At 39.3% G+C, this 72,089-nt stretch overlaps 4 pseudogenes; 3 read left to right on the top strand and 1 right to left on the bottom strand.

Moving 5' to 3' along the window:
• The first annotated feature begins 14,278 nt into the window (after nucleotides 1-14,278).
• Nucleotides 14,279-15,225, top strand: LOC117703800 (vomeronasal type-1 receptor 3-like; annotated as a pseudogene).
• A 31,030-nt stretch (nucleotides 15,226-46,255) lies between these two features.
• On the top strand, nucleotides 46,256-47,254 carry LOC117698018 (vomeronasal type-1 receptor 4-like; annotated as a pseudogene).
• Nucleotides 47,255-52,174: 4,920 nt separating this feature from the next.
• On the top strand, nucleotides 52,175-52,672 carry LOC117695984 (coiled-coil domain-containing protein 12 pseudogene; annotated as a pseudogene).
• A 14,281-nt stretch (nucleotides 52,673-66,953) lies between these two features.
• On the bottom strand, nucleotides 66,954-68,466 carry LOC117697226 (GTP-binding protein Rit1 pseudogene; annotated as a pseudogene).
• Nucleotides 68,467-72,089: the final 3,623 nt, after the last annotated feature.

The following is a 72,089-nucleotide window of genomic DNA, read 5'->3' as shown; positions in this document are numbered from 1 at the left end:
GCAGTTTGAGTTAGGAGGTGTTCTTTTGATTTTGGTGTAAACAGTGTATTAGACAGCCATGCATTGTTCTTTGTTATGTATACTGCGTACAAATAAGTACCTGTATTGCAGCTAAAACTCATTATACATTGTAAGGCAGTGTCAATCTTTATAAATACACAAGGAGAACAGCATGTGTACTACCTGAGTTAAAGACAAGTCTTAGAGAGCTGAAAACACTAAATGCACATTACTTTTGCAGATTGAGTTAAGACGTGTTCTTTGATTTTGGTATAAACACTGTATTAACCAGCCATGCATTGTTTCTTTGGTGGACAGTGGGAAGTACATCCTGGTGGTTGACAGTGGGTATGATATCCCTGTGGTGGAATGTGTGGAGGACACTGGGGAGGACGTCACTGTGGTGGAGAGTAAGGAGGACATCGCTGAGTGGACAGTGGGAAGGATTTCTGTGTTTAGGACACTGCAGAGGACTTACATGGCATGGACAGTGGGGAGGACTTCCTTGTGGTGGACAGTTGGGAGGGCTTCACAGTTGTGGACAGTGAAGAGGACATCTTTGTGGTGTACAGTGGAAAGTGCATCCCTGTGGTTGACAGTGGGGAGGACGTCCCAGTGGTGGACAGTTGGGAGGACTTGCCTGGGGTAAACTGTGGGGAGGATATCCCTGTGGTGGACAGTGAGGTGCGTGTCTCTTAGGAAAACAGTGTGTAAGACTTCTTTCTTGTGGACAGTGGCGAGGATGTCCCTGTGGTGTGTCCAGTTGGGAGGACTTCCCTCTGGTGAAAATTTAGGAGAAAATCACTGTGGTGGACAGCGAAGAGGAAGTCCCTGTGATGGACATTTGGGAGCATTTCATTGGGGTGGGCAGTGAAGAGGATGTCCCTTTGGTGGACAATAAGGAGGATGTTTCTGTGGTAGACAGTGCAGAGGACATCTCTGTCAGAGACAGTGAGAAGGATATCCAAGTGGTGGACAGTGGGGAAGATGTCTCTGTGATGGACAGTGGAAAGGACGTCCCAGAGGTGGACTATAGTGAGGACATCTCTATGAGAGACAAAAAGGAGGATGAACCCGTAATGAATAGTGGAAAGGATGTCGTTGTGGTGGACAGTGGAGAGGACATCCCTAAGTGGACAGTGGAGAGGATATCCCTGTGGTGGACAGAGATTTGAGTGTCCCTTAGTTAAAAAGTTTGGAGGACTTTTATCTGGTGGACAATGTGGAGGACATCCCTGTTATGGATAGTTGGGAGGACTTCCCTCTGCTGCACAGTGAGAAGGAAATCCCTGTGGTGGACAGTGGGGAGGACGTCCATGTGATGGACATTGGGAGATTTCAGTGTCCAGGCACTGCTGCACAACCAAGCAGGGAAGGATGGAGTGGAGCTGAGTTCTGGGGTCCGAGTCTTTTTTTTTACACACCTGGGGAAAAAGGATGAAAGTCTAGAATGAATGCTGTGGGCGAGGTTGGCAGATGGAAGGTAGTGGACATGTGTGTGGGGTTGGGGGTGTCTATATTATAGCTCTTTCAGAAAACAGCTCTCTTAGACCATGGTCAACAAAACAGTTTGTGCTCTTTATTTGGGGTGAACAAGAACTATATAAACTTTGGAAAGTGGGAAGGGTTTCTTCTTTGAATAAAGTTTCATTGGCTGAGGTTGAAGGTTCTGTGGATACCTCATTTGCATGGAGAGGCTTTCCAGGAATTTGAACTTGTAATTTTCCCAAGGATTATGTGACTTTCCACAGGTAGACTGTGGGGGTTGGGATACCTTGTAATGTAGAGAAGAGGAAGTCCTGTAGGGAAAGGGAGTCCTCCATTTTGCACTGAGGTCAGGGGAGGTATGTGAATAGGATGGCTTCAACCTTAAGTAGCAGTGTTTCCCAACATTTTATCTGCTGCAAATGCAGCATTTAATGTTGCACGTGCAGGTCATATGAACCTGCTTCTCCACCTCATCTATCCTGTCTCTCACCAGGCACCTTCACCACCAGCAACTCCATCTTGTTCCCAGTGACATTAGCACTTTTTCCAGTTTCTTTAAAAGAGAATTTCTATGTTCATCTATTTACCTTCATTAAAAAAAAAATCCACTCATCAGTGTATGGAGATCTTTTTTTTTTTTAAATTCTGTTTCACAGTTTTGTAAATAGAGTGTATTGTTAAAATTGTATTAATTCCCCCAATCTTGGATTTTTCTCAGATGTATAAAACCAGTAACTAGTGACAAAATCATTCAATTATTAAAAGAATACAACAACAGCTTCCTGGGCGTGGTTTGTGTCCAGGAGGAGAGGCTTGAGGAGTGGAGATGCTGGGCTCTTGTGGTCTCATCATGATGGCCACAAAGAAACCTCTCATCAGTATTTTAAATGATAACCCTTAAAGGTTGACAAGTGGCTCAGCACTTTTAAGAGCATTTGTTGTTGTGCATTGGACTTGGTTCAGTACCTAGCACTCACAAGGTAATTCACAATCATCTGTAATTATAGTTACATGGCAACCTGGCTTCCTCTTCTGGCCTCTGCAGGCACAGCACACAAGTGGTAGAGGTAAAAATCAAAAACAAGTTAGGTCTAAAAAAAGAGATCCTGGATTGTGGTGAAATCAAGCTTCCTGGTTTCACAATAAACGTGAGAATCTCCATGACCAGCATCAGTGGAATTGGTTTTGGGTCTGTGTGTTCATGTGCACATTTGGGCATGGGCAGGTGGGGGCCAGTGGTCAATCTTGGTATCTTTCCCATAATCCTGTTTTTAGAAAAGTTAATATATATTGATTTTTAAAAATATTATTTTATTGGACATATTATTTATTTACATTTCAAATGTTATATCCTTTCCCATTTTCCCTCCAGAAGCCCTTTACCATTCCCACCACACCGTCCTGGCATTCCCCTACACTGGGGCATCAAGCCTTCACAGGACCAAGGGCCTTTCCTCCCATTGATGCCCCTTGTGTAAATGTATCACATTACTCCATTGTGTAAATGTATCCATTTCTCTGTTGAGGGACATCTGGGTTGTTTCCAGATTCTGGCTATTATAAATAAGGCTGCTATGAACACAGTAGAGTATGTGTCCTTATTATATAATGGAGCATCTTTTGGGTATATACCCAAGAGTGGTATAGCTTGGTATTTGGGTAGAACTATTTCCAATTTTCTCAGGAACGACCTGAGTGATTTACAAAGTGGTTTACCTAGCTTGCAGTCCCACCAACAATGAAGGAGTGTTCCTCTTTCTCCACATCCTCACCTACATCTGCTGTCCCCTGTGTTTTTGATCATACCCATTCTGACTGGTGTGAGGTGGAATCTCAGGGTTGTTTTGATTTGCATTTCCCTGATGACTAAGAATGTTGAACATTTCTTTTTAAAAGTTTTAGGGTTAAGAAATTGTTTTGAGACTGTTTCAACCTTAAAGAAATATCTCTCTGGAAAGTCTGCACCTGGTACTACATGAGAGCTTGCAACTGCACTAATCTTGATCCTAAGACACTCCTGGCAAACCTGGAGTTCTTACTTTTGATTATGGATAGCCATGGTCAAAAGGGACTGAGATTTGTGTGGGTTTCTGCTTTACTGATCAATATAGGGTAAAATTTTTGTGGTAGCTTGAACCTTCCCCAGCCCCAAATAACCTTGTATTAGTGTTTGAATAAAGTAACTGGAGTGAGCTAGCTGGGTATCAGTCTTCCCCTAAAGGCTGTATTCCTCTGCTTCTTCCTATAAATGAAGGCTTAGCATCTTGGTAAGCTTCTCTATCTACTAAGGCACCTACAACCAACTTCAACCAATAGCTTCAAAGTGCTCACCCCTAGATAGAAATACAAAGCACACCCCTTCCCTCAGGACTCAAGAATTACTTAAGAAGTGGGAACAGAAAGGCTCTTAAGAGCCAAAGGTGATGGATATTTCCAAGGAAGCTAAGTTTTGGACACAATAGAGCACATGCACATATTAATTCACAGCATAACAAGACTAGGACAGGCTCAAGACAGACAAAAGCCCTAGTAGGGAAGGAGAGAGTAAGCAGCAATACTTACCATAACTAGAGTACTGGAATTTGATAGCTATTTGGGAAGATGGAATAGTTTTCATTAATCTATGGCCTCTGTTACACTGACCACACTATAGGACAGGAACTACATACAAGAATAGGTGGACTTAAAAGGTTAAGAGAAACACACACACACATACACACACACGTGAGAGAGAGAGAGAGAGAGAGAAAGAAAGAAAGAAAGAAAGAAAGAGTGTAGGAAGTCGCTGTTAACGGTGGTATAATCTGCCATCCCTAGATGGCGCTGGCCTCGTGCCTTCTCCTGAAGTAAACAATTATCTGCGCAGCTGCAAAGGCAAAAGGCGCGCCAAAGTGACTGGCCAATCCCAAGGCGTAATATTGGGTGGTGAGCGAGCAGCCAATCAGAAGTGAATACGTCACTCTAGGCTGTATTTAAGCTAGGCCCCTTCCGGATCTCAGGGCTTCCGCGCTTTCCACGTGTGTGTTACAGAGTAAAGCCTTGTTTGCAGTAACTACCCAAATTCTGCCTCTCGTGTTTCTCTTCCACGGGCGTGGGGGCACACGGGAGGCACGCATTATATCTGGCGCCAAGAACCCGGGAATTTCAAGGCGTGCGGAAGGCCCCGGAGACTCGAAGAGGGTTAAAAGACTGCAGGTTTTGAGGTACGTCTTTGGAAGATATGCCTGGGGTAGAAACATTCGTTGCGGGTAGATATTCACCCATTGCCACCGCAACAATAGCTAGCCTCTTGTTTGTGTTGCTTTCAGCTATTAGGGCAAGTCAAGAGGTTTCAAGACTGGTCTGCTCCAGGCTATCAGAACCAGGGCGTGTTAGCCGGCAACAGGCAAAAAGGCCTGGTCATAGAATAGAGTGTTCAAAGGGAACAAGGACTGCTGCAGAGTCCATTAAGCTTGAGAAACCTCCACGGGCAGGTGGAGGGAGGTCGGAGGAAAAAAAGATCCTCCTTTATGACAGAATCTTTGGGGAAGCGTCTGCACTCTGCTACCTGTGGCGGCTTGCAACAAGGCAGAGGCAGAACAAGGGAGCGTGGTGCGAAAGGCAGACAGAAGAGAGAGGCAGTCTGCCCTGGGAAGCTGCCTTCCAGTGGCGGGCACATGGGGAGTGCCCCGCGGGCTTAGAGTAGGTAATGCCAGAGATGGAACGGATGATTTTTGAGGATGCCGCGGCTGAATGCCGTGCAGCCATTGTCCCTCGTGGGAACAAGAGGCTACAAAATTGGCTAAGGGCCTGCTGTGGCCCAGGGAGGGGGGCTGTTTGTGCTTATTCCACAGGTGAAAACAATTTAATTTGGGTCCCTACGCGGCTGGTGCAGATTGTGAATGAAGCCAAGTTGCAAGATTACGGTTCTGAGTCTCCTGATACTGAAATTCCATTTGGTGATAAATATACCGCTGTGGGCCATAGTCAGATCTTGAACTGTTCTCTTGCCAGTGCATTCAAATGCTGAAGTACTGCCTAGTTCAAAGCTATAGAGAGTTACTTGGTTGCCCTGGCGTCAGGCACATCTGCCGAAAGCCCAGGTCATAAATGCTACAAGCTTTCCATTAGATTTTACACTTTGTTTTGTGGCAGCAAACTTTATAACATAAAGGTAATCTACTTGGTGTTAATTTGAGAAAAAATAGATTGCTTACATCATTAAAGATTGGTTTTTTGGTTTGCCTATGTTTATAGAGAAAAGATACAACACGTATCTTTTAAGGTTTACAGTTTAAATTTAAGGTTCAAAGCTAAAACCAAAACCACACAATTCGGCATAGCCAAGCCTCAGAGCAGGCAGAGGGAGGTTAAGTGCATTTACATTTGAATTAAGAAATGCAGACTGAACTACAGAAGCCCAGGTGCTAAGCTCCTTTTGTTCTGAGTCTTCAGACCAGATCCTAGAAATGTGCTTACCGAGATTTCTGTGTTTCTTGTTAGAAGAGAGATAAATCTAAGACTCAAAGATTTTACAACAGTCTGTGGGCTAAAGGTTATGATTGTGCTACAGAAATTAAAATTATGCCTGCTTCCCTCCATTAGTATAACTGTACCTGCTGATAAAATATGGTTCAAATTGTTTTAATTCCTTTAACAATTATTAGAGATTAAGGTTGGCTTTTATCCGATATTCTCATGGGACTAAAAAGATTGGTCATTAAATTAATCCAAAATAAAGTTCAAATTTAAGATTTATACAACATAAGTTGTCTACTCCAGCTGCCATTTTAACAAATGCTTATAGAATTTTATAGATATAAAAAATGTTTTGTACCATCCCTTTACATTTCTGGTAAAGGTGAGATTTACAATTAATAAATTTATTCATAATTTTTAAGAGCCCATGAAGCGATATTTGTTAGAAATAATTGCTTCAGAAAATGGTTAATTGTTTTACATTTTATATATATAAATATTGTTGTTGCTTTAATACAAAAAAGTAAGAGGTTAAATCTTTTGGTGTGTATTATTCATTGTGTGATACTTTATTAGTAGATTTCTCTAAAGAAGTTTTTTCTGAAAGCTATTGCTTCAATATAAAGAGCTTTAAAAATTTTTTAGGGTACTTGTTACTTCAAAAAAGATTCAAAGACAGTGTCTTTCAATATTTGAGACAGGTTGGGCTAGAGAAATGGCTCAGCCATTAAAGGCTGGACTTAATTTAAAATATAAAGGCTGAACTCCCAGCAACCACATGGTAGCTCACAACCATTTGTGGTGGGGATCTAACGCCATCTTCTGGCCTGTGAGTGTACATGCAAAAGAAAATAGTTTACTTTTAATCTTGATTTGCTCTTAGTGATTTTTTAAAGTTGTTAAGAGATATTATTTGGCTAAAACCTCATTTTAAGCTTACCATAGGAGGATTTAAACCTCTGTTTAATGTTTTCAAAGGGATGTAAGTCCTAAATTAAATCATATGTGTATTTTCTTGAGTTTACCCTGCTTCAACACAATTAAATTATGTGTTGTAGCCACTGTTTAAAATGTTAAAAAAGGGTGTATCTGCCTTTGTCTTATTGAATGGTATATTTCATAAAATACAAAATGTTTCAGCTACAAGATTTAATATCTCTAGCCATTTGAATAACATTAAAATTAATAAGGTGTTTAAGAATGCATCTACACAACCGGTGTTGGTGTGTGTGGACCCTCCATTTTTCTTTATGTTGTCCAACTTTCAAAATAATTCTGATATCTTAGATTGTAAGAATGTTACGTGCTTTTTAGCACAAGGTTGGAATGGATCACTAGACCTAGCCTTGGTTGTGCATGTACCTACCTTTGTGCCCATCCCAGTACATCGTTATGGAGACTTAAAAGAGACTTTGGTCAATCAGAGAGTTGATTTGCTCCAAGCCCATGTGGAGCAGCTCACGGATGTGGTTCAAATAAGCGGTGTGTCAACAACCCGACATCCAGATATTACGCCTCTGAGATTTGTGAATGATACATTTATTTAAAGCCATGATCTTTCTGCTTATTTAAAAGGAAAGTGGAATGGGAAGTTGGACCAGGTGCAACACCAATTGCAGATCTGGATTTCGAGCCTTGTTGGAACACGAGTGGAACCTGTTACCCCTGGAGATTTTACTTCTTGAATTTCTTCTGCCTTTTCTTTCTTTCTTTCTAAAAGGGAAGGTAGGCCTGTTTGATACAGCCCTATGATGTGGATTCGTGTTCATGGAGGGTTGGTCTGTAAACTCAGAGCCCAACAAAAATGTGACAAGGCCGCTTTAAGCCCAAGCACTTGCAGCTTTGGAGCAAGCATCTCTCCCTGAAATTTGGCTATCTAGGCTAAGAAAGTAGCCGATGACTGAGACCCTCAGTCGATGCACCCCAAGGGTTCAGCCCATTGCACTGGGTCGATGAGAGGTCTAAGTCCAGCCAGCCCTTGCCTGAATAGCTGTGGTACCTGAATAGTAGGTTGACAGCCCTTGCACTCCTGGGAGCTATACTCCATTGCACAGGGATGGGTGTCAATTCCTCTTTACATCCCCTTAGCCCTTGCACCCAGAGGACTTGTTTCCATCGCACCTGGAAGGGTAAGGGAAAATCTTCGGTCTATAAGCTCTTGATCGCTTATTTCCCCAAGATGGAGTTTGCTTGATCGGGTTTGAGTTCGAATCCTGATTGGTACTGTGTTTGATAGGCAAAAGGCTGTTTCATATTAATAATTTAAACAGGGAGAGATGTAGGAAGCCGCTGTTAACGGTAGTATAATCTGCCATCCCAAGATGGCGCTGGCCTCGTGCCTTTCCCAGCAGTAAACAAGTAACTGCGCAGCTGCAAAGGCAGAAAGCCTGCCAAAGTGACTGGCCAATCCCGAGGCGTAATATTGGGTGGTGAGCGAACAGCCAATCAGAAGTGAATACATCACTCTAGGCTGTATTTAAGCTAGGCCCCTTCTGGATCTCAGCCCTTCCACTCCCTTCCGCATCTTTCCGCTTTACCATGACAAGAAGTAAAGTCCTCGTTTGCAGTAACTACCCGAATACTGTCTCTCGTGTTTCTCTTCCACGGGCGTGGGGCGACACGGGAGGTGCGCATTATAAAAGAGAGAGAGAGTGAGAGAGAGAGAGAGAGAGAGAGAGAGAGAGAGAGAGAGAGAGAGAGAGAGAATGATTGAGAATTGAAAACAGGACAAAGGGTAGTGTGGTTAATGAGTCAGGGGTGGAATTGGAGAAGCTGCAGATGGTAAATCTGATCAAATTGCTCTGCATGAAATTCTAAATAATATAAATATTATTTTCAAACAATTTGTATTTATCTGCTCACTAAGCTGTGGGGTCTTTAATCAATTGAATTTTCAGGGTTTGTTGATATAGGATCCCATGATCTCATATTTTAGCTAAGAGCAAGAAGGAAAAGTCAATACATTCATGAAACTAAACACAACATAGTAGCAAAAAATTAATTAACTACAACTTCAAAATTAAGTTCTTATTACCACAAAAAGATGTTTTTAAAGATACAAGTTAAATTCCATCCATTTAGAATAAAAGTCTCTAAAGTTTCAATTGTATACTGTAATTTATTTATGTGTTTGTTTTCTTGCTTACTTGCCACAGCGTCAGACTAAGTAAACCTGCCAGTCCAGAAACTCACAGCGAAGACCAGGCTGGCATATGACATATGGAGATACAGTCATCTCTGCCTTCCAAATGTGCCACCATGCCTGACAAGATTTTTGCTTTTAATTCTTAATTTGAGCCATTAAACCTCAAAGGAAAGGCTATATGAAATGTTAACAATGGTTGTTGCTCCATGAGGAAAGAAGGGGTTACATTGACATAAGTACACATTAGTGGGTACAAAGTTACTTGCCATGTGTGGTATGTATAATTTCATGTTGCAGCAAGTGATTTTCAAGAATATTTAACACAATAATTAGAGAAATAGCTTATCATCATAGGAAGAATTTCAAATAAGAGCCTAGGGGAAACAAACTGTCTTATAGCCATGACTAATCCCTGCATGGTTGGCTAAAGTAAAATTGACCATATGCCATCATCCCACACTATGGAGCAAGAAGAAGTTCAATGCACTCTGTGGGAGTAGGTGACACATGGTCTTCTGTGCAGCAGAGAGTGTGTTCTCTGGAGTCCTATTCAGTGCTCAGCCTGTTTGAATGGCTGTGGTGGCATCCCCCACTACAGAAGAACCAACTTTTAATGACTTTCCAGCTCCCTGAGTGGACTCTCTGGTGTAGTTCAACTTGGGGAAAGGTGTGTCCTCAAAGGCACCTGGCCTAGTCAACTTAATAAGTTCACCAGAAGAGTCATTTTAAAGGTGGAAGACTATTATTCCTGTGGGTGCTCCAAAAGGATGCACTAAAACAAGCCCATCAAGGCCTCAGGTACCGCGGGGGGGGGGGGTGCAGGTCAGTTGGAAAGAGACATGCTGCCATTCTGTGTACAGTTTACTTGTGGGTGTGTGTAGGAAGCCTTCCCAGCACATCTATCTGTGGGATGGAGTCACCTTCAGTGAGGATGCCATGACATCCCAGCCTGAGACAGAGAGAGGTACGAAGACCCTGTCAATGTTCTGGTTTTCTAGCCTCCTTGTGCAGACTGTGATCTTATCAGATACTTTGTTTCATGTCTCCAATCTATTTCCTCATTCTAATTTTCCCTACATCTCTTTATTTTCACTCAGGTTTACAATTTTCTATTCTATATCTTAGCATGTGTTCTAGCATGTATTCTAGATGCACTGGTGTAGGACCCAACTTCTCATCTTTTCTCAAGCATTTGCATTAGCCACCTGCCATCTACATTTGATTTTGGATACTGTTTCTCCTGTCCAGGGCAGTGCACAGTCTCACAGGGGCTTATTCTTTACAAGATACTCATGACATTCAAACTCCTTTCTCCTGTCACTCCTCTCAAAGCATGTCCTCTTTCCAGTGTGGTCAGGAATGTTACAACTAAGTTGTGAGCTGCCACCTTAGCTCTGCAGACTGCCATGGTCTGTGCTTGTCTTGAGAGGCACTGACATCACCATCAAATGGAAGAGTACTGTGCCGGGTACAGCAGCTCTGGTTGAAAGGCCAGTTACTGTCACAGCTATGAATCTGTCATTACCAGCTCTCCTGACTTTTGAAGTTGCTGACTTGTGAGCTGATGTCATTCTCTCAGGGCTGTCTTGCAGGGATGGTCAGCAATCTACAGTTCTAACACATAGGACTGGTTCTGGGGCTCATGTTTTTTATATATCTTGACCATGATATGTCTTTGTGTGGCTCCTCTCTGGTTGTGTCTATTCATGGTTTATTTGGACTATCATTTCTTCTGTAGGTTTGGGAAACACTGACTCTAGTGTTTTTGGTTAACTTGTCAGTGCCTGTAGATTTTCTCTCACAAAGCTCCACCTCACCGTGGGTTGAGTGTATCCCACAGATCTGGACATGCTCCTTTCTTTACATACATCTCAATGTATGCTGTTCTTGATGTCATCCTCCAGCTTACAAATTCCCTCTCGGCTTAGTCTAATCTGCTTCAGTTTTCAGCCGTGGTTCTGACTTGATAGTGTGGCTTTGTCATCTGCCTTTTGCTCCTGAGTTCTAATTACTTTGCCACATTTCTCCTTTGTGTTTTTAATTACCTTCTCAGACTACTGGCCCTTTCACCCACTCTGCCAACTTCTCATCTGGGGCCTGAAATGATGTGCTCACTTTTTTCATCAGTTTGTGTCCTGCATGAGGCTGCAGATCCTCTGTACAACAGGACTCTGGAGTGGTTTTCAGAAATTTCCTTGTACACCAGGACTCTGGAATTGTTTTTGTAAATTTTCTTGATTCCTTTTGTAATTTTCCTTGATGCTACTGATGCACTGTTTTGTTGTTTTGAAGGTGTGATGATAGTGACTGTTTTCTTATACATGTGTGGTGTGTGTTGGGTGTGTTTGAAAGTGTGTCTGTGTGTGTGTGCTCGTGTATGCATGTGTGCATTAGCTTATGTGTTTGCACATTGTTGGGGTGGATTTTTTTCTCTCTGGTTTTAATTCTTATTGTACCCGTCAATTTTGCCTCTTTTATTGTAATCCTGTCTGTCCAGTGTGCTGTCTTCAGCTGAATTTATGTTTCCTATTGCAGTGTGTGGGGTGGGGAGGGAGAACAACAGCAGCAGTTGCAGTGATTGACAGCCAGCCCAGCTTAACCTGAAGTAGAACAATTATGCTTCACCTGTGGCCCCAGTAAGGTCCAGAGACAGTGGAAGCAGAGAGCCTTGTCTCCATGTGTTCTCTTTCTAGGCAAGCCTTTCATCCAGACTACACCCAGTTTAAAGGCAAAGGTCTCATGTTCCTTTGAATCTGCAATCCCAGGCAGTGAAAGGTAGGGAAGGTTACTTCTCAGTCCCTCTATTCATAGGATTTACACAGACTCAGCTTCTGGCTTTGTCTCCACAGTCTAGGCTGATTTGACCATTGCACCTATGATGCATCCAGACTCTAGGCACATCCCTGCAGCTCAGGCAGTCTCCCTTCTGTTTACCTGAATATGGACTACAAATATTGGCTTGTGCTAAGATCTGCACACAGAAGAGGCCAAGACCATTTCCAGCCTTTTAAACTTTTAATGAAAGTATTCTGGGTGGATTAGTTCCCTCCCCATTCATATCTGAGTGACAGTGGGCTTGGGTCTCATGAATGTAACATGGTTTATACAAAGAACCTATCCTGTCTGTCTTGTGGCCAAGAGCTTCAAGATAGTTGGGTCCATCCTGGTCCCTGTTTGGTCACAAAGCCATATCTAGGATCTTGATCTGAAAAGCCAGCCTAGGACTAAGGATGTGTTTAAGGGTATAGATTTCACCCTGCATATGATGAGCATGTAACTGAACCTCGGTATTTAAGGTTGCATTGGAGTGGTGGCTGGCCTTGATTGGCTCCCACACACAGCTTGGCTGAACAATAACAGAGTCACTGAGCTGCCCTATGGCCCCCAGCCAAGACCTAGGTCTATAGTGCTGTTTCTTGTATGCAAAGATGTGTCACTCTGTGACCATATCTTACTGTTTATATAGCTTAGGACACTTCAGGGTCAATGCAAATTTTCATGTCTGTATCTCCCCAACATATACCAGTTTCATTAGTACTATGTGTGAGAATGCCAAAATGATCTTTCATAAAGGTATACCAAATATTACCCTTGCATGTTGTATCACTTGTCAAGACAATTCAATTCCTGTCAGATTTGGTTTCTCTATCATGGCATGAATACTGGTTTGTCCAGAAAATTCTTTGGTTGAGATTTTGTTTTGTACAATTGGATTGTTAGGTATGGTTTTACCTTCTTTATTTCAGGAACCTTTACAAGTTATCGGAAACTCATTGTCCCAAACACTGACATTTGTCGCAGAAAGTAAAGTTAGAGTCAGGGAGCTAAAAGTCTGTAGCTGGATAGCTTAGATAGGTAATTGTTGAAATGACTCTTTTTCTGTAAAGATTTATTTATTTCATTTATATGAGTACACTGTAGCTGTCTTCAGACACACCAGAGGAGGGCATCCAATCTCATTACAGATGGTTGTAAGACACCATGTGGTTGCTGAGAATTGAACTCAGGACCTCAGAAAGAGCAGTCAGTGCTCTTAACCACTGAGCCATCTCTCCAGCTCTGTTGAAATGATTCTTATCCTAACAGAGTTTTGTAATAGAGTCCTAAACAAGGTTAGAACTACTAACACTTACATGCTTGTTCTGTGCTATCGTGTTCTATAGAAATGTCAAATAACTAAGAATATATTTGTTTAGAGAGGAAGTACAAGGGCAAGAGCAAAGCCAACATGCAAATAGAGAGATCAGGCAGTGTTTATCTTTATGGACAGTTACTTCACTCAGGATGATTGTTTGTAGACTCCCCATTCACCTGCAGATTTTATGAATAATATTCATAGGTAGATAGGTAGGTAGGTAGATGGATAGATATAGAGAAATATAGAGATATTCTCATGTTTTTATTATTCATTCACTGGGTTATGGGCCTCTAGTTTGTTCCCAATTTCTGACTATTCCTAAGAGAACAGCAGTGAACATGGATAAGCAACTGTCTCCATGGGAAGAATTAGAGTCCTTTGGGTATACGCCCAAGATGGGTATAGCTGGATCTTGTGGTAGTTCTATTCTCAGCTCCTTAAGGAACTGCCACCCTGATTTCTATAGTGACACTACCAGTTCTCATTTCCACCCTCTTCCTGCATCCTCCTCAGCTTTTGCTGACATTTATTTTATTCATGTTGACCATTCTGACTGGGTTAAGTGGAAATATTAAAGTAGTTTTAATTTCCATTTCCATGGTGACTAGTGATGTTGAACATTTTTTAAAAAGTGTTTCTCAAACATTTGTCTTTTATCATTTAAGAAATCTCTGTTCAATTCTGTACCATTTTTAATGGATTGTGGTTTTGGTGTTCAGCTTTTTAGTTCTGTACAATGCCCATTTAATCATATGATTAAAATGTATCCTGGTTCTAACACTAAAGTGTTGGGGATGGGGCAGGGTTCTATTTGAGTTCCTTAAGCCTGACTTTTCTACCCTCAGCCTTTCAGAAATAATGGAATCTGGTTCCTAGAAGGGTCACCACTAACCCATAGTGCACATTTTGCTACAGTCTCCCTGTGGTTATCTGTCAATTACTACATTCACCCACCTGATCCATTGATTTTAACATCACAACACCATGCATTTACATTCGCTTGGTTTGCCTTATCCTAGCAGAAGAACAATGAAGATTTCATTAAGATAATGTTTCCAAGAGACCTAATTTCTGGATTCTTCCTCCTCTCAGAAGTTTTCATTGGATTCATGGGAAACTTGCTTCTCTTCATACTATACATGTACATCTTATTAACTCAGCCTCATCAGAAGAAGCCCAAAGATATGATCTTCACACATCTAATGCTTGTCAATGTTTTGAGCATCGTGTTCAAGCTGATACCAGATGTCATGAGATCCTTTGCAGTCATGCTCCTTTTCCATGATGTTGCATGTAAGGCAGTTTTGTATGCATACAGTGTTACTAGAGACCTTTACCTGTGTACTATCTTGCTATTGAGTGTATTTAAAGCCATCACTGTCAGTTCGAACCATTCCAAGTGGGCATGGCTTAAATCCAAGCTTGAGTCATGCATTTTTCCATTACTCCTCATCATATGGATCATCAACACATTTCTATATCTTCCAATGGTTGAAAACATAAAGGGAAAAATGAACTTCACTGTTCTGGGTACTAAGTATTCCCAGATATAATGCTAAAGTAGCCAGATTCGCCATCATACCACCGTGTCACTTGTAACTGCACTAATGATTAGAGACATCCTGTTTGTGTTTCTCATGATGTGGTCCAGCCTTTACATGATGAGGACTTCAGATACAATAGGAGACCACGGCATGTCCACAGTTTTATTGTCTCTCTCCATGCATCTTCTGAAAAGAGAGCCACCCACAACATCCTTCTGCTTGTGGGTTTCTTTGTGTTTTTTTATTGCTCAAACACCTTTATCACTTTCTATTCACTTTACAGACCCAAGAGCAGACCAGTATTGGATCTGATTGATGGAATTTTATCCTTAGGCTACCCAACAGTCTGCTCTTATGTTCTGTTGAACAATAGAAAACTTATTTCCAAATTTGTTTCTTCATTTTTAGACTTTAAATGTACCTTTTTTTTAATAAGAGGATGCCATTGCTAGTCTAATACTCCAAACTGACCCCACCTTAGCTGATTCCTTACCACATGAGCAAAACAGCCATAGCATGCCTGAGTATCTAATATTCAGGTAGTAGGAAGTGACTAATAATGCTTTTTATTTTGGTTTTCTAATATTTATTTATTTATTTATTTATTTTTGGTTTTACGAGACAGGGTTTCATTGTGTAGCCCTGGCTGTCCTGGAACTCACTCTGTAGACCAGGCTGGCCTCTAACTCAGAAATCCACCTGCCTCTGCCTCCCAAGTGTTGGGATTAAAGGCGTGTGCCACCACCGCCTGGCATAATGCTTTTTCTTAAGATAGGGCCTTATGTAAGATTTTGTGATTGATTTCTTTTTATTGCACATTGACAAAAATATTTATTTATTTATTTTATATATTTTATTTACATTTCAGATGCCATCTCCTTTCCCCATTTCCCCTCCCTAGAAAACCCCTATCCCATGCCCCCTTTTTCTTTCTGCTTTTATACGATTCTTAAAAATGTTAATCAAAGAATTTTTAAGTTCTGTAATGCTCAATCAGAAGTGTAACCCAATACCCAACTTAGATATATAAACTATCTTTGACTGGTGGAGACACGTGAACATCTACCTCCATGCCCCCCTCTCTTTCTCTCTCTTTTTCTCTCTCATCACCTAGCTTTTTTTCTCCTTCATCTTCTCTCCTTACTCCATCTCTTCCTCTCGGCATTCCTTCCCCCTTAGCTCCTCCTACGTATCACCCTTCCTGTTAAAATAAAACATTTTTCTCAAAATATAATTAGAGCATACTTATTCCTAATTGTACCAGTGAGGTACAAGATAGTCCTAATACCCAGTCCATCATTTTGTTGACTAAGCAGAACCTCTGTTATCTCTCCTAACTAAAACACTTAGTTTTGAACCTGGCTTTTTTCTTGGTTTTAGAATGAATATTAGCTGAAAACCATCCACTCAGATCTTTTCTCTCAAAGTAAATAGCCAGGATTGGCTATGAGACTATAGGTCTTCAACCCCATCAGAAATCCAGAATGACTGAGTTAACTGAAATTATGGGAAGCACTAGACATAGCTTCTAAGACTTAGCCAATTTATAGAGACCGCTGAACACCTGGAAAGCCCCTATACTACTGAACGTTGGAGCATCAGATCTTCAGCCTTCTGGCCCAGAATTATCTGACAGACTTTAGTGATGCAGAATTGTTAAGGGCTGATTACTCTGTCTAGGCAGATATAATCAATCGACTATTCTGCATGTGTGTCCTTTTCTGGACAGTAATTTGTCTGTAGATGGAAAGAGGCAATTCTTGCCTAGTGGTTGTCACTGTACATCTGGAGTAACTCCAAGGATGCTCAATTTCTTCTTAGAATCCACGACAGGAAGCTGTGAGGAGCAGACAGGTCTCTAATCTAAATGAATATTAATATATAAATATTTGTAATGTCAATTCTATAGACTTCTGACGTTTTGAATACCAACTATCCATGTAAGGTAACCTGGACTGTTGTCTCTTAACTCCTCTCAGCTATTTCTAAATAAAATATGGAAAACAACCTAACAATAAACTCAAAGCCATGAATTTGCTATAGTCCCTTAACAAACCATTCCAAATCAGTTTTAAAAAGTTAAAGAAGGACTGGGTCTAAGCCTTGTATTCCTAAATGTGTTATACAGGCACAATGTCCATGAGAGTATCAATATTAGTCTCACTTTTATATCAATAAGAAGCTCGTATCAATGAAAGCCATGAATTTGAAATCAAAGTAAATTTTGTACCGTTTAAGAAATTATAACTTCATCTTGATATTAATTATACAGGTTTCTACCCATAGGTTATGGCTATGCAATAAGTCTTAGCTAATCCTCCCTGTCTCAACAAAACCACTTCTTTTCTCTAGAAAGACAGACCAATATTAATCACCTTTGTCCCCAAGCCCAGGGAATAGGGGCACTGACTCTTCTTTAACTTCTTTAAGCTGATTACGGGCATTGAGATATTAGAAGAGGGGTGGGAGGAAGAGTAAATTGATAAGCCTCTGACGCTGTGTCTTTACTGCACTGTGATTGATTTCTTATCTTTTGTTTATATGTGAGAGTCAGAGTCCCTGGAACTGGAGTTGTGAGCTGCCATGTAGGTTCTGAGAATTGAACCCAGGTTCTATGGAAAAACAGTCAGTGCCCTTAACTGCTGAGCCATCTCTCTAGCCCTTATGTAGAGTTGTTTTAGAGATAGTGTTTTAGCATGAGGCTTTAAAAGCTTTAATATCAAAAGAACAAAGACTAATAACAAAATTTTCATATACTTATGTGTTTAAATTTTATGTTGAGTTTATATGGTATTATACTTAACTTTGTTTGCTTGTTTGATCTCTTCCAAATATAAAGAGTAGAAATTTTACTTCTATATTTGTGATTGATCTTCTTCTATAAAATTGTACTTCCCTGGGAAATTTTATAAATTTGATAAATATGTCCTGAGTGTTCTGGGCACTATATTCATGAGAGAAAATTAATAACTAAACAAAAAAGCTAAAACAAGAACTGAAAGACTGTGCTATATTTATAATGTGGTGTGGTTACTGAGGAGATAGCTCCGAGGGGCAAATGCACTTGGCATACAAGTGTGAGAACTAGAATTTGTATCCTCAGAGCCCATGCAAAGAGGGAATGGTAGCCTGCTTATTTTGAACTCTGAAGATAGAGACTGAGATCCACAGAGGAAGCCATATAGCAAAACTCACCAGATCAGTGGGCTCGGGGCTTGAATGAAAGACCTTTCCTCAATGAATAAATTACACTTGGAAAATGGTCCTTATCATTAACCAAGGACCAATATGTGCATGCGTTTATATATACACATGTACTTATGTGAGTGCATCACACACATGCAAACCTTTGTACATGCCTTCATAATGACAGCCACACCTGTATTCTATGGATGCCTTTGTAATTATAGCTTCAGCCTATAAAATTAATTTGAACTACATGTGTCTCCTCATGAGCCATAATTGTTCAGCAGGCATGCAGGACTCTCAGTTTGCTGTCCTCATTTGTTTCAAATACTTAGTTTGAGAAATTCATTGATCCTTTCCGTTGTGCTTTATCATCCTGAAAAGTCCACTCTGTGTGATCTATAATTCTACTAAATGCTTATGGGATGTCATAGAGCTGATATGTAATTTGAATCACTGCACAGATGTTTTGTTTTTTAACTGTAGCAATAGATTCCATGTTGGCCATAACATTCTGGGTTTTTTATTGTTTTTTTTGGGGGGGGGTTCGAGACAGGGTTTCTGTATGTAGCCCTGGCTATCCTAGAACTCACTCTGTAGACCAGGCTGGCCTAAAAGTCAGAAATTCGCCTGCCTCTGACTCCCAAGTGCTGGGATTAAAGGTATGAGCCACCACTGCCTGGCAACATGCTGTTTTTTAAAGATTTATTTATGTTTTTAATTATATGGATAGGTGTGTGTTGCATGTGAGTATATATATGCATGGGTGAGTGATTGGCCAGCAGCAGCCAGATAAGGACATTGAATCTTTTGGAACAGAGGCTATAGGCATAAGTGAGCCTCCTGTCATGAGTGCTGAGAACTGAACTCAGGCCGTCTGAAAGAGCAGTGTGTATTCTTAACTGATGAGCTATCTCTCCAGCTCTTTATAACATTCTTGGATACAAATTTGTTTGGTTGTTCAGTTTTCCATTCTCTTTCATCTCTCTGTGATATATCAAGATACGTGACACCAGTGACTTTTTTCTTTGAAGAAGTAAAGTTTTCTTCATGAGTCATGAAAATTACACTGTAGCCACCAGGGCATTTTTGTATTTTCATATAAAATATAACCTTCTTTTTCCTATTTCTGTGGTTAATGTCACTTGTTAATTGATGGGATATATATATATATCCCATCAACTCTCTTGAATGATATAGTACTTTCACAATATTCTGATGACCCATGAAGCAGAAGATCATTCCACTTCCTGTTTTATTCCTGACTTTCTGCTATTTATTGTTCTCATGTAGAGGACATTAAGATCTTTGGATAAGTGTACTCCTATGACTTTTATTATGTTATGTATTGTTTGTTTAGCTTCCATCTTACTAATGTCTACCCTGATATTTACTATTTATTTTCACTTACTAATTTGGAAATTGACTGGCCGTAGATGTTTCTAGAACCTAAGGTACATTACCTTCTTTATTTCTTTCCTCCTAACATTTAGTGACATCATTAATAGTTAGAAACTTCACTCTTTTTACTTTTTGAAAATTATTTTATTATTTTTTATCTTGACTGCAAGTCCTCTCCTTGTTTTCTACACATACTTGACCAAATGTTCTTTAAGTTTTCTGAGATCCACATAACTGGAGGAAGGGATGTCTATACAGCCAAAGACCTGACTTTCATCATATCTGATAGCAAATTGAGAACAAAATGTCAAAGGAAGAGATTATAATTTGCCAATGTGTGCCTGCCAGCAGTGAGCTCTTGCTCCATCCTCCAAATCTCCCCCTACCTCCACTCTGCATCACCCTCTCTACTCTTCCCTCCATTTCCCTTCAAAATGGGCACTACTCCCATGGATAACAGCCAAACATGGCATACCAAGTTGCCATGAGACTAAGCACCTCCCCTCATATGAAAGCTGAACAAGGCAACCTCCTGTAAGAGGAAAAAGGTCCCAAAAGCCCACAAAAGTATCAGAGTCTGCCCCTGTTCACAATGTTAGAAATCTCACATGAAGATCAAATTATGCCAGGCAGTTGTGGCGCAGGCCTTTAATTCTAATGCTTGGGAGGCAGAGGCAGGTGGATTTCTGAGTTTGAGGCCAGCCCAGTCTACAGAGTGAGTTCTAGGACAGCCAGGGCTACATAGGGACACCCTGTCTCAAAACACGGAAAAACAACAACAACTTCCCCTCAAAAGATCAAGTTACACAATTGTAATGTATGTGCAACATGCAGGCTCCCTGGTGGTCAATTCAGCTCTGTGAGCTCTTATGAGCCCAGGTTAGTTGACTCTGTGGGTTTTCTTGTGGTGTTTTTGACCACTCTGGCTTCTATAATTCTCCCTATTCCTCTTCAACAAGATTCAACAAGCTCTGCCTAATGTTTAGCAGTGGGTCCTTGCATCTGTTTCCATAACTTGCTGGATGAAACCTCTCTGATAACAATTGAGCTAGGTACCAGTCTATAAGTATACCAAAATATCATTTGGAATAATTTCATTGCCACCACCCATTTTTTCTATAGATCTTTAGGCTATCCAGCCACCAGGTCCTGGCCCTCCATATGAGTGGGCTCCCTTTCATAGCATAGATTTCAAGCTCTACCAGTCATTGGTTGGTCACTCCCACATATTCTGTACCACCTCTACCAAGCACATCTTCTAGGCAGGAAAAATTGTATGTAGAAGGCTTTGTGGCTGGGTTGATAACCCAGTCCCTCCATTGGAAGTCATGCTTGGTTACAGCAGATAGCTAGTTCTTGTACATTTACACAATGGAGTATTACTCAGATATTGAAAATGAATTCATCAAATTCTTAAGCAAATGGATGGAACTGGAAAATATCAATCTGAGTGAGATAACCCAATCACAAAAGAACACACATGGCATGCACTCACTGATAAGTAGATATTAGCCCCAAAATATCACAGTACTCAAGATACAACTCACAAACCACATAAAGCTCATTAAGAAGAAAAACCAAAGTGTGGGTGCTTCAGTCCTTCTTAGCAGGAGTAGCAAAATACTCATGGGAGCAAGTATGGATACAAAGTGTGGGACAGAAACTGAAGGAGAGGCCATCCAGAGACTGCTCCACCTGGGTATCCATCCAATGTGCAGACACCAAAGGCATATGCTGATGTGGATGCCAGGAAGTGTATGCTGACAGGAGCCTGATTTAGTTGTCTCTTTGGACATCTGCCAGATCCTGACATATACAGAGGTGGACACTCATAGCTAACCATTGAAGTGATCACAGGGTTCTCAATGGAGACTTTAGAGAGAAGACTGAAGGAGATGAAGGAGTTTGTGACCCCATGCAGAGAGTAATAATACCAACCAACCAGAGCTCCCAGGGTCTAAACTACCAGTCTTGGAGCACATATGGAAGGATCCATGGCTCCAGCTGTATATGTAGGAGAGGATTGCCTTGTCTGGCATAGGTGAAAGAGGAAGTCCTTGGTCCTGTGAAGGCTGGATGCCCCAGTGTGGGGGAATTCATGAGCAGGGAGGTGGGAGTGGGTTGGTGGATGGGGGAATATCTTCAAAGAAAAAGGAGGAGGGGGAATCAAAAAGGGGGTTTCTGGGTGGAGGGAATGGAGAAAGGTTATAACATCTCAAATGTAAACAAAATATCCAATAAAATTAATTTAAATAAAAAATATAAAACAAAACTAAATTAAATGACAATTACTTTATTGAAAACTGAGATCTACAAACAGCAAAACTAACCAAGAAACCCCAACTTGATATAATTGGATATTTAAAGGGGCACTACAATTGATAATGATGAAATAAAGAAGATCATTAGGATTCCCTTATGGAAAAACTATAGAAATCAGAGGGGATGGAGGACACCAGGAGAACACAGCCCACAAAATCAACCAAGCAGCTCCATTAGGCTCACAGAGACTAAAGGAGAAAGCACAGGGCCTGTCTAGGTCTGCACCAGGTCCTCTGTGTATGTAATATAGCTGTTAGCTTGGTGCTTTTGTGGGACTACTAACAGTGGCAGCAGATGAAGTTCTGATCCTTTACCCTGCTCCTGAGACTCTTCCTTCTATTTGGTTGCCTTGTCCAAGACGGTTGCCTTGTCTTTTTTTGTTTTGTTTTGTTTTTGGTTTTTCAAGACAGGGTTTCTCTGTGTAGCCCTGGGCTGTCCTGGAACTCACTCTGTAGACCAGGCTGGCCTCGAACTCAGAAATCCGCCTGCCTCTGCCTCCCAAGTGCTGGGATTAAAGGCATGCGCCACCACCGCCCAGCTTGCCTTGTCTTATTGTATCTTGTTTTGCCTTGTTTGGCTATCATCTCTTGAAGGCCCACCTTTTTCTCAAAAGGAAATGGATTGGTATAGATCTGTGGAAAGGGGAAGGTAGGAAGAGGGGAGGGAGGGGAAACTGTGGTTTGGACATATTGTATGAGAAAAGAATCAATTTTCAATTAAAATTTTAATACTGGAAAATCTAGAATAAATAGATACATTTGTACACATGTATGACCTATCAAAATCAAATATCTCTGTAAGGAGCAATGAAATTGGAGCAATACTAAAAGGTGCCCTAATAAGGGAAAAATTACATTGAACCTTTGTCTAAGGTCTTCAGCACCAAATTAAGACTGCTGAGGCACCTAGTCTCCTCTACTAAGCAGTTACCAAGTATTTCACTTCTCTGGTCTGGTAAGACAGCCAATATTGAGCTAGTCCAACCACATAGGGTAAGTCAATTTAATAAATCCTTTTCTAATATGTACTCATTCTATTTGTTGTGTTACTCTAGGGATCCTGAATATTACAACTCATCACCATGTCCAAATTCAGACATTTAATGATAAACTGACACCAAACAGTCTCCAAAGTATTCCGTAACATTATGAAGGAGAGGAGCACAGCGGGTCTGTGTCTGGCATATGACTCTGACCTTAGTACCTACATTAAATGGGAACTCAGTAAAGACGTGTATGTAGCAGAAATTTTATTGGACAGAAAAGGGGAGATGTAGTGAAATTTTTGCTAGTTAATTAATTGGATAATAAAGAGGACAAGAAGCTCATCACTAGGTGAGAAGGAGGCCGGTCTTCTGGGTCTGAGAGAGGAAGAGGGACACAGGAGGAATGAAAGGTGCCTTTTGGATGCTGAGGATAGAATGAAAGGAAACAAAATGTAAACTGGGGACTGTTAGATCTGGTGGCAGATTCAGCCAACAGAAAATTTCTAACAGAATAGTTGATAGTTTATGATGATAGATTCTGTGCCTAGTGGTTGCATCATCTGTTGATTCAAAACTAATATTGTCTGGTCTTTTATACTCACAGCAACTCAGGTGGACACCAGGCAGTGGAGTGCAGGACAGAGAAAGTGCACCCTTAGCAACCCGCAGAAACTTGGGAGTGCAGAGTAGTTTGGCAGAAGCTGACCATGGGGACCAAGGAGTGATCTCAGAGCTTTGGAGAGGAAGAGCTTGTGTTTACGGGAGAGGTGTTGGCTAGGAGAAACACGTGATCTCAGTTTTAGGCTGGGAACAGACAGAGACCTCCAGTGCCTAGCCAGCAATATTGCTTTTTAATGATTACATGCTACACGTATATACTACTTTCTCTGATGAAGGAGTTACTTGTTAAAATATGTTTAGGAGCGGTAGTGCATGCCTTTAATGCCAGCACTCAGGAGACAAAGGCAACAGGATATCTCTGAGTTTGAGGTCAGCCTGTCTACAGAGTAAGTTCCAGGACAGCAGGTCTATGCAGAAAAACCTGTCTCAAAAACAGAAGGGGGGAGGAGGAAGAGTAGGAGGAGGATGGGGGAGGAGAAAAGAAGAGAAAACAAGAGAAGACAAGAGAAGAGAAGGAAGAAAGAAAAGGATCATATATAAAATGCAAATAGGTCCCAGTCTGGGGAAAACAAGAATGGTTCAACTTACATAGTCAGTAAAATAATACAACACATGAAATGGACTCACAGACAAGATTCATTTCATGATCTTAATGGATGTAATAAAAAAAAGTCAACATTCTTTCAAAGCCATGAATAAAATAGGAATCAGAGAAACAAGCTTAATTAGAGTCAATATTATAATAAATGGAGAAAAAGAGCATTCTCTCTAAAATCAGAAATAAAGCTGGACATAATAGTGCCTACCTTTAATCACTGCACTTGGGAAGCAAAGGCAGGTGAGTCTGTGAGTCTGAGGCCAGCCTGATCTACATAAAATGTTCCAGGATATCCATGGCTGCATAAAGAGACCTTATCTCAAAATACACAATCATCATCATCATCATCATCATCATCATCATCATCATCATCATTATCTCAGAAATGAGCCAAGGATGACCACTCAGCTCTTACTGGATGTAGTGCTTGAAGTCTTAGACAAAGTAATAAGAAATGAGGAAGAAATAAGAGACACTAATTGAAAAAAAGGCAAATCAGCTCTATTATCAGAAGAACTGATAATTAAAATGCCTTAATGGTGTTACTAGAAAACTCCTTATGTCTTATGTGGCCCCCTTTCCTTTGTTAGGAAGTAACCAATCTCTAGTTACAATGATTTGGTTAATATTTGGGGGGATTCTTTATATGTTCAGTAAATATGTTGACAAGATTATTTTCATCTCTCTGGATTTCATATAAAAGTGTAATACTCTTTGGATTTTGTATAATTTCCCCTTTCCCTGAGCATTGCGCTGGGTTCCAGCTGCACAGTCTCATCTTCAGTTAACTAATGTCATTTGTTATACTCTGATAAAGAATGCATACAGAACTGTTTACTTTCCAACCAACCTTAAAAGCATTGCATCTTTCACTTTCATGCTATTATTCAGAAAATTTTGTTTGTTTTCCAATCATTGATGTGGGTTTGTTAGGAAATGCTAGGACAGTGAGGTGGGAGCAGGTGAGTGGGTGAGCAAGCTCCCTCATACAAGCAGGGGGAAGGGTCGATGGGATAGGGGGCTTAATGAGGGTAAACCAGGAAGGGGGATAACATTTGAAATATAAATAAATAAAATAACCAATAAAAATAAACAGATTTATTATTTTAAAAAGAAAACTTATTTTTGATAACTTTAATTAAGGTAGTAAGGTAAAACAGTAACTTTTATACACAGTAATAATGAGCATGCTCAGAAGCAAGCCAGGAGAAAACTCCCAATCATAACCTAAAAGTAAAATACTTGGCAAACCCACCTTAGCTCTTTCCTGTTGAGCCTCTCAGCCTTGCCTTCCTGCCATCTTCATTTCTTTCTGTCAGCCACAGATCTGCAGAAACACTTTCAGAAATACCCAGGGTCACACAGGGCTGAGATTTAGGAATGAGATTCTCACTATTCTATCCATTCTCCATTACACTGTATCCCAACTTACTTAATCCTGTGGTTGATTGCTTGCAGGATCCCCTCTTCCCATCACGTGTCCACTCCCTGAGTACTCCACTTCTTGGTGCAGACTTGATACCACTGACTCTTTTCCACAGCCCTTCTTAGCATTTCCTCCTAAACTACCTCCCTTCCTTCCTGCCACACACTGACCTACAGAAGCATTCTTTACCAAGGACTCCACAAGCCACTCAGTTGCTAAGATCGAGAGAAGGCAACAGAAATCAAAGGACAGAACACTTACCCGACAAAAACAAGACCAGATATCAACATCAAGAAAGACCTCAAAGACCATAACTACACATGCTCAAAAATACAAACGCAAATAAGCAAAACAGTATGTTTCCACCATAACCAAGTTATGGTAGGCCCTGAGATTTGTAATATAGTGGAAGCAGTAGACAAGGACTTCAAAATATCTATTATGATTATGTTCAAGGAATTTGAAGAAACTATGAATAAATCCCTTAATGAAGTCTGTGAAAACACAAAGAATTAGTTGAATAAAATAATGACTGCAGTTGGAGATGTAAAGGTAGAAATAGAATCACTAAAAAAAATTTTAGCCAGGCAGTGGTGGCACACACCTTTAATCCCAGCACTTGGGAGGCAGAGGCAAGCGGGTTTCTGAATTCGAGCTAGCCTGGTCTACAGAGTGAGTTCCAGGACAGCCAGGACTACACAGAGAAACCCTGTCTCAAAAAACAAAAAACAAAAAAAATTCCAAACTGAAATAAAATTTTAAAACAAAAATTAAGGAATTCAAACAAAAATCTCAAAGGTTAACCTCACCAACAGACTACAAGGAAGAGAAGAGAGAATCTTGGGAGTTGAAGACAAAAGAAATGGATAGCTCAGTCAAAGAAAATGTTAAGTCCTTTTAAAAGAGAGCATACATTTCAGCTTAGACTATTTTACCCAGAAAACTGTCAATTACAATAGACAAAGAAAAACAATCCACAATAAAAACAAATTTAAACAATTTCTACCTATAAATCAAGCTTTAACCTGAAGAGGTTTGTCACACACAAGAAAACACAAGAAATAAATGATCCTACTTCAGGACATCAAAGGGGGCACACACCATATCAGTTCACCACATTAAAGGAGGAGAGGCCACCATATAATGATAAAACTGGAATCACTAAACACTGCTTATTGATGACTGTCAACACTGATGATCTCAATTCCCTAATAAAAAAGACTCAGATTAAGAAACTAAATTAGGAAGCAGAATTCATCCTTAGCTGCTTCCAAGAAATGAATCTCACCATCAAGGACAAATATCACCTGAGAGTAAAAAGATGGAAAAGGATATTCCAAGCAAATGGACCCTAGAAGCAAGCAGGTGTAGCCATTTTAGTATCTCACAAACTAGATTTCAAACCAAAACTAATCAGAAGAGATAGGGAAGGACACTACATGCTCATCAAAGGAATAGTCCACCAAGAGGACAGTTCTAAACATTAATGCGTAAAACATAAAGTCAACCAAGTTCATAAAAAAACCTGTCACTCTCACACAGTGATGGGGTGACTTCAATACCTAACTCTCACTAATATATAGATCACCTAGAAAAATTAAGTAATGTCATAAATCATATGGACCTAGCAGAAACCTACAGAACATTTTACCCGAACACGAAAGAATACATTTTCTTTTTTTTTTTTTTAGAATATTAAATGAGATTTATAAAATAGTAAGGGAGAAACATAGTAATAGGGAATTTAGCAATAATATGAACAGTCAATTTATGCAAGAAGTTATCTGAAGTCCAATAAACATAAATTACTAAAACCTCTAAAAACTAGAGAAATGTCATTAAAATAAAATGAGATATGGCTTCTCACCAATTAACTTATAATTAACTGCTGTTTACAGAGGCCTAGAACATCGAATGTTGAAGATTTGGGGAAAATTATTTATATGTCTTTGGGGAAGCAATTTGGTACAGACATCAGAAAAATAAATATGACATCTGGCAAATTTGAAGATGTTTATATTTTATGACCCAGATATAGTACTGTAAGCAAGCAATACACTCAAAATGTATCTCACAATATGTTTTAGAAATAAAATTGAAATCAACTATTGGTTAAAATAAAACTGAGTAACTTAACCATGGCTTTCTCACTCTTGGAATACAAAATAAAACATTTACAAAAGACACAAATGGCAAAATATTTGGTAAATCCTTATACTAAAAAAGAATGGATTTATTATATTTTTTGACATTATAGAGTAGTTCTGAACTATTTTTAAATTTCTATGAATATATATTTATATAAGAAAGTTTCAAAAATTAATGAAACAGCAGTTAAAGTTAGAACATAACTTCAAGTTAGAACATAAATATAGAATTAAAAACTTTGAGAAAGTAGTATATTAATAATTGTATGTTTTATTTCACAAAAGATATCTAATGCATATGGTAAAATATTAGGTTATAGTAAAAGCAAAATGGATGGATTATTTTCTTTTAAATTGATTTTTCCATTTGGTATATTTTAAAATTATACCTATGTACAATATAATACAACTACATTCAAATATATTTAAAATAAAGTAAAAAATAATACATACCACATTTTCATAGGTGGTATGTTTCTTTTTTTTTCTTTATTTATTTATTTTTATTAGATCTTTCATTTACACTTCAGATACCATCCCGTTTCCCCATTCCCCCCCCCTTAGAAAACCTCTATCCCATGCCCCCTTTTCATTTTGCATTTATACATTTTTTAAAGAAATGTTAATCATAGGCTTTATAAGTTTGGTATTGTTCAATCAGAGGTGTAACCCACTACCCAACCTAGATATATCAACTATCTTTGACTGGTGGAGATACATGAACATCTGCTTCCCTGTCTCCCCCCTCTATCTCTCTTTCATCACCTAGCTTCTCCTCTCCTTCTTCTTCTCCTCTTCTTACTCCTTTTCTTCCTCTCAGTACTCCTCCCACCTTAGCTCCTCCTACACATCACCCTTCTTGTTAAAAGGAAACTTTTCTCTCAAAATACAATTAGAGCATAATTATGCCTATTTGTACCAGTGAGGTACAAGATAGTCCTAATACCCAGTCCATCCTTTTGTTGACTAACCAGCACCTCTGTCATCTATCCTAACTAAAACACTTAGTTCTGAACCTGGCTTTTTCCTTGGCTTTAGGATGAATGTCAGCTGATGACCATACACTCAGATCTTTTCTCTCAAAGTAAATAGCTATAAGTTTTCAACCCCATCAGAAATCCAGAATGACTGAGTTGACTATAATTGTGGGAAGCACAAAGCATAGCTTCTAAAACTTAGCCAATTTATAGAGACCTCTGAACACCTGGACACTCGCTCTACTTCAAAACGTTGGAGCATCTGTTCTTCTGCCTTCTGGCCCAGGATCATCTGACAGACCTTAGTGCTGCAGAATTATTAAGGGCTGATTACTCTGTCTAGGCAGATATAATCAGTCGACTATTCTGCAAGTGTGTCCTTTTCTGGACAGTAATTTGTCTGTAGAAGGAAAGTGGCAATTCTTGCCTAGTGGCTGTCTCACCACAACTGGAGTAACTCCAAGGATGCTCAATTTCTTCTTAGAATTTAACATAGGAAGCTGTCCGGAGCAGACAGGTCTCTAATGAAAATGAACATTAATACTGAAATGTTTGTCATGTCAATTCTAAGGATTTCTGATGTTTTGAAAACCAGCTATCCATGTAAGGTAATCTGGACTGTTGCCTGTTAACTCCACTCAGCTATTTCTAAATAAAACATAGAGAACACCCTTATAATAAACTCCAAGTCATGAATTTGCTATAGTCCCTTAACTCACAGGCTGACCATCTCAAATCAGTTAAAAAAGTTAAAGAAGGACTGGGTCTAAGCTTTGTATTCCTAAGTGTGTTATACTGGTACAATGCCTATGAGAGTAACAATATTCATCTCACTCTTATATCACTAAGAAGCTCATGCCAATGAAAACCTTAAAATTTGTAAACAAAGTAAATTGGTGCCATTTAAGAATTTATATCTTCATCTTGATATTAATTATACAGATTTCTACTAATAGGTTATGGCTATGCAATAAACCCTAGCTAATCCTCTCTATTCCGACAAAACCACTACTTTTCCCTAGGGAGACAGCCCAACATTTACCACCTTAGTCCCCATGCCCAGGGAATAGGGGCGCTGACTCATCATTAGCTTCTTCAAGCTGATTATGGGCGTTGAGATATTAGAAGAGGAGTGGGGGGGGAGAGCAAGTTGACAATCCTCTGATGCTGTGTCTTCGCTGCCTCCAGATGGAATTCACGGACCTCAGAGGTTTGAGCAGGTCTTCCCAGCTTGCTTGTTGAGTAGATACACCAAGGCTGATCATTCTGCAATATACAATTCTCAAAACAAATTTTAGTATCAAGATAGTTTTTTTTTTTAAAGAGGGCTGACATTTTATTAAGAATGTTGGTTCTAACCGCTTTTCTATTTTTCCCCTCTTTTATTGGATATAATATTTACATTTCAAATTTTATCCCCTTACCATATTTCCCCCACCACCCAGGAACCCCTTATCCCATCCCCCCTCCTCCTGCCTCTATGAAGGTGTTACCCACCTACCCCCAGCCTCCCTCCCCACCCTCAGATTCCCCCCCCCCCAGTGCTCAGCCTTCAGGGTACCAATGATCTTGTCTCCCACCTATGCCCAACAGGGCCATCCTCCCCTACATATACAGCTGGAGTCATGTGTCTCTCCCTATGTGCACCTGGGCTGGTGGTTTAGACCCTGGGGAGCTCTGGCTGGTTGGTATTCTTGCTCTCCTCACAGGGCCACCAGCCCTTATGGTTCACGGTTCCCTCAATTTACTCTCTAACTCCTCCATTGGGAACTTTGATCAGATTAATGGATAGCTGTGGGTATCTGTCTCTGGGTATGTCCGACTCTGAGAGACCTCTAAGGAGACAGCCTTATCAGGCTGCTGTCAGCTTTCCCATCCTGACATCCCTATCAGCGTCTATTTTTGGTGACTGCCTATGGAATGAATACCCAGACACAATGGTCTCCCTACAACCCCCCCTTATGATTCTGACCCACACTTTGTTTCCATATTTGCTCCCTTGGTTATTTAGTTACTCCTTCTAAGAAAGACCTAGGCATCCTCACTTGTTCTTTCTTCTTCATGAGCTTCGTGTCTTCTGGTAGTTGAATCTTTGTTGTTTCAAACTTTTGGGCTAATCTCCGCTTATCAGTGAGTAAATACCATGTGTGTTCTTTTGTGATTGGGTTACCTCACTCAGGATGATATTTTCTAGATCCATCCATTTACCTAAGAATTTCTCGAATTCATTATTTTTAATAGCTGAGTAATATTCCATTGTGTAAATGTACCACATTTTTTGTATCCATTCCTCTGTTGAAGGGCATCTGGGTTCTTTCCAGCTTCTGGCTATTATAAATAGGGCTGCTATGAACATAGTGGAGCATATGTCTTTGTTATTTGTTGAGGCATTTTCTGGGTATATACCCAGAAGTGGTATAGCTGGGTCCTCAGGTAGTGCTATGTCCAATTTTCTGAGGAACCGCCAGACTGACTTCCAAAGTGGTTGTACCAGCTTGCAACACCACCAACAATGCAGGAGTGTTCCTCTTTCTTCACATCCTCGCCAGCATCTACTATCACCTGAGTTTTTGATCTTAGCCATTCTGACTGGTGTGAGGTGGTATCACAGTGTTGTTTTGATTTGCATTTCCCTGATGACTAAGGATGTTGAGCATTTCTTAAGGTGCTTTTCGGCCATTCGAGTTTCCTCAGTTGAGAATTCTTTGTTTAGCTCTGTACCCCATTTTTTTAATGGGGTTATTTTGTTGTTTGGCGTCTAATTTCTTGAGTTCTTTGTAAATATTAGATATTAGCCCCCTATCAGATGTAGGATTGGTAATGATCTTTTCCCAATCTGTTGGTTGCCATTTTGTCTTGTTGACAGTGTCCTTTGCCTTACAGAAGCTTTGCAATTTGATGAGGTCCCATTTGTCGATTCTTGATCTTAGAGCATAAGCCATTGATGTTCTGTTCAGGAACTTTTCCCCTGTGCCTAGGTATTCGAGGGTCTTCCCCAACTACTCTTCTAATATTTTCAGTGTACCTGGATTTATGTGAAGGTCCTTTATCCACTTGGAGTTGAGCTTTGTGCAAGGAGATAAGAATGGATTAATTTGCATTCTTTTACATGTTGACCTCCAGTTGAGCCAGCACCACTTGTTGAAAATGCTGTCCTTTTTCCACTGGATGAATTTAGCTCCCTTGTCAAATATCAAGTGACCATAGGTATGCGGGTTCATTTCTGGGTCTTCAATTCTGTTCCATTGATCGTCCTTTCTGTCTCTGTACCAATACCAAGCAGTTTTTATCACTACTGCTCTGTAGTACAGTTTGAGGTCTGGAATGGTGATTCCCCCAGAGGTTCTTTTATTGTTGAGAATAGTTCTCGCTATCCTAGGTTTTTTGTTATTCCAAATGAATTTGTAAATTGCTCTTTCTATCTCTATGAAGAATTGATTTGGAATTTTGATGGGTATTGCATTGAATCTGTAGATTGCTTTTGGCAGGATAGCCATTTTTACTAAATTAATCTTGCCAATCCAGGAGCATGGGAGATCTTTCCATCTTCTGAGATGTTCTTCAATTTCTTTCTTGAGAGACTTGAAGTTCTTGTCATACAGATATTTCACTTGCTTTGTTAGATTCACTCCAAGATAATTTATTTTATTCGTGGCTATTGTGAAGGGTGTCATTTCCCTGATTTCTTTCTCTGCCTGTTTATCCTTTGAGTAGAGGAAGGCTACTGATTTGTTTGAGTTGATTTTATATCCAGCCACATTGCTAAAGTTGTTTATCAGGTTTAGGAGTTCTCTGGTGGAAGTTTTAGGTTCACTTAAGTATACTATCATGTCATCTGCAAATAGTGAAATTTTGACTTCTTCCTTTCCTATTTGTATCCCTTTGACTTCCTTTTGTTGTCTAATTACTCTAGCTAAGACTTCCAGTACTATATTGAATAGGTAAGGTGAGAGTGGGCAGCCTTGCCTAGTCCCTGATCTTAGTGGGATTGCTTCAAGTTTCTCTCCATTTAGTTTGATGTTGGCTACTGGCTTGCTGTATATTGCTTTTACTATGTTTAGATATGGGCCTTGTATTCCTGATCTTTCCAAGACTTTTAACATGAAGGGATGTTGAATTTTGTCAAATGCTTTCTCAGCATCTAGTGATATGACCATGTGGTTTTTCTCTCTGAGTTTATTTATGTAGTGGATTACATTGATGGATTTCCGAATATTGAACCATCCCTGCATTCCTGGGATAAAGCCTACTTGATCTTGATGGATAAATGTTTTGATGTGTTGTTGGATTCGGTTTGCGAGAATTTTATTGAGTATTTTTGCATCAATATTCATAAGAGAGATTGGTCTGTAGTTCTCTTTCTTTGTTGGGTCTTTCTGTGGTTTAGGTATGAGTGTAATGGTAGCTTCATAGAATGAATTGGGTAGTGTTCCTTCTGTTTCTATTCGATGGAATAACTTGAAGAGGATTGGTATTAGGTCTTCCTTGAAGGTCTGAAAGAATTCTGCACTGAAACCATCTGGCCCCGGACATTTTTTGGTGGGAAGATTTTTAATGACTGTGTCTATTTCTTTAGGCGTTATGGGACTGTTTAGGTGGTTTATCTGCTCCTCGTTTAACTTTGGTACCTGGTATCTATCTAGAAAATTGTCCATTTCCTCCAGATTTTCCAATTTTGTTGAGTATAGGCCTTTGTAGTAGGATCTGATAATTTTTTTAATTTCCTCTGTTTCTGTTGTTATGTCTCCCTTTTCAGTTCTGATTTTATTAATTTGAATGCTGTCTCTGCGCCCTTTGGTTAGTCTGGCTAAGGGTTTGTCTATCTTGTTGATTTTCTCAAAGAACCAGCTCCTGGTTTTGTTGATATTTTGTATAGTTCTTTTTGTTTCGACTTGGTTGATTTCAGCCCTGAGTTTGACTATTTCCTGCCATCTACTCCTCTTGGGTATACTAGCTTCTTTTTGTTCTAATGCTTTCAGGTTTGCTGTCAAGTTGTTGATGTATGCTCTTTCCACTTTCTTTTTGTGAGCACTTAGAGCTATGATTTTTCCTCTTAGTACTGCTTTCAATGAGTCCCACATGTTTTGATATGATGTGTCCTCATTTTCATTTAAATCTAAAAAGTCTTTAATTTCTTTCTTAATTTCTTCCTTGACCAAGTTGTCATTGAGTAGAGCATTGTTCAGTTGCCAAGTGTATGTCGGTTTTCTGATGTTTTTGTCCATGTCAAAGACAAGTCTTAATCCATGGTGGTCTGATAAGGTGCTGGGGATTATTTCAATCTTTTTGTATCTGTTGAGGCTTGTTTTGTGACCAATTATATGGTCTATTTTCGAGAAGGTACCATGAGGTGCTGAGAAGAAGGTGTATTCTTTTGTTTTAGGGTGAAATGTTCTATAGATGTCAGTTAAGTCCAATTGGTTCATAACTTCTGTTAGTTTCATTGTGTCTCGATTTAGTTTCTGTTTCCATGACCTGTCCATAGCTGAGAGTGGGGTGTTGAAATCTCCCACTATTATTGTGTAGGGTGCAATGTATGCTTTAAGTTTTAGTAAAGTGTCTTTTATGTATGTGGGTGCCCTTACATTTGGGGCATAGATGTTGAGAATTGCAAGTTCCTCTTGGTACATTTTTTCTTTCATGAATATGAAGTGTCCTTCTTTATCTTTTTTGATTACTTCTGGTTGAAAACTGATTTTATTTGATATTAGAATCGCTACTCCAGCTTGTTTCTTGGGACCATTTGCTTGGTAGATTGTTTTCCAACCTTTTACTCTGAGGTAGTGTCTGTCCTTTCCACAGAGGTGCGTTTCCTGAATGCAGGAAAATGTTGGGTCCTGTTTACGTATCCAGTCTGATAGTCTATGTCTTTTTACTGGAGAATTGAGTCCATTGATATTAAGAGATATTAAGGAAAAATGAGTGTTGTTTCCTGTTATTTTTGCTATTGGCAGTGGAGATATGTTTGTGTAGCTACCTTCTTTTACGGTTTTTGGAAGATTACTTTCCTGCTTTTTCCAGGTTGTAGTTTCCCTCCTTTTGATGGAGTTTTCCACCAATTATCCTTTGAAGTGCTGGGTTTGTGTTGAGATACTGTGTAAATTTGGATTTGTCATGGAATATTTTGGTTTCTCCATCAATAATGATTGACAGTTTTGCTGGGTATAGTAGTCTGGGCTGACATTTATGTTCTTTTAGGGTCTGTATGATATCAGTCCAGGATCTTCTAGCTTTTATGGTCTCTGGTGAGAAGTCTGGTGTAATTCTTATAGGTCTGCCTTTATATGTTACTTTGCCTTTTTCCCTTACTGCTTTTAGTATTTTTTCTTTGTTTTGTACATTTGATGTTTTGACTATTATGTGGCGGGAAGTTTTTCTTTTCTGGTCTAAACTATTTGGAGTTCTGTAGGCTTCTTGTATATTTATGGACATCTCTTTCTTTAGGTTAGGGAAGTTTTCCTCTATAATTTTGTTGAGAATATTTACTGGTCCTTTAAGTTGGGAGTCTTCCCCCTCATCTATTCCTATTATCCTTAGGTTTGGCCTTCTCATTGTGTCTTGGATTTCTTGTATATTTTGGGTTAGTAGCTTTTTGTATTTTGCATTTTCTTTGACAGTTGTGTCTATGTTTTCCATGGTATCTTCTGCACATGAGATTCTCTCTTCCATCTCTTGTATTCTGTTGGTAATACTTGTATCTATGACTCCTGATCGTTTTTTTAAGTTTTCTATCTCCAGGGTGTTCTCCCTTTGTGATTTCTTTATTGTTTCTACTTCCGTTTTTAGATCCTGCATGGTTTTGTTTAATTCCTTCTCCTGTTTGGTTGCATTTTCTTGTAATTCCTTAAGGGATTTTTGTGTTTCCTCTCTAAGGGTTTCTATCTGTTCTTTGAGAGTGTTATTTATGTCTTTCTTAAAGTCCTCTATCATCATCATGAGAAGTGATTTTAATTCTGAATCCTGCTTTTCTGGTGTGATGGGGTGTTCAGGGCTTGCTATGATGGGGGAACTGGGTTCTGATGATGCCATGTAACTTTGGTTTCTGTTGCTTACGTTCTTGCACCTGCCTTTTGCCATCTGGTTAATTCTAGTGCTACCTGTACTTCTGTCTCTGATTGAAGCCTGTCTTTCCAGTTGTCTCGCTTTTGTTTGGTCTTCTAGGAGTCCAGATGTCTTTGTGGTTTTTTTCCAGCTGCCCTGATTACAGTGGTTTCTCTAGGATGCCTCAGGATATGGTGCCTCCAAGGTAGCAGTCCAGGTAGATGTCTGCTGTTCTGGGTGCAGTGTCTCCTCTTGGATATCTCAGGGTATGTTGTCTGACACTCTGAGTTCAGTTGTTCCTCTGTGGCTCTGGGTTGAGCGGACCTTCCAGTATGTCTCAGGTGGAATCCGGGGTCCACACAACTGCAGACCTGGTAGAGGTCTGGTCTGGGACTCAGACCCTGCAGGCCTCAGACCAGAGGGGGGGCGAGCAGCAGAAGGAGCGTGCTAGTGCTGGCTATGGGTTCTATGGATCCCCCAGAATGTGTCTGGGGGACTCCTGGGTGCACTTACTCGCAGGCCTCAGACTGCAGGAGGGGCGAGCAGGGGAAGGGGCGTGCTAGTGCTGGCTATGGGTTCTATGGATCCCCCAGAATGTGTCTGGGGGGCTCCTGGGTGCACTTACCCGCAGGCCTCAGACTGGAGGAGGGGTGAGCGGCGGAAGGGGCGTGCTAGTGCTGGCTATGGGTTCTATGGATCCCCCAGAATGTGTCTGGGGGGCTCCTGGGTGCACTTACCCGCAGGCCTCAGACTGCAGGAGGGGCGAGCGGCGGACGGGGCGTGCTAGCGCTGGCTATGGGTTCTATGGATCCCCCAGAATGTGTCTGGGGGGCTTCTAGGTGCACTCACTCGCAGGCCTCAGACTGCAGGAGGGGCGAGCAGTGGAAGGGGCATGGTAGCGCTGGCTATGGGTTATATGGATCCCCCAGAATGTGTCTGGGGGGCTCCTGGGTGCACTTACCCGCAGGCCTCACACTGCAGGAGGGGTGAGCGGCGGACGGGGCGTGCTAGCGCTGGCTATGGGTTCTATGGATCCCCCAGAATGTGTCTGGGGGGCTCCTGGGTGTACTTACCCGCAGGCCTCAGACTGGAGGAGGGCAAGAATACATTTTCTTCTCAGCAGCTCATGAAACATTCTCCAAAACTGACTGCATTCACAAATTGACTGGACACAAAGCAGGTCTCAAGAACAGATAAAGAAAATTAAAATAATACCTTGCATCCTATCTAACAGATTATTTGAACAACAATAAACAACAGAAAGTGTAGAAAGTTATGGAAACTAGAGCCAAGCCATGGTGGTGCACACCTTGAATTGTAGAACTTGGAAGGTAGAAGCAGAATAATTTCTGTGAATTCAAGGCCACAGTGATCTACAGAGTGAGTTCCAGGACAGCCAGAGTGATATAAAGTGACTTGTCTCAAAATAATAATGATAATGATAATGATAATGATAATGATAATGATAATAATAATAATAATAATAATAATAATAATAGTGGTGGTAATAATGGTGGAAACTGAACAGCTACATGAAACCTGAGTTACTACATAAATCAAGACATTTGAAATGTTTCAGAATTTAATAAAAATGAATATTCAGCATATTCAAACTTATGGAATACAATGGAGGCAGTTCTAAGAAGTAAGGCACTAAGTGCCTACATAAAAAACTGGAGAGAGAGCATACAATTAACTTAGAAGCACGCCTGAAAGTTCTAGAACAGAAAGAAGAAATAACACCCAGAAAGAATATTATACTGCAAGAAATAATCAAACTCAGGGCTGAAATGATGGACTAGAAACAACAGTGAGAATACAGAGAATAAATTAAATGAAGAGTTGGTTCTTTGAGAACAACCAACAAGATTGACATTTTTTTGTTTTGTTTGTTTGTTTGTTTGTTTGTGTTGTTGTTGTTGTTTCAAGATAGGATTTCTCTGGCTGGCCCTTGCTCTCCTAGAACTATCTCTGTAGACCAGGTTAGTCTCGGACTTGCCTCTGCCTCCTGAGAGCTGGGGCTAAAGGCATGTTTCACCACTGCTCAGCTAAGATAGACAAGCTTTTACCTAAAGTAATGAAAAGATGTAAAAAGAAGATCCAAGTTAATAAATTTAGAGATGAGTTGGCTGCAGACATGGACCAATGGTTAACAACACTGGCTGCTCTTCCAGAGGACCCTGGTTTGATTAATTCCCAGAACCTACATGGTGGCTCACAACCATCTGTAACTAGTTCCAGGGAATCGAGTACTATCTTCTGAACTCCATAAGCACTGCCTGCATGTGGTACATAGATAACAAGCTGGCAACACACACAAATATTAATAACAGTAATAATACTAGTAATCCTACTACTAATAATATAAAGACAAAAGAGCCAGTGTAATCAATTGTACCTTAACAGATGATAGTATAATAAAACTAGAAATAAATAGCAAGAGAAATTGCACAACAATTTGAAGACTGAACAATACAATTTTGAATGAACAGTGGATCATTGCAGAAATCAACTGGGAAATGTAAAAATTTCTAGCATAAGATAATAATGGCTGTGATAATTTCCACATCTGCTTGAAAACTTTTAATGATTTCCTAGATAGTAAAGTTTCCTTTCTGATGTAGTTCAACTTAACAAAACGCACATCTTCAGACAGAGACTGAGCTCTCCTTTACTTGGCTTAATCAATTACCATGAGGATCACATTGTATCTGGAGTACTGTTCTCCTTGGAGTGCATTAAAATGATGCACAGTAAACAAGGTTGTTGACATCATGGGATTCGTGTATTTTACATGTATGTTGGTTTGCCTACATGTATGTCTGTGAAACACATGAGTGCAGTGCTCCAGGAAACCAGGAGAAGGTGTCAAATCTTCTGAAAGTGGTCTTACAGACAGGCAAGATCCTCCCTATGGTAATGGGAATTGAGCCCAGGCTCTCTGGAAGAAGAACCAGTGCTCTCAACCACGGAGACATCTCAAACCCCAATTGTTTTTCTTTGTTAACTCTATTGGATCTGATCCAGTCCATGATTCAATCTCACAAGAATAATATCCATCTGGATTTTACAATTATAAAATCGTTTACAGGAATTTTTTCTAATAAAATTTTGAGTATTTTTCTTAAAAAACCCCGTAGTTGCTTAAGTAGTCATAATGTAATCTTTTAACAGGCATTAGGACTTTCCCAGGTGCTATACACAACATTAAATCCTGGTACTGTGTCTTTTCTTCTGGAAAACAATACAGTCTCAATGAGGAATGTTAGCATGTTCTCTACAAGACAGTGGCTTTGGCTTTCTTACTGTATATGTCTGTTGTTTGCTAGTGTTCTGCTTTTATTTATTTAACTCATTTATCTTAGATTTCATTTTAAATTTCCTCTTAAATATGCTGTTGTTTTCTCGTATGTCTTATCTATTTTACACACACATTTCTGTTGGAGACACACTGCAGTTCATTTTAATAATGGATATTTTTCATTATGTGATTGCCAAAATTTGCATTCATTTTTAACTTCCTGAGAATTGGATGAGTTTTTACTTTCTTTTGTGAGAGGCATGTGCATGCATGTGTGTGCTCACTTGTTCATGCATGTGTAATGATAAAAATGGTGTCACATGTCTTCCTCTGTCTCCTCCAAATTGAGACAGGATCTCTCACTGAACCTGGAGTACATCAGTTGGCTAGTCTAGTTGGTCAGTGGGCTTCAGGGCTCTACCTGTCACCACTCTGCGCAGTCCACACATTCAATCTTTACATTGGGGCTTGATATCTGAACTCCCTTTCTGAGGCTTGCATGACAAATACTTTATTCTCAGAGTTGTCTTTCTAGCCCTGTGATTTTTTTATAACACAATATTATGGGTCATAGAATTTTATTTAAAAGCATACTAAACCATTGTTGATTCTATCTTTAATGTTGGTTACATGGCCATATTTACTCCTTAATGCATGTGTGCCTGATGGCAAAGGGTTTCTGCTTTACCATGACTGTATTCTTTAGTTACACTGAGGCTATTTCCAGCTAAATTTGGTAGACCCCATTTTCTCTTTTATCTGTTAGATTGCTGAAATGCTAGATGACTTTGTTAAGATTTTCCATCAAGGTGGGCATTTCAGCACACACCTTAACTTGTAACACCAGGAAGGCAGAGGTGGGCAGATTTCTGTGCGTTCAAGGCCAGCCTGGTTTACATAGTGAGTTCCAGGACAGCCAAAGCTACATACATAGTAAAACTCTGTCTCACAAAAATTCCATCATATTGGTTGTGATTGTTGTATCTCTTATAATTTTCTAAGCTTGATTATGTATTACATGTATTTTTAATCCTCAAATTTAATTTTATATTCCTGCAGAAATAGGGTCATTAACATGCAGGAAATGTGTTTCTGTAACATTTTTTTGTAAAATATAACTCATTTAAGGTGAAAATTTCCTGTTAGTTAAGTTAAAAATTTTCTTCCATTTTTAAATTTTGAATCTTTCTACATTTTCCTGATAGTTGAGTCTCATACAAACACAATGTATGCAATGTTGTAAAGACTAATTTTTCTGGTATTCATTGGGACACTCCAGCTGTATGTTGATCATCATATGCACAAGGGACATTTTCTCCCTCTCAATTTTTCTTGATGTGTTTGGAGTGGTGTAAAGTCGTGAGTCTTTTAACATTTAGTTAGAATGGGGAATGTTTTCATTCTTCCTCCAATATGCTAACATGCAGGTAGTTTCATTCACAGAAAAAAAGAACATTCCCAATTTTGCAGTAAAATTCAAATAGCCTTCCCTAAATAATATGTGTCATCTATATTTTGTGGACTGTGAGTGTGAATGAATTAAAATTATCATTTTTATTTTCATCACTTACATGTATTTTTGTACAACTGAACATCTCATTGCTCAATTTTTGTAACTCATCTGTACATTTACTGAGGTTTAAAATTCTTATCGTGATTTTTTTCTTTATGCTTGTGTATTTCACACATGTATACAATTAAATATAATAATATTTATTTGAATTCATTATTTTTTGACACCTGAAAAGCAAGTTCCTTTTTTCTTTTTCATTTTACAATATCTGTTTATCAGTATTTAAATTCCATTTTCTTGAATGTCAAATATAGTGCATGCTAATCTTTTGTGATTCTATTGTCCACTGATGGTATCTTCCTGTACTCGACATAGAGTGAGTCAGTTCCATTTCTGTTCAGATGAAAGTCTGGTATTTTATCCAAGACCTCTTATTCTTTGCAGGATCAAATACTAACACATGGCTAGTGGAGGGAATTTTCAGGACTGTACAAGGAGACAAAAGAATGAAAAGTTGAGAAATTTAAAGACAGATACAGAACAAGTAGAATGGATGAGTAAAAACAAATTTCTGTTGAATAGTGAGGAGGGTAACCATCAATCTGGGGAAAAACATGAGAATCTGTGAGTGATTCCAAGGAAATAGATGTGAGACTAAAAATCCATAAGGCACAGGAGAGATGAGGTGTCTTTTCAAAGCCTAGAGGATGGTGGGTACTGTTTGATTATATAAGGTATTGTAGCAGTACCCAAATAACTACACAAATCAATCTCTCTAGTGACATGATCATCACTACCTGCCCCAATATTCTGGGTTCTTGAATGAAAGACACACACACACACACACACACACACAGAGAGAGAGAGAGAGAGAGAGAGAGAGAGAGAGAGAGAGAGAGAGAGAGAACCTTTATATTTTGATATGCTTCAAAAGCTGGATGGCTGTGCTACTTCCTAACCTCCACATGTCTACTCCACCTCCCTCTGATATTCCTGAGTTATTACTTACTAAATTCTATATTCTATCTTTGCTGCCCCACACCCAATTTGGCAGCCCCCTTGGGACTGCTCTCCCCCTGTCTCTATATGGCAGCTATGCTCTTTTTCCTATATCTTCTCAGGCATGGCACCTTTAAGTTCCTTCTCACTGCATGATGGATCTCCTTCTTCCTCCTTCTTCTTCTCTGTCCCTAGCCCAGGAATCCTGGAAGTGCTGCCTCTGTCTGTCCTGCTCAGCCATTGGTTTATAGCAACTTAATTTACCAATCAGGACCAAATAGGTGCTGGATCCCTCAATGTTTTACATATAGACCTGCAGATTCTGTGCAAACAATATTGGGGACCAAAATTAATAAATATAAACAGCATTAGGCCAAACCCACTACATTTCCCATGTCTTGTACATTTAAAAAGGCCCTTTTCTCTCAGATAGAAATTGAACTTAACTATGACAATTATGTAAATTATAAGGTATGATATACACTTAACACCTAGTCTATCAGTTCTACCCATTTATATACAATACTATACCATCTATCCTAACTTTATAACTTTATAATTTTGTATTTGAATTATGTTGATTTTTAACTTGTATTACCATCTGAAAACTATCCTTTCAAATCTAAAACATCTTCTTAAATGCTAAACAAGTTAAGTTTAAGTATGAGACTATAACTAGTCTTCAACCCCTTCAGAAATCTGAGAAGAGAATTGTTGCAAAATGCCATAAACTGTCGCAAATCGTGACTGCATACAGGGGAAATGAAAGAGTCTCAAACATGGAGGAAAGGTCTCAATAGCTTATTTATTTATAAATAACAATAGACACATAGCAAAATGAGATAGCATTCGTTTGCACACACACATTCTACACTAACCTCTGGCCTGATCTGATGTTGGAGCCGCAGATAAGGTTCTTGCCATGTGTCCACTTGCAATTTGGGTTTGACAGAGAATTGATACAGAATGCAGCCTTGGTTCTGATGAAATTTGGCCTGCGAATGCCTTGTAGACTTCCAGGAATTCAGTCCACAAAATGGGGGTCTGAGAGGAGGGCTATTCTCAGCAGGAGGCTATTCTCAGCAAATTCGAGTGAGCCAGACCAGGACTCTTTAAGTTAATTTCAACCAATCAGAATTGAGGCAGGAGTTTTTATCACTCATAGACAGACAGCTTGAGCTCAGTTACCATGGTTACCTCTCAGCCAATTACAATTGAGGGCATTCTGCTGCATTGGGCGAGCAGCTTATCTAGTCATTATACTCGCCCTCAGGCCTGGCTTCCTCTGCCATATTTTTTTTTTTATCCATAATAACAAATTTGTCACAATTGAAGCAACTCTATATGGAGGTAATGATGTTCAACATCTACTCTGAAGCAGGACAGGTATACTGTCAGGAGAAGAACTGTCTCCTAATCAAAAGATCTATGAACACAGAAATAATTATAAATGTCATATTTTGTGGATATCTGCTTTTTTCAACGCCATCTATCTACATGTATAGCATAACTGAATTGTAAAATATTGATTACTCTTAGCTATTTACTCTTTGAATAATATTGAAAACACTTTATTGTAATTAAATCAATCTTACATTACCATAAGTTCATTGTCTGATGTTTAACTTGTATTACTTAATTATCTTAAACAGTTTGTAATAGAAGATATTAGGAGGACTGCGTTTAAGCCTTGTATTCTTGAATGAGTTGTGGGAATGAATTGCTAAATTCATTCTTTTTTCTGTTTTTTTAATTGGATATTTAATTTATTTACTTTTCAATTGTTATCCCCTTTCCCTGTTTCCCCTCCAGAAACCTTTTATCCCATCCTCCCTCTCTCTGCTTCTATAAGGGAGCTCCCCCACCAACCCACTCACTTGTGTCTCCTCATTCTGGCATCTCCCTACACTAGAACACTGAGCCTTCCCAGGACCAAGGTCCTCTCCTCCCATTGATGTCCAATAAGGGTAACCTCTGTTACATATGCGACTGGAGCCATGGGTCTCTCAATGTAGACTCTGGTTGGTGGTTAGGCCCTGGGAGCTCTGGAGGGGTCTGGTTGGTTGATATTGTTGTTCTTCCTATGGGACTGCAAACCCCTTCAGCTCCTTCAGTCTTTTCTCTGTCTCCTCGGGGACCCAGTTCTGTAATGGTTGGCTGTGAGTATCTGCCTCTGTATTTGTCAGGCTCTGGTAGAATCTCAGGAGACATCTATATCAGGCTTCTGAGAGCAAGCACTTTTTGGCTTCTGCAATAGTGTCTGAGTTTGGTGTCTATATACGGGATAGATCCCCAGGTAGGGCAGTCTCTGGATGGCCTTTTCTTCAGTCTCTGCTCCACACACAATCACACACAAGGGAGGAAATATGAAGACATATTTCCTCCCTTGAGTATTTTGTTCCCTCCTCTAAGAAGAACTGAAGCATCCACACTTTGGTCTTCCTTCTTCTTGAGCTTCCTGTGGTCTGTGAAGTGTATCTTGGGTACTCTAAGTTTTTGGCCTAATATCCACTTATCAGTGAGTACATATCATGCATATTCTTTTGTAATTGGATTACCTCATTCAGGGTGATATTTTCTAATTCCATTCATTTGCCTAAGAATTTCATGAACTCCTTATTTTAATAGCTAAATAGCACTCTATTGTGTAAATGTACCACAATTTCTGTATCCATTCCTCTGTTGCAGGATACCTGGGTTCTTTCCAGCTTCTGGATATTATAAATAAGGCTGCTATGAATACAGTGGAGCATGTGTCCTTGTTTTATGTTGGAGCATCTTTTTGATATATGCCCAGGAGTGTTATAGATGGGTCCTCAGGTAAAACTATGTCCAATTCTCTGAGGAACCCCCAGACTGATTTCCAGAGTGGTTGCAACAGCTGGCAATCCCATCAACAATGGAGGCGTATACCTCTTTCTCCACATCCTCACAAGTATATGCTGTCACCTAGTTTTTAATCTTAGCCATGCTGACTGGTGTGAGGTCGAATCTCAAGGTTGCTTTAATTTGCATTTCCCTGATGAGTAAGAATGTTGAACATTTCTGTAGGGTCTTCTCAGCCATTTGGTATTCGTCAGTTGAGAATTCTTTGTTTAGCTCTGTACCCCATCCAGGGCATAGTGGGTGTCCAGAAGCCTAAATTTACTCTAAAGAAAACATTTTATAGGCATAATCTACAATTGATAAAAAATTTCTAAATATTGATACAAAATTGAAGTTATATTTTCTTACATTGGTGCAAAATTATACAGATACAAGTTTAAAGTTTTCATAGATATAAATCTTTGTATATTGATCAAAATGTAAAATTAATTTTGTTACTCTTAGATATATATTGTGCCTATACAACTCACTCTTTAAGTAAATCAAATGTTAGAACGTCACACTAGAATATCTTGACTGTACTATGGACACTTGCCAAAGCAGTGATTATGAAGGGTAAGGAGAATTCAGACCAGCACAGTGGGAAAAGTCTAATAGACATAGTCAGGATAAAAGAGAATGTTGAGGAATCCATAGGTATCCTGCAAAAAATAAAGGCTTGTATTAAGGTAACAAAAAATCAGACCAGTGGATGAATGAGTCTAAAGTTAATACACAGCAACCCAAACACATACACCCAAATCCACAGAACATGGCTAGCATAACAATGTTGTGAGTTTCAAGATCAAAGTTTATGAAATTTGTGTCACTTTTGTTCTCTGTGTAACAGTGGCCCTGAGAATTCTGCCTCTATAACACAAATACAAAAGAACCTTCAAGTGGAAATGGAATCCAGACATTGCAATAACAAAATATACAAATCTTTGTTATAGTGGTTTTATCAATCAAACCCAGCAAGATTGATTTGGTCACTGAATATCACAGAAAACACATTTTTTGTGAAGATGTGCTCAATACTGTAGGATATGGAGTCTCACCCTGGCCTTTGTCTTCTGCCTATTGGCTGCTCATCTCTAAGTTGTGAGAAAAATAAATAAGTAAAATAAAGTGAAATGCCTCAGAACATTGATGATCAGCCTTTAGAGTAGAATGAGAGGCAAAGATTTCCACATGGAAAGTCTAAGAATTTATATATCACTAAGCTAAGAGAAACATAGGTACAGCCCAAACAGTAAAGGTCAAGTAAACACATTACTAATATGTGATAGATGCAAATGTTGATATAAACAGGAAGACATTTATACTTAGATTAAAGAAAATATATTGACTGATGAATAGAAATTCATTGGGGCTGGAGGAATGTCTCAACAGTTAAAGACCATTAGGTGATCTTCCAGAGATCCAAGGTTTGATTCAGTGGCATGTATATAATGTACACACATGCAGGCAAAACACTAAAACACATAGAATAAATAATTTTTAAATTCCTCATAGCATCCAAATTTGGCTTTCCCACAGGTCAACATATCTTCCTCATGACATAAGAGAATTCAGGATGTTTGGGTGGATTCGAAACTTTATTATGCTCAGAATTGTATTCTATCCTCTAAAATGGTCAAGAATCCCAGGAATGCAGTTGCTAAAGTGTCATCTCTGGACATGATATTGAAAAGAGTTGTACATTTCTCCAGTAGGTAGTGGTGCACATCTTAGATCCCAGCACTTGGGAGGTAGAGGTAGTTGGATCTCTGTGAGTTTGAGGTCAGCCTGTTCTACAGAGCAAATTCCAGACAGGGCTACACAGAGAACCCTTGACTTGAAGAACCAAAAGAAGAAGCAAAGAAGAGGAGGGAGAAGGGGAGGAGCACGAGGAAGAGAAGGAAGAGGAGAAGAAGGAAGAGGGGTAGGTGGAGGAAGAAAAGGAAAAGAAGGAGGAAGAAAGGAAAGAAAAGAGCTGGACATTTCATCAATTCTCTCTGCTTCTGTGCAGTGTATTTTTATACAAACACCATTTCAATTTTTTTAAGTGCAGTCCATTCATTTTGTACACTAGACCCAACAAACCTGATCCACATTAACATCATGATTTCAAGTGACACAATCTTACAGATCTTTCTCATATTCCAGTTATGTCTTGGTGTCATCGGGAACTCAGCAATGTTAATGTTTTATATATATATATATATATATATATATATATATATATATATATATATATATATATACAATTTTGTCTTCAGGCCTCATTATAGAAAGTTGATAGATTCAGTTTTCATGCACCTGACAATAGTTAATATTTTACTGATTGTATTTCTATTGACAAAATATATCATGTTATCCTTTGAGTACCCAGTTTTCTGGATGATATCCATTGTAAGGCAATTTTGTTTTCATGCAGAGTCAGCCGGGGTCTGTCCATCTGCAGCACCTGTGTTCTAAGCACATTCCAAGTTATCACCATCACTCCCAGTAATTCTAAGTGGGCCTGGCTTAAGCCTAGACTCTCTAAATGGATTTTTTTATTCCATACTTTGCTCCTGGCTTATTAACATACTAATCTATGGGTATATGCTTGACTTGGTAATGGCCAAAATCAATAAAACCCATGTTGGCCATGGATATTCAGATGGATATTGTCAAAATAGGCAGTTTGGTGATCACAAATCATGGTTATTTATTAGCATTATTATCCTTCATGATCTCTTCTTTGTGGCTGTCATGATGTGGGCCAGCCTGTACATGGTGGTTTTTCTCTACAGACACCTCAAGAGAACCCAGCATCTCCACAGCCCAAGCCTCTCCTCACAGCCTTCTCCTGAGCACAAAGCCACTCACAGCATCCTGTCTCTGGTGAGCTGCTTTGTGTTGATTTATTGGTTGAACAACCCCATCACCCTTTATAGCTTTTATACAAAAGATAAAATTCCAAGACTGGAGTCAATTAATGCAATTTTAATAACATGCTACCCAACTATCTGCCCTTTTTAACTCATGAAGAATAATAAAGTTATTCTGCAATTCATTTCATTATTTTCTCTACTGAGAATGACCTGTTTTCAAAGTTCACTCCATGGCTGAACTGAAACTTACACTTTCTTGGCATTAAAACAGTGTCTTAATGATTTTCATGTAATAAAGTATTTGAATGTGGACTTTGAATGCCTGAAATGACATTAGTTATAATTCAGACATTCTCTACACTATTAAAAATTTAGGTAGTTAACATTTTTCTTGAATACAAATCCATGTACATAATTTTAATAATTTTAACACTTCTTACCTACTCAAACAGTGACACATTGTTAATAAAGAACATATTTTAAATATTTTGAACAATATTTTATTTCTTGATTTTTCTCTATTAAAATATTTCTAATCAAATTTTGAAATACCGTTTGGAGCTTGGGTTATGCTTTTTATGGTTTTTCTGTTCTAAAGAATATTTTTTGAAATTCAACACATGAATTTCAATTGATTTCTTAACTACCAACTACCACAAATACTGCTCTGGGTAAGACTCTTATGTAGACTAGCTCACAGCTATCCAATGGATGTCCTTTTACCACAGCTGACTTTGAGTCATCAATAATTGTTTTTACTATTTTAGTATGTTTTTAGTTATTTGTTCTATTTTAAAAATTATGACAAAATTAGATCATTTCCCCTCTTTTTCCTCCTTGCAGACTCTGCTGTATATGCTTCTCTTTGCTCTCTTTCAAATACATGGCTTCTTTTTTTCATTAATTTTTGCTATGTATGTGTGTTGGGGCAGGTGTTCCTAAATAAATAAGTACTACCTACTTTTTAAAAATGTGACTTGTCTGTACATATTCAGGCCTGACTCTTTGGTATTGAATAGCCAATTGTAATTGAACCAATTGGTATGCTCTTCTCTGGGGAAGACCATGTCTCCTGCTCTTGACATTCCTTGGTTACCTGTAGTTTTTTGTGTTGGGTTGTGTCCACCCTGCATCAAGGAAACTTCCTTTTGCAATAGATGGAGACCATTACAAAAAATTCACGACTAACCAAAATGCAGAATAGTGAATCCTAGTCCCAACAGATGTACCAGCATCACAACTCCTGAGCCTAAAGCTTAAGGAAGGGGGAACAGAAAGATTTTAAGAGTCAGAAGATCAGAGATTGTGTTGTGCAATTCATCAGCAATGTCAGAAGTTACATCCATAGATTATCACTAACATAGCTGGGTTTGTTTGGTTTGGTTTAGTTTGGTTTGCTTTAGATTGTTTTTTTTTTTTTTTTTAAAGATAGGGTTCCCCTGTGTGGCCCTGGGTGTCCTGCAACTCACTTTTTAGGCCAAGCTTGCCTTGAACTCACAGAGTTCTTGACCATACAGTCCATAGAATCTCTGTTGAATTGAATTTGCATTTTTCCTCTGCATGTCTAATCTGATATCTTATATGTAATCTGAAATATTTTGCTCAATAGGATAATGCCAGATGTATGACCTCTGAGAAAAGCACATCAAATGCATTTCCTTTGATGTCCTCCTTTGGTTTCACTAACCAACAGAGCAATAATCATGAGATAGTTGTGCCAAATGTGCTGGGTGCAAAAGGTGACTTCCTCCCAGTGCCTTACTTTTCTATTGCTGTGAAGAGACACCAAGGGCAAGGCAATGTATCAAAGAAAGCATTTAATTTGGAACTCAGTTGCAGAGGATTAGAAGCCATGACCATCATGGTGTAGAACATGGTGGCAGGCAGGCAGACAGCACTGGAGCAGTAGCTGAGAGTTCACATCTGACTCATGAGCTGGAGGCAGAGAGAGATAGAGCTAACTGGGAAATAATGTGGGCTTCTAAAACCTCAAGGCCTCTAAAAAACACAAATAGCCAAAAAAAAATCCAGATTGAAAAAATATTCATGCTGAATATATGACTTTAACTGACCTCAAATAATTCCATACAACCATAGGGACAAAAGTAACATGGTACTGGCACAAAGGCACACAGGTCAAGAGAATAGATATCCCAAATATAAACCCACAAAGAAACAATCACTTGATTCACAAAGATGCCCAAACTACATGTTGGAGAAAGAACAGCCTCTTTCGCAAATGGTTAGGTGATGACTGAAGATCCATGGGTAGAAAAATAAGGCTGCATTCTTATCTCTCACTCTAAATAAAAATCACCTCCAATTACATTTTAACTCTTGATATAGGACCCCACATTCTGAAATCACTAGCAGAAAAACAAAACAAATCACTTCAAATGTAGGAACAGGGAAGCCTTTCTGAATAGAACTCCAGTTCCCCAAGGAACAGTGTCAGCAATTAACAAACAAGATCCAACATAATTAAAAAACTTCTTTGCAGCAAAGGAAAATAAGTCAAGTGAAGAGGTAGCCCACAGAACAGGACAAAATCTTTGCTAGCTATACAACTAATGGAGGATATATAAAGATTACAGAAAGTAAAAAGAAATCTAAGAATTACACAAGAATTCAAACAAGCCAACTGAAAACTAGGCTACTGTAACGAATAGATAGATGTCAAAATATAAAATTTAAAAGGTCAATGAACATATGTAACAATGATAACTGGAAAAGATGAGGTCATTAATTTGAAAAGTAGCTTGGGAATGGTCATAGGAGGTGTTGGGCAGGGAGCTGTAGGGGTAGAAATTATGTAAATTCAGTACTTGTCTTAGTTAGGGTTTATTGCTATAAAGAGACACCATGACCAAGACAAATTTTATAAAGAAACATTTAAATTGGGGATTGCTTTCAGTTTCAGAGGTTTAGTCACTTATTATCATAGTGGTAAGCATTGGCACATTCAAGAAGATAAGGTGCTGAAGAAGGAGCTGAGAGTTCTACATCTTGACCTGAAGACAGCCAAGGATGAGACTCATTCTACACTAGGCAGAGCCAGAGCATAGAGACCTCAAAGCCCACCCCCACAGTGACACACTTTTTCCAATCAGACCATACCTCCTAGTAGTGCCACTTCACATGGGCTGAGCATATTCAAACTACCACAGTACTAATGTATAAAATTCTGAGCATAGAGGTGTTGAGAATCTAAGAGCAGTTGGGGATCGGAGGCATGGGAGACATGATCAAAATATTATATGAAAAAAATAAACTAAAAAGTCTGTATATTCTGTACTTTATTACAAGTATGTGCATATTTAGATACACTAGCCATCAAAGAAATACAAATCAGGCTGGAAAGGTGGCTCAGTGGTTAAGAACACTGGCTTTCTTTCTAGAGGACAGGGGTTCAATTCCCAGCACCCACATGGCAACTCACAAATGTTTGTAACTCCAGCTCCAGGGGATCTGACAATATCACATAGACACACAAGCAGGAAAGATACCAATGCACATAAAATAAAAATATATCTTATAAAAAATAAATGCCAACCTAGGCTATCTCAGTGAGAATGACATCCCTTTCCCCTTGCTTTATTCCTTCTAGACCTTCCCAGCTGCTCTTCTTGAAACCCCTCCCTTGACACCTGCTCTCAAGCTGATAGTCTCTTTTCTCTGATTATTATTATTATATACAGATATCTGTAGGTATCCAAATACATATTTTGTTGTATACCATCAGAACATGTATAGGTGTGTATGTATATATAACGTGCTAAGAGCCCATTCCTACACAGAAAACTATGGGATATTAATGACTGCTTTGAGAAGGATAACTAGCCTTTCCCACATATGAACCCTCCTTCCCCCCATTATGGGTTGTCCAATGTAGAATGGTCAGCTGTATATATGCATATACATACAAACAATAAACAATTCTTTAAATAAATACACATAAATATGTAAATAAACAAGAAATAAATAAAAGACCTACTTTGTGACCCAGCTGTACCACTCTGTCACTTACTCAAAGGGCTCTATGGAAACATAGATAGAAAGTGTTCTCTACACAAGCACGAGTATCTGAGTGTGCTCCCCAGCACCGAGGTAAAGACCAAGTCACAGGGGCATGTGTTTGTAGCTACAGTTATAGGAATGTGAAGACAGTAGGATTTCTGGTCCTCCCAAGACAGTCAGCATAGAGTAATTGATGATACTCAGAACCCATGGGAGATCTTGTCTCAGGAGAGAACAAGGAAAAAAGCTCATAAGAGACGTAAGACTGGGCAGTAAGGAAGAGCTCTGTGAGGCAAACTACTAGATATAACAAGGATGTTGAAAGCAGGAACTCATAGTACCTATAGTGACTTTCACAAGACCAAGACACTTTAAAATCCCAGAATGGCATCCAGCAGCTGATGGGAACAATGCAGAAACCAACAGCCAAACATTAGATGGAGTTTAGAAGTCTTGTGGAAGACTGGGGGAGGAATTGAGGGTGTCAAAAAGGTCAAGAACACAACAAGACCAACAGAGTCAACCAACTGGAGCCCCTGTGGCCTCACAGAGACTGAATCACCAACCAAAGTGCATGCAAGGGCTGGACCTAGACCTGTTACACATGTGTAGCAAATGTGTAGCTTGGTCTTTATGTGAGTCCCCTAAAAATTAGAGCAGGGCTCACTCTGACTCAGTTACTTGCCTTTCCATACCCTTCCCTTAACTGAACAGGCTGGTCCAGCCTCAGTAGGAGAGAATGTGCAACTTGATTGGCCAGGGTGGGTTGGTACCCATGGGTATTTCTTTTTCTCTGAGTAGAAGATGAGAAGTAACGTGGGGAGGGGTTTATGAAGGTTGTACTGAGGAAGGGGCTAAGACTGAAATATAAGTCAATTAAAAAAATAAGAAAAATTCCAGCATGGAGGTCATTCATGTCCCCATCTCTTAATAATACGCTATTGATATTTGATAGCTTCTGATGGAAAGAGAGAGACATTATTTTTTAATGGTGTGGTCCATAGTAAGTTGACCATTCTCCAGTGGATGACCCTACACCCAGGAGTTTACAGATAGCACAAACTGGATTCATTGAATTTTTTAAAGCAAACATGAACTTAAGAAGGGAGGAATTTGGAAAAAGAGGGGGACCTCCGAAAAGATGGCAGCTGATCCTGCTGGTGTGGGCAGCCTTGAAGAAGAGGCGCTGAGGCGCAAAGAATGGCTGAAGGCCCTTCAGGAGAAAACTGGGCGCAAGGACAGGGAAGATGGGGAGCCACAGACCAAGCAGCTCAGAGAAGAGGAAAAGGAAGAGGAGCACAGGGAACTCAGGTTTCGGAACTATGTCCCAGAGGATGAAGGCCTAAAGAGGTTCCAGATCCCCCAGGCCAAACCAGTTGCAGTACAGGAGAAGGTGAAGGAGCTGCTGGAGGCTCCCAAGCCAGAGCCTGTCATTGAGAAAGTGGACCTGGTCAACCTAGCACCTCGGAAACCTGATTAGGATCTCAAGAGAGATGTGGCCAAGAAGCTGGAGAAGCTGGAGAAGCAGACCAATAGAGCCATCATAGAGTTCATCTGTGGACAGCTGAAAGGCCAGGAGGACAACCTGGCCTCTGCAGTGGCTGCCACCACTGGACAAGAGGCCTGTGACTCCGACTGAGATGTTTTCTTTGTTTCATCTCATCAGCACACACACACATCCTGTGGGAAGATAGTCTCAGATACGGATGGGGTTAGGCTGGCCAGCACTTCTGGGTCTTGAGAACTGAGCCAGCCCACTGAATCTCAGCATCTGTTGGTTGTGGCCAGTGTATCTCCCAAAAGTTTCCATCACCCTGAGTGGATCAGAGCTGAGATCTGCACACATGCATGTAAACAGAGCTTTTCAACTTCTGTAAATAAACCTACATTTAGTAGAAAAAGAAGGGAGGAATTAGGAGAGGACTGAGAAATGATCAAAGCATATTGTATGACTTTTTTTTAAAAAAAAAAGAACTAATGAAAAAATCTGAGAGGATAGGGAGAGATAGGTCTGTGGTTAACAGCACTTATTGCTCTTGCAGCGGACCCAGTTTCAGTTCACAGTATCCCCATGGTGGCACTAGACTGTCTGTACCCCCAGGTTCCAGGAGATCTGAACCTCTCTTCTGACCTCCACCAGCACAAGCCACAAGTGTGATACACATACATTCATTCAGGAAACACATTCAATACAGAAAATTTTTTAAAAAAGTAAGCAAAGAGTTTTGAGGGCTCAGTACTTGGCTCAGTCGTTAAGAGCACTTGCTGCTCCTTCCAAATTTCCAAGTTCAGTTCCCAGAACCCACATGGTTTTTGATTCCTTGTTTGTTTTGGAGAGAGGCATGCTGGAGGTAAAGAACATGAAGCTAAGTGGGTAGAGATGTGGCAAGATTCTTGGAGAAGTTGGTAGAAAAAAGCAACCAAAAATATTGTATGAAAAAAGTCTACACAGAGAATTCTTGTCTCAATAAACCAAAGTAATGATGATGAGCCCTTCCACTGGGTCCTTTTTGCTGGGGCAGACTCCTAGCTGGTCTGCTCCCCTGAAGTCACCATATCCTGAGCCATCCAAGATCCTCTAAAATCAGAGCAGCCAGGCAACTGACACCACAGCCCGAGGTTTCCCATTAGATTCACTGTACACAGGGAAACTGAGCAACTGATCACCAGCTTGTCTGCTCCCCTAAGGATACCACAGCTTCAAGGAGTCCCAGGAGTTCCTCTGTACACAGGGCAACTGGGCAACAGGCATCACAGTCTGAAGACCTGCCGAATACTCTGTGACATGCAGGGCAACTGACCCTACAGACTGAAAGCCTTCCTGGAGTTCTGATGCACACAGGGAAACAGAAACCACAGCACATAAGGGCCCCTGGAGAACATCTTCACACAGGACAACAGCTTGACTGCTCCTCTGAAGAAGCTACAGTTTGAAGGCTTCACACATGATCTACTGCAGCCCAGGCAACAGGTCATCAACTTCTCTGTCCCTCTGAAGAGCCCCAGTTGGAACATCCCACAGGTGGTCTGCTATAGCCAGGGCCACAAGAATACCAGGAGACCTGAAGCAACCCAGGGACAAAAAAAGGTAGACCAACAAATACCAGGAATATACAGATGGCAAGAGGTAAATGCAAGACAAACAGCAACAGAAGCCAATATACGTGGCCATCATCAGAACTCAGTTCTTCCACCACAGCAAGCCCTGAATACACTAATATACCGGAAAATCAGGAAGCTAAAATAAAATCTTATCTTATGAATATAATAGAGTCCTTTAGGAAAGTTATAAATAATTCACTGAAAGAAATACAGAAAAACCCAGGTAAACTGGTAGAAGCGCTTAAAATGGAAACAAATGAATCCCTTAAATAAATAAAAAAAAATGCAGGTAAACAGGTGAAGGAATTGAGTAAAGTGATCCAAAACCTAAAAGGGGAAGTAGAAATGAATCCCTTAAATAAATAAAAAAAATGCAGGTAAACAGGTGAAGGAATTGAGTAAAGTGATCCAAAACCTAAAAGGGGAAGTAGAAACAATAAACAAAACACAAAGGTAAACCTAGAAATGTAAAACCTAGGATAGAGGCCAGGAATTACAGATCTAAGTATCACCAACAAAATACAAGAGATAGAAGAGAAAATTTCAAGTGTAGAAGATACTGCAGAAGAGATTGACACAACTGTCAAAGAAAAACTCCTAACCCAAAGCACCCAGGAAATTCAGGACACAATGAAAAGACAAAAATCTAAGAATAATTGGAATAGAGGAAAATGGAGATTCTCAGCTTAAAAGAACTGAAAATGTCTTCAACAAAATCACAGAGGAAAACTTCCCCAGCCTAAAGAAAGAGATGGCCATAAAGGTACAAGAAGCCTATAAAATACCAAATAAATGGGACCAGAAATGAAAATTCTTTTGTCACATCATAATCAAAACACTAAACACAGAGAACAAATAAAAAATATTAAAAGCTTCAAGGGAAAAGGACCAAGTAACATACAAAGATAGACCTATCAGAATTACACCAGACTTCTCAACAGAGATTATGAAAGTCAGAAGAGCTTAGTCAGACAGAATTCAGGCTCTAAGAGAACAAAAATGCAACCTGCAACCTAGACTACTATACCAAGCAAAGCTCTTAATCAACATAGATGGAGAGAACAAAATATTATAGGACAAAACCAAATTCAAACAGTATCTATCTACCAATTCAGCCCTACAGAGGATTCAACACAAGGGAGGAACCTACACCAAAGAAAAGACAAGATATTAAGCATCTCACAACAAAACCAAAAAGAGAGAACCAAAAGCACCCAAAGCCACCTACAAAAACAAACATATCAGGAACAAACAGTCATCTGTCTTTAATATCTCTCAATATTAATGAACTCAACTCACCTATATAAAGACATAAACTAACAGACTGGCTATGCAAACAAGATCCAGCATCTTGCTGCAAACAAGAAACACACCTCAATAACAATGACAAACAGTATCTCAGAGTAAAATAATGGAAAAAGGTCTTCCAAGCAATGGCCCCAGAAAACAAGCTGGAGTTGCCATCCTAATATACAATAAAATAGACTTTCAATCAAAAGTTATCAAGTGTGATGAGGAAGGACACTTCATATTTATCAAAGGGAAAATCCGCCAAGAGAAAGTATCAATTCTGTACATCTATGCCCCCAATGCAAAGGCACCTACATTTATTAAAGTAACTTAACTAAAGCTCAAAACACACATTAAACCCCACACAATAATAATGAGAGACTTCAACATCCCATTCTCACTAATGGACAGGTCATTGAAACAGAGGTCAAAAAGAGACACAATGAAACTAATACAGGTTATGAACCAAATGGATTTAACATATATCCACAGGACATTTCACCCTAAAAGAAAAGAATAATCCTTCTTCTCAGCACATCATGGTACCTTCTCCAAACTCAACCATATAATTGGTCACAGAACAACCCACAACCTATACAAGAATACTGAAATAATCCCATGCATCTATCAGATCAGCATGGCCTAAGGCTGGTCTTCAATAATAGTAAAACCAACAGAAATGCCACATACACATGGAAACTGAACAACTCTCTACTCAATGATTACTAAGTCAGGGAAGAAACAAAGAAAGAAACTAAACACTTTTTAGAATTTAATGAAAATCTTGAAACATCATATCCAAACTTATGGAACACAATGAAGGCAGTGCTAAAAGAAAAAATTCATAGCACTAAGTGCCCTGATAAAGAAACTATAGAGAGTTTACACAAATTACTTTTTAAAAACTTTTTTATTTCTATTTATTTATTTTTTATTGGATATTTTATTTACACTTCAGATCCACCACTTTTCCCCATTTCCTCGCCACTTAGAAAACCCCTATCCCATGCCCCCTTTTCCTTTTTGCATTTATACACTTTTTAAAAAAATGTTAATCAAAGGTTTTATACTTTTGGTAATGCTCACTCAAAGGTGTAACCCACTACCCAACCTATATATATCAACTATCTTTGACTGGTGGAGACATGTGAACATCTGCCTTCTTGTCTACCCCCTCTTTCTCTCTCTTTCTCTCTCTCATCACCTAGTTTCTCCTCTCCTTCTCCTTCTCTCCTTACTCCATCTCTTCCTCTTGGTACTCCTCCCACCTTAGCTCCTCCTACACATCACCTGTCCTGTTAAAATAAAACTTTTCTCTCAAAATACAATTAGAGCATAATTATGCCAATTTGTACCAGTGAGGTATAAGATAGTCCTAATACCCGGTCCATCATTTTGTTGACTAACCAGAACCTCTGTCATCTATCCTAACTAAAACACTTAGTTTTGAACCTGGCTTTTTCCTTGGCTCTAGAATGAATGTCAGCTGAAAACCATCCACTCAGATCTTTTCTCTCAAAGTAAATAGCCAGGATTGGCTATGAGGCTATAAGTTTTCAACCCCGTCAGAAATCCAGAATGGCTCACTTAACTGAAATTATGGGTAGCACAAAGCATAGCTTCTAAAACTTAGCCAATTTATAGAGACCGCTGAACACATGAACAGTCCCTATACTACAAAATGTTGGAGCATCAGATCTTCAGTCTTCTGGCCCAGGATCATCTGACAGACCTTAGTGATGCAGAATTATTAAGGGCTGATTACTCTGTCTAGGCAGATATAATCAGTCGACTATTCTGCAAGTGTGTCCTTTTCTGGACAATAATTTGTCTGTAGATGGAAAGAGACAATTCTTGTCTAGTGGCTGTCTCACCACAACTGGAGTAACTCCAAAGATGCTCAATTTCTTCTTAGAATCCAAGACAGGAAGCTGTCAGGAGCAGACAGGTCTCTAGTCAAAATGAACATTAATACAGAAATGTTTGTAATGTCAGTTCTGTGGACTTCTGACGTTTTGAAAACCAACTATCCATGTAAGGTAACCTGGACTGTTGTCTGTTAACTCCACTCAGCTATTTCTAAAGAAAACATAGAAAACACCCTAACAATAAACTCCAAGCCATGAATTTGCTATAGCCCCTTAACTCACAGGCTAACCATCTCAAATCAGTTAAAAAAGTTAAAGAAGGACTAGGTCTAAGCCTTGTATTCCTAAATGTGTTATACAGTTGCAATGCCTATGAGAGCATCAATATTCATCTCACTTTTATATCAATAATAAGCTTGTACCAATAAAAATCTTACATTTGAAATCAAAGTAAATTTGTGCCATTTAAGAAATTATAACTTCATCTTGATAATAATTATACAGAATTCTACCAATTGGTTATGGCTATGCAATAAATCCTAGCTAATCCTCCCTATTCCCACAAAACCACTACTTTTCCCTAAAAAGACAGCCTAATATTAACCACCTTTGTCCCCAAGCTCAAGGAATAGGGGCACTGAGTCTTCATTAAGTTCTTCAAGCTGATTACAGGCATTTAGATATTAGAAGAGGAGTGGGGGGAAAGAGTGAATTGATAAGCCTCTGATGCTGTGTCTTTACTGCATCCAGATGGAATTCCAGGACCTCAGAGATTTGAGCAGGTCTGCTCAGTATGCTTGATGAGTAGATACACCAAGGCTGTGTATTCTGCAATATACAATTCTCAAAACAAATTTTAGTATCAAGATAATTTTTTAGAGGGCTGACATTTTATTAAAGATGCTGGTTCTAACAGCTTTTCTTTTTCCCCCCTCTTTTATTGGATATAATATTTACATTTCAAATTTTATCCCCTTACCGCATTTCCCCCACCACCCAGGAACCCCTTGTCCCATCCCCTCTCCTCCTACTTCTATGAGGGTGTTACAGAAACAACTTAATAGCACACCTGAGATCTCTAGAACAAAAAGAAGCAACTCATCCAAGAGGAGTAGAAGGCAGGAAATAGTCAAACTCAGGGCCAAAACCAACCAACTAGAAACAAAGAGAACAATACAAATAATCAACACAACCAAAAGCTGGTTCTTTGAGAGAATCAACAAGATAGATAAATCCCTAGCCAAACTAACTAAAGGGCCAGCAGGCAATATCCAAATTAACAAAATCAGAAATTAAAAAGGAGACATAATAATAGAAACAAAGGAAATTCAAAAAATCATCAGATTCTAATATAAAAGCCTATACACAACAAAACTAGAAAACCAAGATGAAAAGGGTGGTTTTCTAGACAGATACCACAGAACAAAATTAAATCAAGGGCAGGAAGACTACCTAAACAGGCCCATATCTCACAAGGAAATAAAAGGAGTCATTAAAAACCTCCCAACCAAAAATAAAAATCCCAGGGCCAGATGCACTTAGTGTAGAATTTTATTTGACCATCAATGAATAGCTGATTCTAATATTCCTCAAAATATTTTATTTAATAAAAACAGAAGGACACTACCTAACTCATTCTATGAAGCCACAATTACTCTGATACCTAAAGCACACAAGGACCCAACCAAAAAAAATTCTTCAGACCAATCTCACTTATGAATATCAATGCAAAAGTTCTCAATAAAATTCTTGCAAACTGAATCCAAGAACACATCAAAATCATGATTCACCATGATCAAGTAGGCTTCATTCCCAGGAAAGTAAGGTTGGTTCAATATGTGAAAATCCATTAACATAATCCACTATATAAAAATACTCAAAGGAAAAATCGTGCAATTATCTCATTCGATGCAGAAAAAGCATTTGACAAAATGCAACACCCCTTCATGTTAAAAGTATTAGATAGATCAGGATTCAAGGCTCATACCTAAACATAATAAAAGGAAACTGCAGCAAACAAATATCAAATTAAATGGAGAGATACTTGAGGCAATCCTACTAAAATCTGGGACAAGACAAGGATGTCCACTCTTCCCATATCTATTCAATATATTACTTAAAGTCCTAGCTAGAACAATAAGACAAGAAAAGAGATCAAGGGGATACAAATTGGCAAAGAAGAAATAAAGGTATCACTATTTGCAGATGATATGATAGTATACAAAAGCAATTCCAAAAATTCTACCAGAGAACTTCTCTAGCTCATAAACAACTTTAGCAAAGTGGCCAGATATAAAATTAACTCAAATAAATCATTAACTTTCCTTTATATACAGGCTAAGTAAGAAATTAGGGAAACAACTCCCTTCACGATAGCCACAAATAACATAAAATATTTTGGGGTAACTCTAACCAAACAAGTGAAAGACCTGTATGACAATAACTTCAAGGCTCTCAAGAAAGAAATGAAAGACAACCTCAGAACATGGAGAGATCTTCCATGCTCATGAATTGTCAGAAGTAACATAATAAAATTGGACAGCCTACCAAAGGCAATCTACAGATTCAAAAGGAATCCCTATCAAAATCCCAAGACAATTCTTCAAATACATGGAAAGAGCAATTCTAAAATTTACCTGAAAAGGCAAAAAAAAAAAAACAAAAAAAAAAAAACAAAAAAAAAACCCAGAATAGCAAAAACAATTCTTAACAAAAGAATTGTTGGGGGAATCACCATCCCTGACCTCAAGCTTTACTACAGAGCAATAATGATAGAAACTGCATGGTATTGGTACAGAGACAGATACACTGGTCAATGTAACAGAAGTGAAGACCCAGAAATAAAACCACACACTTAAGGACACTTGAGCTTTGACAAAGAAGTGAAAAATATACAATGGGAAAAAGAAAGCATCTTCAATAAGTGGTGCTGATCTAATTGGCTGTTGGTATGTAGAAAAATGAAAATAGACCCATATTTGTCATCTTGCACAAAGCTCAAGTCCAAGTGGATTAAAGACCTCAACATAAAACCAGATAAACTGAATCTAATAGCAGAGAAAGAGGGGAAGAGCCTTGAATTCATTGGCGCAGGGGGAAATTTCCCAAACAGAATTCCAAATGCTCATGCTCTTAGATTAAGAAATGATAAATGAGACCTAATGAAACTGAAAAGCTTCTGTAAGGCAAAGGACATAGTCAATAAGACAAATCGGCAACCTACAGATTGTGAAAAAGTCTTCACAAACCCCACATCCAATAGTGGGCTAATATCCAAAATATATAAAGGACTCAACAAGATAACCACCAAAAAACCAAACAACCCAATCAAAAGTGGGGCATGGAACTCAACTGAGAATTCACAACAGAGGAATCTCAAATGGCTGAGATGCACATAAAGAAATGTTCAAAGTTCTTAGTGATCAGAGAAATGCAAATCAAAACAACCCTGAGATTCCACCTTACACCAATCAGACTGGCTAAAACCTCAGGTGACATCACATGTTGGCAAAGACATGGTGAAAGAAGAACCCTCCTCCTTTGCTAGTGGGATTGCAAACTGGTACAACAACTCGGGAAATCAATCTGGAGGTTCCTTAGAAAACTGGAAATAGATCTACCTGAAGACCCAGCTGTACCACTCTTAGGCATATACCCAAAAGACGCCCTACCACACCACAGGGGCACATGCTCAACTAGGTTCATAGAGGTCTTATCTGTGATAGCCAGAAGCTGGAAACAACCCAGATGTCCCACAACAGAAGAATGGATACAGAAAATGTACTTTATTTACACAATGGAATTCTACTCAGCTATTAAGAATGAGGACAACCTGAATTTTGCTGGCAAATGGATGGAACTAGAAAATATCATAGTGACGTAACTCATACCCCAAATGACATGCATGATATGTATTTACTAATAAGTGGATATTAGCCAAAAGGAAAGGAAGAAGGAAAGAAAGGAAGGAAGGAAGAAAGGAAGGAAGAAACAAACAAAGAAACAAACAAAGGAGAGTGAAAGAAAGAAAACTACAGAATACCCAAGATACAATCTACAGAACTATAAAAGGTCAACAAGCTGAAGAGTCCATATGAGGACTCCTAGTCCCACTTGGGAGGGAGAAGAAAGCAATCATTTAATCTAGCCTAAGATTTAGATTCCTGCTTGACATTACTTCTTTGTTCTAGCCTAATGTCAGATACCTGCCTGAAGCAAACTTTCTTATCCTTGGCCAATGTCATATTCCTGCCAATCAGCCCTTTTACCTGTCCTTGGCCCTTGTCAGATTCTTGACAAGCAGCCCCCAAAGCAGATACTCCAGATAAAATTGCCCATGTCCTGAGGTCAGTGTTTCTATTTTAGTCAAGCTTCTTGAATGGCATATATAGCTTGATCATGCTAGCTCTTTTTTTTTTGTCTTGGGAACATTTTATTCCTTCCCAAAGTGTTAAAGCTTGTCTTTAACAACATCAACATGTTGACAGCCAAAGTACATGGCTTGAAATTGAAAATGGACCCCCCAGACAGAGTTATTAAATTAAAAGGCTGGAAAGCCAAGGACAGGTAAGATTCTGCACAGAGCCTTACCAACTTAAGAGAAAAGTGCATTACTTTCGATAAGGCATAGGCCATGGTGGGTAAAGAAGGCATTCGCTCCAGAATGACCTAAGAAAAGCTCCATCTCATTTATAAAATAAAAAATGGGGAGAGATGAAGAGCTTTTAGGGGCTGCTTGGCAAGAATCTAAATATTAGGCTAAAACAAAGAAGTAGGCTTAAGACAAGAAAATGACTTTGGGCTAGGACAGGAGAGTAGATTCATATATTTCAGTCATCCTAATAAGCTCTTAGAAACAGAGATCATCCTTCCTTTTAAAATAAAAATTTTTCTCAAAATACAATTAGAGCATACTTATTCCTAATTGTACCAGTGAGGTACAAGATAGTCCTAATACCCAGTCCATCATTTTGTTGACTAACCAGAACCTCAGGAGGAGCTAAGGGGGAAGGAGTACTGAGAGGAAGAGATGGAGTAAGGAGAGGAGAAGATGAAGGAGAGAAGAAGCTAGGTGATGAGAGAGAAAAAGAGGGGGGGGACATGGAGGCAGGTGTTCACGGGTCTCCACCAGTCAAAGATAGTTCATATACCTAGGTTGGGTATTGGGTTACACTTCTGATCAAACATTACCAAACTTATAAAGCCTTTGATTAACATTTTAAAAAAAATTGTATAAAAGCAAAAAGGAAAAGAGGGCATGGGATAGGGGTTTTCTAGGGAAGGGAAATGGGGAAAGGGAATGGAATCTGAAATGTAAATAAAATGTAAATAAAAAACAATTAAAATTAAACATCTCAAAAAAAGAAACAGAGATCATGGAAGTGTTCAAGGAACTTTGTTTATTGTCTTGCTTGTTCCTTGAATATTTGCATCTATTTTATTGCTAGTTCTTCAACCTAAAACTGGCCTTAATACTTTCAGGTAATAAAAATGGTATAAAAGCGAAAAAGAGAATAGGGATGCGATAGGGGTTTCTGGGGTAGGGAAATCGAGAAAGGAGATGAAATCTGAAATGGAAATAAATAAAATATCCAATAAAAAATAATAAACAGACAAGGTTCACTGCTTAGGGTGTATATCCTAAAAGGGAACCCAGGACTATTCATCTGCTAAATAGACAAATAGACATAGAATTTAATTCAATCCTAGTGACTTATACTCATGGATTAATTTATGTTTCACCTCTTATCAAACAAGTTTATTTTTGCAGTAGGTGATGAATACAGAGGCCTACAACTTGTCAAGGTGAAAAGATTAAGAGGCTACACAATGTTTAGCCCTGTATTGGATATCTATATCAGAATCCTATTCTCAGAGCTCTGGAGTCAATAAGAAAAAAAGGAGAAAGGTTATAAAAGCCAGGTAATGAATGACTACAAAGAAACAGTAATTTTTTATATTGACTCCAACATCCTCCCTTTGATGTATCAAAGCAGAAATTAACACTATACACACATAAAGAAAGGAACCAAACCTGACCTTCAACCCCAGATGTCTGGTGCAAAACTCCATGGAAAGAGAATAGCTCTTCTACAGATTCACTTGTCAAGTTGACAACATGTGTTCTACAATCCTTATGGAGAATGCACAACCAGTTTGTGTTGTACATGCTGGTCAGATGTACTGACAAGGCAGAGGCAGAAGTAACATGAGTTCAAGGCAAGCCTAGACTTGCACTTGTAACTGTAGATATGAGTCAGTTGATAAAGTGCTTGCCTTGCATGTATGCAGTCCTCGGTTCAATCCCCAACACCACATAAACCAGATTCAGTGGCACATGCCTATTGTCCCAACACTTGGGAAATGTAAGGAAAAGGTTCAAATATAAGCAGAAATGGAATCCACTACATAGCAAGTTCAAGGCTGGGCTGAGATAAAAAGAGACACTGTCTCAAACAAATGCAACACAGATATGATTTCATAAGAACATACCAGTGGAGATAATTGCACCATCCATACAGTCTGTTTAATTTACTATTCATGTGCTTATGAGCTTTGGCCTTGATCTAATTCAGACATCTCTAATGCTTCGAGAGCTCTGGAGCCACTGGGCCAGATCATGAGTCCTGAAAACAGAACATCATAGGATGACAGTGCTGGTTTTTTTTAAGATTTATTTATTTTATGTGCATGAGTCCTCTGTCTACATGTACACCTGCATTCCAGAAGAGAGCATCATGTGGTTCCTGAGAACTGAACTCAATCCTCTGAAAAAGCAACAAGAGCTCTTAATCATTGAGCCATCTCTATAGCCAATGTTGTTTTATTTTAATTGCATTCATTTACTGTGTGTGTCTGTATGTGTCTGTCTGCTTGTGTGTGAGAGGGCATTTCTCTCTCTCTCTCTCTCTCTCTCTCTCTCTCTCTCTCTCTCTCTGTGATTTTGTGTGTCTACATGTGTTTGGGTCTGTGTATATAACTGTGTCATGTATATCTGGATGTGTGTGAGTTTGTCTGTGTGTCTGTATATCTGTGTGTGCCTGTGTCTATACATCAATGTGTTTTTGTGTATATGTCTCTGTGTGTGTATCTAACACAGTGTGTGTGCATGAGTGTTTATGTGTCTGTGTATCTGTATCAATGCTTGTGTGTGTGTATGTGTGTGTGTCTGTGTATGTATCTTCATGGGTGTGAGTGTGTATGTGTGTCTATTTATCTGTGCCCGTTTGTTACTTAATGATTTATTTGTTTTTATTTTCTATACATTGGTGTTTTGACTACATGTATGTCTGTGAAGGTGTCAGATCGCCTGGACCAGGAGTTGCAGTTTTGAGCTGCCCTGTGGTTGCTTGGGATTGAACCCAGGTCCTCTGGAAGAGCAGTCAGGTCCTCTGGAAGGCTGAGCCATTTCTCCAGGCCTTGTGCTCTCTCTCTCTCTCTCTCTCTCTCTCTCTCTCTCTCTCTCTCTCTCTCTCTGTCAGTGTGCATATCTGCACACTGTGTATGTATGTGTATCTGTGTCAGTGAGTGTATCTGCATATATGTGTCTGTGATAATTAGCATGAATGTCATGGTGAGAAAGTCAGAGAACAACTTCCAGGAGTCAGTTTTTACTTCTTTCACCTTGTGGGTCTCATGAATATAGAATTCAGACTACATGAATTGGTAGCAAGCATTTAACACACTGAAACATGTAATTCTATTTTTAAGTAAAAACACTCAATGACACAGTCTTACCCTCTCCTTCTCTATCTCTATCTCCCTCTCCATCTCCCTCTTTTTCTCCCTCTCCCTCTCACTCTCCATCTCCCTGTGCCCTCCTATATTTCTCTCTCTCATTGCTTGCTTGGTCTCCATCTCACTAGCAAGTCCATTCCTTCACTAGTATTAGAGCTTACTTCTTCCAGATTCCAGCATATACTGAGGATCATCTGAGACAATCAGCATCATGGACTGAACAAATACTGGATCCTTGGACCTTATCTTCATACACCATTGATAGATCAGCTGGGCCAGACTGTAAGCCATTCTAATATGTTAACACTACTTTTATATTTATTTTATATTTATATTTATTTTCTATTGTATTACTAGAACCTCTACCTAGAATTGACCTTAATACATGTATGTAATCAAAATGTTATAAGAGCATAAATGAAGAGTGGGTATAGGATAGGGGGTTCTAGGAAGGGAAAATGGGGAAAGAGGAAGATATCTGTATTGTAAATAAATAAAATATATAATAAAAATAAATAAATAAAAAATAAAAAAGAAAGAAAACAATGAAGAAAATCCAACATATGGTTTAAACATCTGGTATAGTGCTGCACAAACAGCCTTCATATATGAGTGTGTCAGCGAAGAACTTCTTCCCAGGTGGCATGCAATAATTTTCTAATATATCAAAGTTAAAACATATCATCCTATCAATTATAAACAGCTAATTCTAGACACTAGTTTCTGAAGATTGTAATTACTAATCTGCCTTCAATACAAACAGTCTCAGTGTCTTTCAATTAGACTCTAAGACTTCTCTTAAAAACTCCAGGGAACACTAGCTTTTCTTGCCTTCAGGTTAGACAATTCTGATGACCTGAAGCTTGTAAGTTAGCTACAGGAACACAGAGGATACCCTCAGGCTCTCACACACTACACTCCTGAAGATACCAAGCACCATGAATATCATTCTCAATGCAAATTAAGAGACTAGTTTATTCAGAATCCAATGTATGACAGGGATAGAATTAAAAACATTCAGTGCAGTTTTCCTCATACAGAACAAATTCCCTTTCTTACAGGTCTTTCTGGCAGTGCTTTTCTATTGCCTTGATAATCTTCAATCACTGTAGCTGCCAATTCCTTGCTTGGCACTGCTGACAATCTCACAGACTGTGAGAATTGAGCAGTGAAGGCATTCAACCTGACAGTACTTAACCAGGTGAGATATTGTTAAGCTATTGCTGCTGTACTTTCTCCCTACTTTTTTGTTTTCCAAAATTGCTATGGCTTCTGCTTTGCATAGACTTTAACTTGGGTCTTTCACTTTTTTGATGGCTTGAGTATTAAAACACAATTTGCACAGTAGCAAAAGTTACCAGGATTTTCAAAAGACAGCTACCCAAAATTTAAAAGGTTCCAGATCTGCCATTCCTCTCACAATGGGGAACAAGAAGCTGAGTGGAGTGGTAGCTTCCAAGTGGTTCTATTGCCTGAGTAATCCTGACTCTCCTGAGTGTGCCCTGCCAAGAAACAGACAGCAAGAGAATCCTAACCCCACAATAGGTAGTTCACCACTAAATCTCTTAAAGCTGTTTTTTTTTTTTTTTTTTTTTGCAGGACTAGCCTCAGTCACATACAGAAGCAAAGTGGTATGCTCTCTAAGGCTGCTCTGACAACTCTGAGGAAATCTTTTGACTATGAAGCCAATTTACACCTGTGAGTACTAAAATTTCAAGACTGCTCCATTGGGCAGAGACACCACAGACCTTCAAACCCTGAGTCTAAGGTCAAAGGAACACAACAATTTTATCCAGACTCTTTATGAATCTTCTTCTTGGAGAGTAACATTAGTCTAATGAAAGGCCTAAAAACCATCAGGCCTTACCTGACTCTTCAAAGGGGATAGAAAACTGGACAAGGCTTGTGGAAATGGTCCTAAGAAAAAAATGTTTTTATTTATTTGTGATTTGTTTTTCTGAGACAGGCTTTCATTCTGTAACCCAAGGTAAACTCGAACTCATGGTAGTTCTCCTGATTCAGACTTAGAAATACTGGGACTTATAGCAGTGAGCCACCATGACTAACCCAATAATGGATTTAAATAAGATTCAAGTGATCTAGCAATGGTTTTAGATCCAGAAACAGGTCGCAAATTGTCAATCTTCATAAGTAAGGGAAGGCAAACACTAAAGAAAGAATCAAGTACGTTCAGATACAAGTATGCTTCTGTCTTTTTTAGACATGAGTGCCTTTGGGTCAAATGTGCAGTTCTCAGGCTCACTGTAGGAACACTGTTCTGAACCTGTGTGTTACTGGCCAGGTCTTCTTGTGTAAGCACATGGCAGAATCTCCCTAAACCTCCTCAATCCACCACAGTCCACACAGGAGTCTGCCCTGCAGATGGCTGCTCCTCTTTAGCATCAGTTTCCCTACTCAGTCTCTGCTCTGTCTCCAGGATGCACAGTGTAGCTACAGAAGGCAGAGGTCCTTCTGTGAGACAGTACCAGGAAGCTCAGGATGAAGGGTAATAGGGGAAATAAAACACAACTTTCTTTTGCACACAGTACACATACTCTCCAGGTATATACAATTTACATCAGCAACAGCCAAAACAATGACTGACAAAATTCTAATGTGACAATTAAGGAGTAGACACTGCCCTGATGAGTTCATGAGTCAGAGTCAACCAGCACAGAGCTTTAGACAGCAAGTCAATGACAATTCCCAGTATATGAGTCCCCTCACCAGTGACATTAAGAATAACCACACAGCAGGAGACAGCAAACAACATGCTCACTATTAGAGATTACTGACTGCTTGAAGGAACACTGTAGTTCACAGCAGACACCTCACTCTTCCCTCAGGTTACTGAGTCTTTCTTCCTCCTGAACAGTGATGTCAGCCTCTTCCATACACTGCGTTTTGGTTTAGACTTTTTCTTCATGGCCAGTATTAACTCCTTTCCTTTCTTACATATCTTTCATACAGGAACATGGAAAATGTCATCAATGTATCAGTAATATGCAACAGAGGTCTCAAAAAAAGCACAACTGAATTCTCAAGGCAGGGACAATCCCTCTTCCTTGGAGACCTGTCCCAGCTGTTTCAGGTCGGACTTGTTTCCCACAATAACCACCAGTATATCATCAGTGTGTCAGACTCAGTGAATCAGTTGTTTAAACTCCCAAACTTCATGGAAACTTCAATGACTAGTGATGGAGTAACAGATGATAAGTCATTCTCCTTCCCTCTTATACTGATCCCACATAGCTGTAAACTCTGCCCCGCTGTGTCCACTATGTCCAAATTGGCAGGCTCATCCATCATCAATGTAGATCTGAGTCTTATAAGAAATTTCAATGTTGGGTTCATGATATTCTGGGAATTGTTGTCTGATAAACTGTATTGTCATGACACTCTTCCCAACTCCACCCAGCATCACTAGTTTGTATTCCTGTGATAGTGCTACAGGACTGTTACAGCTGCTAACAACTGAGTGAGCTCCAGATTCCACTGTCCTCTTGAGCACTCCTCAATCCCTGGGAAATGAATCCTCTGAAATTAATCCCAAGTCTCTTTACTTTCCAGGGTCCTGCCTGGGTCCTAGAAAATGGTGCCTGTGGACAGGGCTAATAAACTTTTTAACAGAGAGATGTGTGTACTTTAAGTTTTGTTCCTCTAGAGAACCCTAAAAAATACAACAGGTTAAGGTGCTTCTGGCCAAGCCTGGTGACCTAAGCTTGATTTCTGGAATTTATATGGTAGGAGGAGAGACACAGCTCCCACAAATTGTAACTGAACTCAACATGTATACTATGGATATTGCATGTATGTATGTATGTATGTATGTATGTATGTATATATTAATGTGCTATGTATGTATGTATGTATGTATGTATTAATGTGCTATGTATGTATGTATGTATGTATGTATTAATGTGCTATGTATGTATGTATGTATGTATGCAGCACACATATACATGTACACACAATAAATAGTAATGGAGGAAGAAACAAGATACATGATAGATAGGAGATAAATAGACAGACAGACAGTCAGTCAGTCAGACAGATAGTGGGGAACACATCTGGAGTTAACATTGGCATCTGTATGTTTTGAATAAAGATATCTGTTAAATCCTGCCAAGTTCCTCCACTTACACATGCGTCTTTGAGAGACTGTCCAAGCCTGAAGGAATGGGCTTAGTCAAACATAGATAGTGTATACTAAAAACTCACCGCATAAGTATTTTTAGTATTGTTTAACTTTCTAGAACTGGTCATGCTTTCTATTGTTTGCCTTTAAAAGTCACTGAATAAATAAATACATTCCTTGCTACCATGGTATTGAACACAGCCCTGCCATCTCTGTCTCTTGTATCTTCTTTCTACCTTTCCTATATGCATCCTCACTCCCCTAGTCATAGTTCCCTCATTGACTGACAGGCAGGCTGCTGTAATAGATAGATAAATAGACAGACAGACAGACAGACAGACAGACAGACAGACAGACTGACTGACTGAAAGACTGGTGAGGACACAGACACACACACACACACACACACACACACACACACACACAGAGGAAACAGGTATATAGATGATTCAAACACAAGATTAAACAGTATGTGAAACATAGAGCTATCTGACCAGTCTTAAAAAAGTATACATTCTTTCTAAAGCAGGCCGAGATGAACATGCAGAACCTGAGATTGCCAGACATAAGAATGAAAGGACTGCTTGTAGGGAAACAAGCAGTCATTAGAACAGAAATCTTCACCAGCCACAAACCTGAACCATTAAAAAGAGCCAAGAATAATGAAAAGACAGAGGAAAGGATTTAAAATGGTACAAAGGTGCTCACTAAGGCAAGGATGCTTTGGGTGGCTCTGGACTCAGGAGAGAATCTGGATGAGTAGTTGTTTCTGTGGATGTGTTGAACATGGTGCCTGTGCCTGTACAGGATAAAGATCATGAAGCCACTGGACCAGACCATGATCCCCAAACACAGCATATCATAGGATGACCACAATATGAGATGTAGTAGATATATGACTATGTTACCAACTGCCTGACAGTATTCAAAATCCATTTTCTCCATGTGATTCTGCTTGCTGGTGACATGCATTGGAACAATGACATATTCTTCCATGTTCACTACCCAACACAAAATCAAGATGTTGGAGGTCCCCAAGTGCTCTGAAACTTGCCGTTTCACTTCCTTCCATATGGAAGTCATGGGGCTGATGGTGATGCCCTGGAAGACACTCAAGAAGCAGGTGTTACCAATGCACATACCCCAGGCCACTCTGTGGACATAAAAAACAACTTTGCAGCCTGCATCATTGAAGAAATGCTTCATACCCAAAGTAGCCATTGTCTGTGTTACTCCTTTAGTGAGTATAAACAAAAATTTGGCCACAGTCAGGTGATGGACAATCAGATCTGTGGGCCTGGCTTCACCTTTCACAAAACAATGGAAATTGTAATAGCAGAGAAGAAGAAAGTTCCCCAAGAATCCAACTATGGTCTGATGTAAGAAGATCATACCTAGGGCCAAGTCTCTGGAGTGACTGACAGTCTCATTCAGAATGAGGAGATCCTGCATTAAAACACTAAGTCTGTGGGAAATGTGAAACTACTACCTGCTCACCATTATGCCTGACCTAGACATACCCAGTTATATATAATTATTAATACCACTATTTCCACCCTTCCTGTCTTGTGGAAACATGCAGGCAGACAGTACCTACAGCACTGTGTAGAGATCAGAGTACAGCATTAAATAGTCAAATCTCTCCTTTTACCATGAATTCCATGGATGGAAGTTAGGCTGTCAAATATGAATGGCAAGTGCTTTTATCTCCTGAGCCACCTTTATTTTTCTCAGACAATCCATACTAAATCCACATTTCTTTCTCTAAGTATTTAGTTATAAAAAGAAAATTATGAGAATGTGTGTATCAAAATTTTATGAAATAAATTCATGTAAGATTCTATTGCTATTTTACATATAACTCCTACAACAGTTCTATCAAGAGAACACTTGGCTGGTTTTGCTCTACAAGTAATGAGAACTAGGCACAGTAAAGGGGACCAGTATTTCTAATGTCACCTCTACACAAGTGAGATGACTCAGTGGGTAAAGGTACTTGCTATCAAACTTGACAACCCAAGAAAACCAAAATTCCATCCCATGGACCCATATACTGGAAGGAGAGGCCCAACTCCTACATGTTGTCTTCTGACCTCCTTATCTGCACTATGGAAAACACACACACACACACAGAGAGAGAGAGAGAGAGAGAGAGAGAGAGAGAGAGAGAGAGAGAGAGAGAGTAAACAAATTGTGTTTTCTAGATGTAACAGGGCAGTTGCACATATGAACTCACAGAGATTGTGACAGCAAGCACAAGCACTGTGTAAGCTCAAGCCAGACAAAATCTCAACATGGAGGAGGGAGATGGACATGAAACACCACACTTAGCTGAGGAGTTATTTGCAAACTAATAGCTACTGGGAGAGGAGCCAGTTTTCTTGCAGGGTATGGTCCCTTCTAGGTCAACCATACACCAGTGGATGACCATACACCTAAAAGTATAAGGACAGCAGTAATCAGACTCAATTGATTAAAAACAATAAGGACAAAAAGTTGGGTGAGCAAGGTTGGAGAGATGGCTTAGTGGTAAAGAGCACTTTACTGTTCTTCCAGAGGTCCTGAGTTCAATTCCCAGCAACCACACAGTGGCTCACAACCATCTGTTTTGGGATCTGATTCCTTCTTCAGATGGGCATGAAGACAAAGCACCACTCATACACAAAATACATGAATAAATAAATAAATCTTTTTTTTAAAGTTGGGTGAGTATAAAATGAGATGAGATGTGGGGGTGAATACAATGAAAAGACATACTAAATTCTCAAAACTAATAAAAATGTTTTTTTCCAAAAGAGTAAAGTGTTTTCCATCTGTACCAAGATGGATTATATGGTGAAATGACTACATGCCAAGCAGAGGTATACAAATCATACATAGAAGATTATTGCACAGAAGAAACTGGTACAGGATATTTGATC

The sequence above is a fragment of the Arvicanthis niloticus genome, chromosome 1 (assembly GCF_011762505.2).
Source record: "Arvicanthis niloticus isolate mArvNil1 chromosome 1, mArvNil1.pat.X, whole genome shotgun sequence".
NCBI lineage: Eukaryota > Metazoa > Chordata > Mammalia > Rodentia > Muridae > Arvicanthis > Arvicanthis niloticus.
The sequence above is the reverse complement of the archived record's forward strand: the minus strand, read 5'-3'. Positions and strand labels throughout refer to the sequence as shown.